The following is a 72089-nucleotide window of genomic DNA, read 5'->3' on the forward strand; positions in this document are numbered from 1 at the left end:
GAGTCCATATGTCATGGGATAATAAATGACAAGTTTGGTTACGCGTCCAAGTTATTACCTAACGCCTAAAACTGAGTTCAATTGATGGAAAATAAAGTTTAGGGGTACACTTAGTGATAATGACAACAATTAGGGGTACAATGTATGTTTTAAAAAGTGTAGGGGGTATAATGTAGAAAGTCGAAAAATGGAGGGGTACCATGTAGAATATCCCTAATAATTAATAACTAGTATAGATCCCGCGCAATGCATGCGCGGTATAAATAGAGTTTTTATTTTCAGGGGTATTATTTATACATTTAAAATATATAGGTACCTTATTAATTAATACTTTTTTTTCACTCCATTGTAGTTTGATATGAAACAGAAAAAATTGCAATGGAAAACTAATCAAAAAAAATTGTAAAGTTATGAAATGTGTATTTTTATGAAAATATTTTTATTTTACCATAAAACTAAGAATCATTTTATAAATTTTCTCCAACTATTTTAATGATTTTTTTCCTCACGAAACTAATAGTAAGAATGTGTCAAATTCTCTAAAGTTATAATTATTGCATTAACGAAAATTACCAAATTATATTTTATTTTATTGAACAAAATTATAATTTCGAATTTAAGCAAAAGAATATAGTTAATTATAAGATTATATTTTAATTAAAAGATAATAGTTTAATGAAAGAAAGTTTTACTTGTTTCCTTAGTTAGATAAATGCATTTTGGAGAGAAAACTAAGAGAATTTTTATTCTCTTAGTAGTAGGGAGATGGAAGAATTTTAAGGAGGTTGAAGAAGGTTAAGGTTTCAACAAGAGAGAAAATAGAGAGAATTAGGTTGATGTTTTTTAGTGAAGGATAGACAAATGGAAAGTTTGGTATAAAAAGTACTGTAATGAGTAAAAATCGTATTGCGAAAATAAATTCCGTTATTTCTTAAGGTTAGTCGTAAATTTTAGGGCCCGAGAAACCCATTTAGGCCCAAAAGCTTGAATTAGCCCATAAGAGCCGGGCTTGGTCTTGCTAAATAAACCCACACATTTATCCCGACATGGTCCGACCAACACAAATGGCAGTTTTTGTTAGAAAGGCCCGGCCCAGCATCACCTCGAGTTGAAGTAGAACCCTAGTTAATAGTTACTCTATAAACTTGCAATAATCCTCGAACCATTTCTGATTATTTCACCCAAAATCTCATAAGCTTTCTTCCATGGCAGTTGGCTCAAATGGTAAGTCTCATTCATTTATACGCAATTTTTCAACAATTCTATTTTAATAAATGTTGCATTTTTAATACAATTTACAATTTGTTCCACAGATGGGTTCCACGAGCTTGAGCTCAATCAAGTTGTTCCTCAACATTCAATGGACTTTGATGCATGGACTGCACTCATCTCAACTGTTGAATCAATCTACAATGTATGCTTTTTCTAATTTTATTTATTATTTCTCAACCAATTTATTTTACTGTCTTTTGATTCAACTTGATTTAATTTGAATTCAGTGTAGTTTAGGATAATTTGTGGGTAGTGCTATAATGCTCTATGCTGTTTTCGTTTTCTTAATCAACTATTCAATTTGGGGTTGTAAAAGAAACTAATTTTTGTGCAAAGGAATATACGTAGGAGCTGATTTTTGGAGTTGATATTGAACATTATGCATTGGGGTATCCACAATGGTAGGAGCTCCTAGTTAGTTCCTAACATCAATTTTATGATCAATTTTCTTAAAAATTGTACACTCATTTTGGTGACTGTTGTGGTGTGGATGAGAGTATGTTCCCAAAAGGGAACATTTTGTATAAAAAAACTTAAAACAGTTGTGAGCAACAATTATGACTTGGATAAAATTTTGACTATATTACAAATTAGATCACTAAAGTCGGAGAAAATGCATACTTTAAATCACCAATGTGTGAAATTTGTGAAACTTAAGGGCTTCCGAATGAAATTTTTTTCTTTGATAAAACTCATTTGTCATTTTGTTATTTGAGTTTGGGGTCATTGGATCGATGTGTTTTAATGAAAGAACAATAAGTCTAAAACTATAGTCAATAACATGTCTTTATTTGTTTTGGTAGAACAACAACTTTGATATAACACCATACCTTTCTGATGGCTCTTTCTTAGGCAAGGTGGATAGTGGGGGGTTGTATGTAGTTATACCTTGTGAACATAGATGCTGTAATGATGTATCAAAATTTTGTCAGCTTCTCCATAATGAATAAAAAGTACACAGGGAAAGCACGTGGTTAGGGTTACTAAGAAGCTACTTAAAAATTGACAATGATTGATTGAATGTATGCAAGAGGGTAGATTGGTTGTTAGTATAACTCGGTACTATGTAGTGTGTAATGTGGTGACTGTTTCAAGCGTTGTGTGACACTGTTTATTTTGGTGGGTTGATGAATTTATATTCATACTGCAGGATGATGTAGATAAAATCAGTCTGGCATATGACACTTTCTTGTCAGAGTTCCCCCTCTGCTACGGGTACTGGAAAAAATATGCTGAGCATCATGCACGCTTATGCAGTGTGGAAAATGTTGTTCAAGTTTTTGAAAGAGCTGTTGAATCAGTTCCATACTCGGTTGGTTTATGGGTTGATTATTGTTGCTTCAGCATATCATCTTTTGCAGATCCATCTGATGTTTGCAGGTAAAAATAATTTTGAAGCTTCAAGCATAAAACATTGTACACTTGACCTCCCTTATCTCGCACAAACATGGGAGTCATGTAAGTCATTGGGGGTAATGCTATTCTGTTTGAAAATATAGTTATTGATTATCTTAAATGTCCTTCCTACTAGTACATTAGGGAGAGATGTAATGCCCTACACATCCATGTATTCATGTAAAAGCCTTTTTTACTCTTAACTAGTTTGGATGCCCGTGCGTTGCAACGAGTTAATTAACTTATTAACAAAAAAATGGTTATAAGGTATTAATATTTACATCTTATGTCTCGAAAATCAAATAAAAATATCTTATTTAAGAGACGCAGAAGATGTTGGGTTAATACCTAAGTTTCAAGGATGCCTCATATTTATAATCATAAGACCACCAGTCCACCACATCTTATGTTAATCTTTCGATGTGGGACAATTCTATTATTTTTATATAATCCTACATTATTTTTCGATGTGAGACATATAACATACTAAGAAGTACAAAATTTTATATATGTACAAATTATATGAAATCTATACGCTAATGATAACATTTTTACCACGAATCAAATTATGTAATTTTCATAATTTTCTTAACGATATTTTTTTGCCAAATGAAATGTCAAAATTTTTATATAAAAAATTAGAAACATCACTTGAATATAATATAGGAAATAAATATTATAATAATTAAAAGATTCTCCACTTTATTTTTTTACATCAAAAAATATTATTTATGATACTTTCCTAAATTAATTTTTAAGATAACCCCACCTTATGACAATTTTCTGATGTGGGACAATTCAACTATTTATAATTTTATATGTAGTATATTTACCACACCTACATTATTTTTCAATGTGGGACAAATAACACACGAAAAAGTACACCATCTTTTTTGCACCCATTTCGATATCCAACCCGATTTAATAATGAGAAAATATTATACTATCTATTTATATTCGTACGCTTTTTTCCATTTTTGTCATAATTAAAATATGTACAAATGATATGATTTAAATTACATTGTTTTTACTAACACGACTTTTAAGATGTAATTGAGGGAGCAATAAAATGTATAAACAAATGCAAAATATTTTCTTTTGCTGGTGCGATTTTGATTAATGGTTAAAAATATAATGTGTTTTAGTTACTGAAATGTAACTAGTTTTGTGACCCGTGAAATTCACGTGATCTTTTGTTTTTTACTATGATATTTTTAGTGAATCAAATCATAACATTCTACAATATGATTTCATGTTTTAAGACTTCTATAAAATCAAGACAAATTAGTTTTTTTGTACAATGGTTTTATGTAAAATCAGAAACTAAAGTGTTATATAGTAAATACTTTTATCAAAACCATGTCATTATTTGACGTTCTTTTATGAGGGTTTTAAATGGTAAGTGGTGTTACTCAAATCCTTTTACGTGCTTTGTGATATGTCAAATATGCGCAAATGGAAGCTGATTAAAATCAATTAATAATACAGGTATTTGCATAATCGAAAACTGAAGTAACTCAATGGAAGCTGATTAAAATCAATTAATAATACAGGTATTCGCATAATCACATTACATGAAACCATAATATTATCAAACAAAGATCGCCAAACATGCAACACCCTCACTAATTAGATATTAAAATTTTATCAACAGATCCGAAATTAATATAAAACACACAATTAGAATTGTTGTGACAAAAACTAACATTTCACAGCACCCATAATATTGTAGCTAGTACTATAATAAATTGCGGAACTAAGAATTTGAAAGGAGCAACTCGTAATAATTGGATCATTAAGTCCCTATACTTCATCCATTAAACAATATTAAGCAAAAATGTGCTTTGACATTTCTCCAAATTTTCCACCTTGGGAATTCAACCGTATACTTCAAAATAGATAAACTAAGCATTCCACTCAATCATGTTTTCTATCAAAAGCCATTTTGAATAGGCATGTGTCTCATGTGTATAATTAAAGAAAATGAAAATTAAATTTAAGGTGTACAAAAGAATAATGTAGATGTAAATAAAATTTTTAGATTTCTCTCATCTTTATAGTTATTAATAATTAATAATTAATTCACCTCACTAATTTAACATCTAACTCCTTTCTTAAATGATAATTTTTGGGCTTTTTCACTCCATTATTTATGCTATCTATTATCCATGTCAATAAGATTGAGATCCTCGCAAATTCAATTTCATTCTATGAGTGTTATTTTTCTAAGGAAAAATGATGATTAAAAAACAACACATATCAAAATAAAGCATACATTTGAAAGTTTTTGAAATACTAATTTTTTTTATGAACCTAAAAACAATTAGTCATTTACATTCATGTTGTCAATCTTATAGTTAGTTTATAATATAGTATTAAGTCGAATGAGTAGAGTATTTGTTTAAGTAATTCTAATATTTCTCTTCTTAGTCTTCTTTCTTCAATAAACCATCCCTACATAAAAAAAAATCACTTAGTCATTAGTTTTTGTTATTAATTTAAGTTTCTCTTAAATAATGGAAGAAAGATGACATTGAGTCTAAAGATGTAAGTATATTTACCTTTGAATAGCACAACACCACAAATCTCAATATCCCTAAATAAGAAATAAACAACAAATATGCGAGGTTAAATATGTGATGTACTTCATAACCAATGGAAAATAAAATAAATAAATGAATTCTTAATTTAAAACCTTAATACATTTACCTTGATGCTGATACAATGATAAAAAAAAGTTAGTGACATATACAATTCTTTTCGCGATAGCGGTACAAAAATATTTACTTAAATGTTGTCTCACAAATGTTTTCCGTCAAAAACTTATAGTCAATCTTGTAGTTAGTTTATAATATAGTATTGAGTGGAATGAAGGGAGTAGTTGTTTAAGCAATTCTAATATTTTCTTTCTCCATATAGTATTTTTTCTCCAATGAACCATCTATATATAGGGAAAAAAAAGGACAAAATCCATCGAGTAATTAATAAGAAATAAAATGGTGAAATTTGATTTACGTGATATTAATCTTATCGTTATTAATTTAAATTTTTATTTAAATAATAATAGAAAAAGGCATTGAGCCATAAATATGTAAGTATATTTATTTACCTTCGAATAGCACAATACCACAAATCTTGATAGTTCCTACATAAGAAAGTTTTAAAAAGTGATGAGCAACCAATTGAACTTAAAAACAAATAAATGAATTATTATTTTAAAACCTTAATACATTTACCAAACCTTAATACATTTACCTACCACAAATCTTGATAGTTCCTACATAAGAAAGTTTTAAAACGTGATGAACATTTCATAACCAATGGAACTTAAAAATAAATTATTAATTTAAAACCTTAATACATTTACCTTACCTTAATACACTTACCTTGATGTTGATATACTGATAAGATTTAAAAAAGACTATTTACATATACAACCACGATTTTATTGGCGATGAGGGCAAAAAAATATCGGCGTGAAATTTGGCTCACAAATGTTGTCTTACATCGAACATTTATATCCAATTGAGGATGCATGTTATGACTTTTGGGTGTCTTTTTATTATTATCATCAAATTTAATATATATAATAATTATGTAGTAAGGTTTTAGGACTTTTGAGCATTCTTTTTCATTATTAGCAAATTTAATATAAACATAAATATGGAGTAAGGAGAAATGAAATGTTAAAGGTTTGCTTTAATTTTTATTTTATTTTTTATTTTTTTGTTGACAAAAGCCACCTTGTTTAATGTTAAATATGTTATTATTTACTCTTAATATCAACAAAATATTTATTTTTTTAATAAACGGAGTAAATTAGAATTATGTGATATTTATTTGTTGCTTAAAATATTCTAACAATAAACGTCGAAATTTAAAATTTAATATGAATTTTGATTTTAATTGTTGTTTAATTTATCTACAAGCTTAAAAGTCCAAAGTATAATATTTGTAATGCTATTTGCATTTAATATTTCTTTCTTTTTTTCTTTTTTACTTTTAAAATTAGAAATAATGATGTAAACTTTGGTGTAAATTTTAATTATAAATTATGAAATTTTGATGTAAATTTGAAAGGGCTATATAAATTTTGGAAAAAAAAATATATTTAAATTAATGTCATATAATAATAAGTTGATGATTTATACCACATTAACTCGCCATGTCATATTAAAATTTGACATGTCATGTGTAGTAAGTGACGTGGCTTTTTGGTAGTGTAAGGTGGCATTTATGACGTGACATTTTAAGTTTCCCTTTTAATAGTATTATATAGATGAGGTATAATAATTACCTATATTTGAAAGTTAAAAAGATTTAATTCTACTATTAATCAAAGTAAAAAAGCTCATTATTGATTTGTTTGTGGATTCAAGATCTTTTTATGCAACACTTGATTGTATTATAATTCATAAATTTTCTATTTTAGTGCAGAGATTATCATTATATATGACACATTAATAAGCAATTTATGTATATTTAGGACCCATTTTATTTTTTAATTATGATTTTTTCTTAAATAAAGTTATTATGCTATCGATTGTCTTAAAATAAACATTATAATATCACTAATATAGTAATATATAATCGCTTTTATAAATATCTACGTGATTAATATTTGTATGGTATTGTTGTAACTAAGGTTTGCCATTAATACAAACTCTTATAAGAACTCTCTAATGCTATATTCTAATCTGATCCTTTTCGCACCTAATTCGACATCTAATGCTATATTCTAATGCTAGCATTTATTTATCACGAATCTAATTATATAATTTTTTTTAAAAAAATTATGTTACTTTTTTACTAAATGAGATGTATAAATTTTTATATAAAAATTATAAACATCACTTGGACATAATATAAAAAATATATACATCATACCATGGAGATAATGAGATAAACTCTTAAGAGCTTTCCAAGACAATGCCTAAGAGACTCGGAAGGTTTTGGGTTGGTATTTAGGTGCTAAGGATGTCTCTTATTTATAATCATATGATCACTCACCGTATGCTAAACTTTCGATGTGGGACAATTATATTATTTATACGTAATATATTCACCACACCAACATATTTTTCAATATGGGACAAATAACATACTTAGAAATACACCATCTTTTTCGCACATAATTCGACATCTAACCCGGGTTAATAATAATGAGCAAATAATATACTCCCTCGATTCAAGACCAAATACAACATTTCTTTTTTTACACTATTCAAGAACGAATAGAATCTTTACGATTCCCTGCAATATGTAAGACAAAATATGGTCATGTGGAATCTTATTTGGTTCACTTATAAAGTACAATGAGAATATCAAATTTTTAAATTTTTTATAATGTAAACTTAAAGATATTTACGTTGTAATTTGTGTCTTGGCCAGTGTGTAAATTGTTGTATTTCGTCTTGAATAGAGGGAGTACTATTTATTAATATTCGTACATTTGCTTTTATTTTTTTATCATAATTAAAAATATATGCAAATAATATGATACTATATTCTAATGCTAGCATTTCTTTTACCAAAAATCTATTATAATATAATTTTTATAATTTTTTTTATAATACCTTTTTGGGAAATGAGATGTATAAGTTTTTATATAAAGATTATAAACATCACTTGAATATAATACATAATATAGAAAATATATATATCATACTGTGAATAATGATATAAACTCTTAAGAGCTCTCCAAAACAATGCTTAAGAGACTCAAAAGGTTTTTGGTTAGTATATAGGTTCCAATGATGACTCATATTTATAATCATAGGATCGCCCACCTTGTGTTAATCTTTCGATGTGGGACAATTCTACACAATTTTACATATTAAGAAGTACACCATCTTTAATATGTGCAAATAATATGAAATTTATACTCTAATGATAGCATTTTTTACCACAAAACTAATTATATTATTTTCATAATTTTTTTAACGATATTTACGTTGTACTTGTGTCTTGGCCAGTGTGTAAATTGTTGTATTTCGTCTTGAATAGAGGGAGTACTATTTATTAATATTCGTACGTTTGCTTTTATTTTTTTTTATCATAATTAAAAATATATGCAAATAATATGATACTATATTCTAATGCTAGCATTTCTTTTACCAAAAATCTATTATAATATAATTTTTATAATTTTTTTTATAATACCTTTTTGGGAAATGAGATGTATAAGTTTTTATATAAAGATTATAAACATCACTTGAATATAATACATAATATAGAAAATATATATATCATACTGTGAATATAATGATATAAACTCTTAAGAGCTCTCCAAAACAATGCTTAAGAGACTCAAAAGGTTTTTGGTTAGTATATAGGTTCCAATGATGACCCCTATTTATAATCATAGGATCACCCACCTTGTGTTAATCTTTCGATGTGGGACAATTCTACACAATTTTACATATTAAGAAGTACACCATCTTTAATATGTGCAAATAGTATGAAATTTATACTCTAATGATAGCATTTTTTACCACAAAACTAATTATATTATTTTCATAATTTTTTTAACGATATTTTTTTGCCAAATGAAATGTAAAAGTTTGATATAAAAATTGGAAATATCACTTGAATATAATTTAGGAAATATACATATTATAATAATTAAAAGATTCTCCACTTTATTTTTTACATAAAAAATTATACTTTCCTAAATTGATTTTTGATGATGTGGACGCTCTCAGATCGCTCGAAAAAACTCTCTTTTATATAGATATATAGATTTGTGTATAAAAATGTTGATTCTTATGTTAAAAATGTCTTTTCTTCCGGACATGATTTTTTGTACATTTGTCTGTTTTAAGTTTGCTTTCTCAGTTTTCGTGCTCTTGAAAATTTTAATTTTTTTGGATGATTTATAAAATGCTTCAAATGATGATATATAGTCCAAGTTCCTTTGCATAAGTTTTGGTGGACAAGTCCTCTTGAGCTGAAACTGAAGTGTCTATACTCTATACTCTATAATTCACTACTTCTGATACTTGTTCATCCAATTGGTGATTCTCATTATTAGAGATATATTAGGAGTATATTAATAGAGATATGATTATGAAAATATAATATCAGAGAATATTATGAGTATCATAATATCTTGGGAATATTTTGGAATATTACAAAGCCTTTGTACTACATATATATGGTGACATGTTTCATAATAAATCAGGTCACTTACATGGTATCAGCCTAAAAATCGATCATCTCAATAACCCTTCCGCCTTCTACAATCCCATGTTTAAACCACCGGGCGGAGCCATCTCCGGCGGTATACACAGTTTTCACGTAAACCTTCTTTCATAATATTAGGAGTTTTATGTCATGTTATATAGTGTGAAATCATGAATAAAGCAGAAGCCCTCACCTTCCCGATTTCTTCCTCCATCCCTTACCCTTAAGGGGGTGTTTGGTTCACGCGTGGGTATGGGTTTGAATCGGGAATCATATCCGGGTGGTATCGGGTTAGAACTTAATACCTCATATCTTGTGTTTGGTTCAATTTTGGGGGGTATAGGGTTAGAAATCAATCAAAGCTAAAAAATCTTCAAAATACAATATTTTTAATAATAATTTTTATACTATTAAATCATGTAGATAAAATTTAATCAAATAAATATATGAAAATTTTTTTTTACAATTGTTTTTATCACTTTTTAATATTTCTAATTTGATACCATGGGTATCAATCTCATACCCACCCCCCCATCATGGGTATGAGAAACCCATACCTCATGGGTTTGAGGTATGGGTATGAAACCTTCATTTCCGTCAAACAAACACATGGTATGAGTTTGGTTCAAACCCTACCTCATACCTATATTGGGTGAACCAAACACCCCCTAAATCCTTCACCCACCAAAACCCAGCCCGCCACCCCACGCCACCCACGACCCTCTGACCAGCCGCCTATAACAACCCGACCTGCCACTCGTAACACAACCTTAATAAGATGAGATGTGTACCTTTGGGCCTATTATTTGTCCTAACTTAAGCCCAAAAGCACAAGGCCTTGTTACTAAGTGGTGGGTGGAAGCCCTTATAAACATATCATAAGCCTCTCAATTTTCCGATGTGGGACAACTATCTCACAATCTCTTGGGGTGTTACAAACTCCCCCACTTAAATAACACAATGTCCTCGTTGTGCCCGGAGGCTGACCGCAGCCAAGCCCAGAATCCTCCCCCGCTAGGTGGGTGACCCAAGTACTCCTGACTATAGGCTCACCACACGGTCGTAGGGTTGCTCTGATACCATTTATAACAACCCGGCCCGCGACGTCGTAACACAACCTCAATAAGATGAGATTTGTATCTTTGGGCCTATTATTTGTCCTCACTTAAGCCCAAAAGTACAAGGCCTTGTTACTAAGGGGTGGGTGGAAGCCCTTATAAACATATCATAAGCCTCTCAATTTCCCGATGTGAGACAACTATCTCACAATCTCTTGGGGTGTTACACCGCCTGACCTCCGGTCCACTAGCCTTCCGCCCTCCGGTCCACTAGCCTTCTGCCCCCTGGCCAACCAGCTCAAATCTCGACTTACATCACCCTCACTACACGAGTCGACCGCCACCAATATCTAGACCCTCCTAATATATCTCTAATATGTCATCGTATTTATAGTACAATGCTTAGTTTGAGAAGGCGCAAGGCGCACTGAGGCGATGGGGTCCCAAGGGGCTAAGGCGCGAGGTGCACTGATTTTTCAAAAGAACATCCATATTTTACAATCAAATTTTGTGCAAGAATAGTCCCTTTTTTGTTTTAAAGAGGGCTAACGTGTTTTTAAAAGTGAAAATTAAGGACAAGGGGGAGAAAAGAAGGGTAGAATAAAAGAATTTTGAAAAAAAATATGGAATTGCACACTAATGCACCTCGTGTGCGCCTCACTAGTTGCCCCTTGTGCGCCTTGGGTGTGCCTTTTGCACTCCATGCGCCTCAGAGTGTCTGATCTGGTTGGCCTGTCTGATCTGGTTGGCCCTCACTGCGCCTACTCAGGCGCGCTTTTTTAAACTAAGGTACAATGACTGATAATTCCAGACTATTGCTGAGATATTATGATACTCATAATCTCTGTTACTGACACTCGTGTAGAAGTATCCGACAGGGGTGCGTGTCCAAGTGTCGGACTCGGCTATTTTTTTTTGAAAAATATGCATATTTTGGTCTAAAATGAGGTGTCCAAGGGTTATACCCATGTCCGAGTGTTGAGTGTCGGACACGGATACGCGAGGAAATTAGAAGAGTCGGAGTAACATAGCTCATAATATTCTCTAATACTATATTTTCTTAATCATATCTCTAATAATATAATAGGGTTTTTCTAAAATGTGCCTAATAAGCACATGTTAAGATGCTAATAAAGGAAAGATTTACATCAATATATCATGAGAAATTGAAATCCGAACTCATTATTACCATACTTAACATGTGCCTATTGGACACATTTTAGAAAAACCCATCCCTTTTGATCTCAGAGATGCTGAAATAGTCAACCATTAATCTTACCAATATATCAACTTCTCGTGAAATTCGTGCTTTATCCAAAGGAACAAAATCCTAGGGTGCTAGGTCAATCAACTCCTGTTTGGTGCTAGGTATACCTTTAGATGGTTTTTCGTGATGTTCTATATATGAAGTAAGGATGATTAAAGGAATGTATAATGGCTTAACAATATGCAATTTCGGAAGATTGGAAGTTGCTATAGAATTTTGTTTTTCTAGCTGTTATGGTTTGTGGGGCTAGAACAGAATTCTCGAACTTATTTTTTGGAGTTTATCATTCGGTTGATTTCTCTTGGGGCCGAGTTATTTATCTTGTTTACATTTAGGCGTAGGCACTGTGCTTTTGTTAATGCCTCAATCACCCTTCTTCAAATAAATTAGGATAACTTGTAACTTTAGTTAGAATTCCTTGTCCCCTGAACGTATTTTGGAGTTCATCATTCGGTTGATTACATCTAAGGCCGAGTTATTAATCTTGTTTGCGTTTAGGCTTAGGCAATGTGTGCTTTTGTTAATACCTCCAATTACCCTTCTTTAGAGGAATTGGGATAACATGTTATTTTATCTTGTTTGCATTTAGGCTTAGGCAGTGTGTGCTTTTGTTAATACTGCCAATTATCCTTCTTTAAAGGAATTGGGATAACCTGTAATTTTAGTTAGGGTTCCTAGTTTCCTGAAGCTTTTTTTAATTCTTTCATAACTATTATTTTTCTATCAAAAAAGGAAAACAATATGTAAGGCACATCTTGCCGATAATGGAAACTATAAAGTGGATGAACTGTTAACTTGGAGGCATTCCTTCTGCACTTTTTCCCTTCATCTCACTAATATATTCCAATTCTATATCCTGAACTCGTGTAGTTGTGCCTGTCAAACACGTGTAGCCCTGTAATTATAACGAGGCTGCATCATGTATGCGGTGTTATGTGTCAATGTGTGTGATTCCAAATAGGCTTTGTTGCCGAAATTGCGTTTTGCCCACTGTTCAGGAATCTGACTTCTTAATATAAGAAGTGAATATCACATTAGTTGAGTTCCATTGTCATTGTAAGTCAAAAGGTTTCAATTCATTTTATTGTGACAACCTTATATCTTATGTCGAGTATGACATATATATGTTTGTAATGATTATACAATATTGCATTATCAAACTAAATCATTTTGGGATTAAGGCTCTGATGTTGTTGTTTGCATTATCAAATTAAATTTTAATGTTGGAACATAAATTTTCTTACTAATGTTTAATGTTGTTAAATTGTCTTCAACTCTTAAACTATATATTTTAACTTTATCATAAGGTATCGACAAATTAGGCCTTGCCTAATACTACATTAACAATACAAGGATGAATTAGGTCTTCAACTCGTCGTAACATTTATCAACAGCATCCGAAAGACCATTTTTACTGTTAGAGAATTGGGGTTAGGATGGAGGTATGAGGATGATTTTCCTCGGAGATCTATTCTCGACTCAGCTTATGAGTCAAACATATTAAACAAACACCACATAACACAACAAACTGCTACAGAACCTCAATTGCCCTCAATTCCTGTGTTACTCCGACTCTCCGACACGACACGGTGTCGTGTCTGACACGTGTCGGAGTGTCGGACACGGCTGTTTTGGGTGAATTTTCCTATTTTGTGGTCTAAATTGAAGTGTCGAAGTGTTGTGTCATGTCGGACACCGACACGTGTCTGACACGCGACACGGTAGTTAAGTGAAGTGTCGGAGTAACATAGCTCAATTCTACATTAATCAACTCAACAACATCAAAATCAAAATATATCATTATTTAAAGCATTTCATAATTTCACATCACCAGAAATGTGTGCATGGTTTATACCTGAAAATGCAATCATTGATGTGAGAAAAAAAATTAAATTAGTCCAACCTATTATTTGAAGTTGGACTTATTTAATTTGACTCACAGTTCAAGCTTGCATTTCAAGTATACATTTTACTCATTTTCAGGTGGAATTCGAGAGAAGATATGAGATGCTTTGATGTTGTTTATATTAATTTTTGTTGAACTTGTGGTTTTAATCGAGGTTTCATTGCGGTTGTATTCATTCGTGGTGTTTGTTGGATTGTGTTGTAGTCGTAATGTCGAGTAGAGGATTGAGATGGGAGTCTTGTTATCCCCTGAACTCAATGTTGATTCTCAGAAGTGAGAAGATGGTCCCTAGGTGTTGGTGATCTAGAGAATAGAAGTGTTGAGGTGGGAAGTTATGAAGATATTGCTCAGTTTTGTATTATTGGTGTCGTATTGCACAAGGCTTTGTTTGCTACACCTAATAAATTGGTAAGAGTTTAAGACTATCCTAGAGCTAAGACAAGCTTAAAAGAATACTCTTAACGTGCTAAAAATAAGTAAAGCAATATCTAAATTTCAGTTTATTTTGACAAACTATGAATAAGGACACATATTTAAGTGAAACGTTACATAACTTAATATGTCTATTGTCATAATAAGATATGAGGTTTTTACGTGGTATAAAATTTTGGTTGACAAAATGAAGTGAGGGAGCCACTTTCACATTGATGAGTCTTTGCCTCTGGTTTTGTCACCTCTCTTCACTAGTAGTCATTGGCTCTTCCAATTTTGTGCTGATAAGACACAAGTTACACTACCAGATCTGGAGTAATGTAATATGTTGATTGTTGAAGGTCCTATTTTGCTATATGCATGTATTTTTGATCTCATGACAGCTAACTGACTACACAAGTACACAACTAGGGCTGTATCATGGTTACCTTTTAAACAGGGTAAAATTAGGTAGTAAGTGATGGCTTGCCTAAGGTTGTACTAAAGGCATTGTAAAATCACTGAATATGAGGCGTTCTGATGTTACTTATATGACTGTAATTTGTTGAATTTGCTATGACTGCATTCTATTCTAGCCTGCAGCTGTTTGTACAGAATAAATATGAGTACTCCCTCTGAATCTTGTTGACAATCTTGTTCTGCGTTTTTGTTTATTCCCTTTTTAGGTGAAATTCTTTTGAACTTTGATTGCTTCACAGATTGTTTGAAAGAGGGCTGTCATTTGTGGGGAAAGATTATCTATGCCATCTATTATGGGATAGATATATTGAGTTTGAGTATTCTCAACAGCATTGGGACTCTTTGGCCAACATTTATATACAGACTCTGAAGTTTCCAACGAAGAAGTTACAACGGTACTATGAAAGGTGAGTCATCATTTCCATCAAACTTTTTATCAGAAAAATAAGGACTTGGGTGGTTAGGCTGTATTTTAGTCTAATTGTGTTCCTGCTTAAGGATTAAAATGCAAAAGCTTTGGGTTCCTTTGAAATTGATGCATTACTGCATCTCTAGGTGATCAACCTGTTTTAGTCGGTAATCTTGCATGTATGCTCAATTGCTCATAGCCTTTACCCTTTTATAGACTGAAGTGACCGATGATCATATTCTCATATTATTTACCCTTCATTTACTGATGATCATTGAGAATTTGGTTCATTTACTTCATTATATTCAAGAATTTTGCTGTGACCTTGACACTTTACTATATTATTGGCTACATGTTCCAATCCTTGTACGACTAGTGATTTGACGAATCATCAGGACAATACCATTTCTGTGCTTGTCCTCTGTGTCAATATGAGTGTCTTCCTCTTGGTATGTGTTCCGAATATATGTTTTCTCTTACCCTATCAAATGAAAAAGGGGAAAAGATACAATGAATCATCAAGGTCTAATACGTAAAATTAAGACACAAAACATGTCATTTGTTCCAACAGAGAGTATAAATTGTTTTCCGCTCAAATTTTTTAGCAGGGGCAAAAAAACGGGGTCTTGAGAATAACTTTACCACACTACCCTTAACATTTAACTATCCCTTACCCATCCACCTCCTCCACATCCATGTCTGTAGCACCACCCACCGCACCCCTGCCACTCTAACACCTCAGGCCACCACCGTTGCAACTTCCACCACCGCATTTACTACCATCCCGTCCCCACCACTCTCACCCCGAAACAACCGATGTCGCAATCTCCACCATCAGACCTACCATCACTCTCACACCCTAGACCTCGCACCCCATCACCGCCCCCCCCCCCCCCCCTCCAAATCCCTTGCGTCTCTAACCCAAACCTGCCCCAAAAGACAGCCTCTTCCTCCCCCTAATACTCACTTGCCCTATAGATGTCGTATTCAGGGGGCGTTTGGTTAGAGAAAGGGAAAGGAAATCAGAAAGGGTAAGAGGGGGAAAGGTAAAGGATTACCTAAAATTTAACTAGTTGTTTGGTTACGTCAAGAAAGGGAAATAATGGTCCACTCACTCTCATTCCTACCAATAACACACACCACCACAAACAACCATTTATCTACTCAAAAATGGCTGCAGCCACCGTCTCCCGCCCCACTACGTCGCCCCACGTGACACTGTCGCCCACTTATCGTCGTCGCCCCACCCTACCCCAACACCATAACCATCACTCTTCACCCTAAAAGAACCCTCCCCTACCCTCGAAATCCCCTTCCCCACCCCCAAAAACACTAGGATCTTGTGGTGTTCCGGCGGTATGGGGTAGTGGGGTGGACAGTAGGCTGCCGGCGGTCTGGGGGTACTTGGGGAGAAGATTGGTGGGTTGTGATTTGTTTTGGTGTGGTGGTGGTGGTGGTGGCGTCGTCGTGGTGGTGGTGGTGATGGCGGCCCGGTGGTGCTTTGGTGTTGGCTGGTGTGGTGGTAGTCGCAAGTGTGGTGGTAGGTGAATAAGGTGGTTGAAGGGTAACAAAGGTAATCAAATCTCATACCTTGGGGGGATGGGGGGTAAGGAATTAGATGGATTGAGGGGAAAGGAAGGGAATTTCATTCCCTTTGTTTGTGTCAAACAAACACCAACAAAGGAAATCAATATGTTTGTTTCCCTTTCCCTTTCTTATAGACCCCAACCAAACGCCCCCTCAATCTTGGCAAGTTGAAGAGGGCGGTTATGAATTATCGCGCCTTCTCCGATGATTGACCGGTGGTCACTAATCCCAAATCTTTCGATTTTGTTGACCGACTAGGGTGGTGGTGACTGAAGATGAAGATGGAGGCGGGCTTGGGTAGTGTTAATGTTGGCGGCTAGGGTTATAACCAGGCTGTGGCTGGTGTGGTAGAACTGGTGGTTGGGGAGGGGAAAGGATGAGAATGATTTGGTAGGGAGGAGGGATGCTAAGGGTAGTTTTGAATTTTCATAGCTACAAACTTGTCCCAAAATCGAAATGTATATAGGGGAAGTAATAATTTCAAAGAGGAAGGTGGAACTGTGGAAGTAACTTGTCCTTCACTAGCAGACTACCTTTAGCCTTGCTTCTACTATTTTGAGGTAATTTAAGTGCCATTTTACCAAGCTATAAGCCATTCAAAGCCTTTTGAAGTGGCAGTGGCCATACTTCATTGACTTGCAGTGTAAAGCTATACCTTCATCCATTGTTGACGTTATAACTTTATATCCGTTATTTCAAGTATAATGACCTCGGTGGGGTCATGGCTGTAACATTTTTTTAAAAAAAATCTGGTCTTTGGCTCAGACTGAATTTGTCCAAGAGAGCTGGAGTTGATCCAATATTAAATTAAACTACTACTCGTAGTTTGGTGTTTTAGACATTAAGACTTGATATTGTTAATGATTGACCACTATAATTCTGTTGTAAATGACATGGCTTCTATGTCTTAGTGTTCTTGATAATCTGAACCCTATATTCAATTTTGTAGGAGAGCCTTGCACCTATTTGAAGCTTAGTCGGCTCATGCATACATTATTTATTTTGCGATTTTTCATGTCAGTCAGTTTCAAGAAGTTGGTGTCCATATGGGAAGAGGAGACAGGACTTCAGGAAGGTTCTCATACAGGGTTGCAGTCACAATGTGAATCAGATGATGAAACTATGATGTCGGGAAATGCTGAAATCTCCCATGTTACAAGTAATTTGCTTGATCCATCCACTAGAATTGAAGCACTGCAGAAATATAAGTTAATAGGAGAACGTTATTATCGAAAAGCGTGTGACTTGGATGCAAAATTACGAAAGTTTGAACAAAACATACACAGGCCTTATTTTCATGTGAAGCCACTTGATGATAGTCAACTAGAGAATTGGCATCAGTATTTGGATCTTGTTGAAATGGAAGGTGATTTTGACTGGGTATATGACTATGTTCCCAAAATGCTTGAGGTGTTTAAGCCTTCCGTTTTCTTTTGAGTACTGAACTAATCTCTCTGCTTTTTTTTTTCCGTAGGCTGTGAAACTGTATGAAAGATGTTTAGTTTCTTGTGCCCATTATCCTGAGTTTTGGATGCGCTATGTCTACTTTGTGGAGGCCAACGGAGGGAAGGAGATAGCAAGTGATGCTATGGACCGAGCAACCAATATCTTTCTGAAGGTGTTATATTAACTTTGAATATGATATCTCATACTTCCAATATAAGAACGATTTTGGAAGGAAAATGACATTGTTCTATTCGAGACCCCCCAACTAGCCCTTAAATCACTAAATAATAAAGGTTAAAAGGGCAAAGTGCAAAGATGATTAATATGAGCAGTTGCTATTTTTTTTTACTGATAAGTAAATCAATATATGCTATTCACCGGAGCCTTGGATGTAAAATTGTTGACTTCTGTATTAGCATTCAATAGTATTGGATCCACTTGCTCTACTGGGCCGCGGAGTAGGCTATGATTTCAGTATAAATTCGCGAGCATGTAGTTTGCTAAGGGCCTAAGATGTCTGACTATACAATGTCTTCGAAGCTGCTCCCTTGTAAGTGAGTGATAGATGAACCAACTCAACCAAAACCTTAAGGTGATGGTTGAGGCCCAACTATTATAAATATTCCTATTACGCTCCCTCACTCAAATGCCCGTTGGGCTTGAAGAGTGGTTAGTTGTGTACCGGCTCCCCCGTACCATGTGCTGGGTTTCCACTTCGAGTTTTTGAGGAGTTTTGAGGTTGCCAGGATTTGAACCCGTGACCTTCGGTCACACTGGCTCTGATACCAAGATAGATGAACCATCTCAACCAAAACCTTAAGGTGATGGTTGAGGCCCAACTATTATAAATATTCCTATTAGTGAGTTTACTTTTAGGCGAAACTTAACGCCTTAAACGTTCTCTTATGTTGCCAGATCTTTGAGATAAGGTCGTTTTTTTCTGTGTGCCAGTTTTCAGTAACATTCTTCGACTGAAGTGCTTTATAGATGATTGGAGGTTTCATGGATCTACTTTCCATTTCCAATAGAGCCAATGACTTGCTATTCTTTGGTTTTGGAATATGATGGAATAGAGCAGATTGACTGACTATACTGGCTAAGCTTCGTTTTAGTATGAAGTAGCAGTCCATTGATGCGAATCGTCGTAATATTCATTATGGGTCATCCAGAACACAAACCCCTTGTGTTTATAACAGAGGGGATAAGTTGCATACATCTGACCTCCCTTGCCTCGGTGTGGACGGGAGCCTTTGAGGCATGGGAAAATGTTGTTGCTAGAGGTTTCATGTATCTTTTCAATGTGGCTGATGTGGCTGATGCAGAATTCCCCTGGGATTCATCTTTTCAATGCTTGGTTTAAAGAGAACAATGGTGATATTGAAGGTGCACATGAAGCCGTTCTTCAGTGTGACCAAGAAATTGGATCTCATTTCGTTGACATGGTTAGGAGGAAGGCTAATCTGGAAAAACGCATGGTAAAAGATGCTATTTTTTCATTTTTTCATATTGATTGATTCTGCAGGTGTAAATTAAAGGTATATTTGTTTCCAAAAAAATTGTCAGGGGAATTATGCCAAAGCATCTGATATATACAAGGCATCACTTGATTTGGCTGCGGTGAAGAGTCCTGGCACACTACCGATGTTGTATCTGCATTATGCACGTTTCCAATGCATGGTACGCCGTTATTCCTAGTACCATCTTGGCCTTGATTTGTGTCTTTAAAAATAATATAATTTATTTAGGATAGGAATTTTTTAAAGATCCTCTAACCTGGTTGAATGCAATTGGCCATTAAGTTGTGCGGTTTACTGAAAACGTGCTAGTATGCCACCATCTTGTAGGAGGCCATGGAGGTGAATAGCATACATAAGATGTAACTTTTGAATAACTGCATTAATGTAGTTGATGATTACATACCTGCATCAAGTAACAAGAAGGTGTTCTTAAAAACAGTCCACCAGAATGTATTATAAGTGATATTCTCCATCGTTATTGAGAAGTGAGAAATAAAATTAAATAAAAAGATCATATGAGATTATTGGAGTGCGTTGGAAATTTTGTGTCTGTAGATTCTTGAAGTGACAGTTGTGGCTGTTGATGTAAGAGTTTTACTAGAGACGTAGTGTGATGGTCTGCACACCTCGATCCTTCGATCCTGTAGATTTTTATATTTTCCGTACTTTATTTTGTAAAGAGTTTGTAAAGGTCACACTCGAAGGTCTCTCCTATATGTTTGCTCTTATGATTATTAGTTTAACTTAGTTTTATAGTTCCGGAAGTAACATATTCGCTATTTTGCACATTCAATGTTTTCTCCTACTAGAATTTTGCTATCAAATAAGCCTCTCTAGGGAGTGCTAGTCAATGAAAACCACCTCCTACCTTTAAGCCTCTTAATGCTTGTTGCTCGCTTTCAATAATCCTATTGTTTACTTTTATTGCTTTTGTGTGTCGGCCGTCGACAATCGTGACTAGGATTTCCAACTCACCATCCCGTGTCCCGAGAAGCGTGCTAGTTGGCGATCCCTCACTAGCATCTCTTTGTTGCCTTCATTCTTGCCTTGGTGTGGGCAAGGGTACACACCACGATCCGGACCCTACCCTACCCTACCCTGACACGTAACATGTAGATAATATATTACAAAAGAAAATTCTCACTTTGGCGCCTTGATGCAAGTGTTGGACACGACACGATGTCGACACAGTTATTTTTCGCAAATTTTCTATTTTTTGGTCTAAAATGAAGTGTCAAAGTGTCAGTCGTGTCCGAGACTTCAAGCTTTGGACGCGCGACTAAAGCTAAGTGTCCGAGTGGACCGAAAGTCACATGCTTATCAAATGTAAATTTATAATCACTCACTAACTAGACTACTAAGAATTAAGATAGCATTATCGTGAAAGCAAGGGTCGAACCCACAAGAAAGGTCTAAGTTAGAGTGCAAACTAAACTAACTAGTATTGGGGGAGAAGTTAATTAAGGTGTATAAGAGTGCTAACTAAACTAACTAGTTTTAGGGGAAGGGATTTTGATTGATTGAAGATTGAACTAATAATAAGATGAGTAAATTCAGATTTTTAAAGATCTTAGGTCAAGTACAAATCCACAACTTAATACTAATTGATCATTGAATTCCAGCTAAAGATTTAATCACAACAATAATGAATAATGAATAGAGAATTTGATAAGGGGTAAATAACACATACAATCAGTTATACTTGAGATACATGATAATTGCTCCTATATATCAATATTAACGAATCCCGCTTAATATTAATCCTTTAGTTGTTACTAATGTAAAGTTAATTAAAAAATCCTTTTCAATTAATCAAACTAACAATAGAACGATGAGATAGATAACTAGTTAGCACACCTAGCAATCATAGAATAACAATATAACATTCATAAGATTAAGAACATAGCAATTAAGAATAGTCAAGATAAAGATTAAAACTTTCCAATTCACAATCTCATATCAAGTGCTTCAAATGGCTAGAACCAAAAAGGAGGAATTAGTACCTCATGATAGATTTACAATATTAGGTTTTATGGAAGAATCCTAAAGCTAAAACTAAGCTTATATTTATAGTAAGTAAGAAAGGTGGGTCGGAATATGGAAACTCGACTTAAATAATAATGGGATAATTAGAATAAAAACCGACTTCATATTAATAAGTCACGAAAGTCTTGCTTTGTCGTGCATAACACATGCGAGTTGTATGTGTCATACACACCTCGCGTGTAGCTCGCGTAGGCAAAAGAGGATTTGAAGCTTTAGGACACGTGAGTCGCGTCTAGGTTGCGTTTCTGTGCGTACTCAACTTGCGATAGCCATATCTCAGTCGTTTCTTAGCGGAACTAAGCGTATGACCTACCGTTGCTAAGATGATAAGCTTTCACCTCCAATTGGCCTTGCATTGGTCGCAGCTTTGGAGCTCCATATATGCCCCTTTGAAGTTGACGCTTGTGCAAACGCAATACGGCTCACAAAACATCGCTTTTGGCACTTGAAACTTCACAAAGTCTACCCATATAGCACCTACGAATACCGTCTCATCAACTATGGGTGTCCCACTTTGGTGACTTGAGGTTGGTATTTTTTCACTTTGGTGACCTAAATACCTGATATATAGAACACTCAGCTTTACCTAAATCAATGACGTGGATCTTGAGGTTTGGACTATCTCCCACTTTGGTAACCCTGTGGCTGGTATTTTTTTTTTCCACTTTGGTGATTTAATAGAACAGTCAAGTTCACCTGAATTAATGACATTTTAATAACTTAGAAAACTGCGAAAATAAGCATTAAAGTATATATAAAGTCGCATTTTCACATAATTTTGCAAAAAAAATAAAAATAAACTACTTGATTATGGTTAAAATATATGTTATGTGATGAAATTTTAGAGATGTTACACCTTTACACCGCCAAAGTGAGAAATATTTCAAACCTCAATGTGGAATTCATAAAACCTTAGGACACCAAAGTGGAATTAGGATAAAATTTCAAGGAATTAAAGTGGAAGTATTCCTTTTTAAAATAATCTAGAACAAAGACTCGATGGCACTAGGTTACCCCTAACTAGACAGCTTAAACTGGCCTACGCCTAACAAGTTTTCCAATCACTCACTAACAGCTAGAAAAGTTTGCATCCCTTGGGGGCTGTGGTACATCTCTTCCTTCATGTCTTTCAGTATTTCATTGTAGTTTATGAATGATGTTTCTACTCCCTTTTCCCCATTCATTTGGCCACCGATTCCATTTAAAGTGTTTGAGTCATTTGTTTACCTTTCTATTTTGAGAATGTTTCTACTGAGTAAACTTATCATCCACTTGAATTTTGGTTCACATATTCAATATCGATAGCTACTGTTGGTCTCCTCCTCCTATGTCTTTGTTCAAAGAGCAAAGGTAAACATTACCGTGACTGAGGAACCATATCTTACCATGTCTTTCCATCATTGGGTGACTCATTATCTCGTCTTTTCGGTGACTGACATTTACAGCATTGTTTGATAGTCTTTTGTTCCCTTTTGATAGGTCAGAAATAGTGTGGAAGGTGCAAGAGAAGTTTTGTTGGACGGTATTCAACGCGTGCCTTGCTCAAAATTACTCCTCAAGGTATATCCCTCCTAAATGAGTCTTATTGGTTTATGGAAAACGGTTTGGGACATGAAAGCTACCGCTCTCTCAGGCCACAAGGCACACACCTTTGGTGGATTCTAAATACTGGAAACTAGTAACAAAAATGTTACCCTTCCTTACAGGAACTTCTGCATTTTTCATCGATGCATGACGGAGCAAAGCAGGTTAACCTTTTGGATTCACTTATTGCTCGGGCACTTACTTTTGGGCCAGACGCTTCAGGTGATCTTAGCATGAAAGATCGTGAGCAAATTTCAACATTATATTTGGAGGTAATTCTCTCTGCATGGTTGTGGATTCTGATGGAGTACAGCAAAATGGCTCATTAAACTGGTTGTACTTCTTTTTATTGTGAAGTAACAGCCATTCTATGCAGTTTTCGACGCTATTTTCATCTTAGGTCATTCGGAAACCACCTCCCCCCCCCCCCCGGCTCAGAAAATTTGCGAGAGCCATTTACGCTCTTACTCAATGGTAAACTAGAACATTATCTGTCGACTTCTTGCAATGGTTCATGAACTATGTAATTTACCCGTGGGGAAAGCAAATTGTTCTTCTGATATAGCTTAGTACACATTGGTCTATGTAAGTATAGAGAACAAAGCTGCTCTGAGGTTCCTTAGGTAGTAGAACTCAGGTGAGTTTTGTTTAGTTCATACTTATTATGTTGATTTTACATAACATAGCGATGCATGAAGATTATCTTGTGGTAGGTACTAGCTGCACATTCCTGTGGGAAAAAGGTTAAATACCAACTTTGCTGGTTGGCCCGTCCAGATCCAACAGGCTGTCCTGCCCCATTTACAATTCCAGTCTTTATGATTGATGCATTTCTTTGATCTAAGAAACAAAAACCATGATTTTGCGATCAACAGTTCCATCAGCTAAATCTTCTTAAACAAGAACCTTGTTATCCTTAAGCTATGCTTTCCTGATAAAATCTTTGATTTTTACCATGACAGTTCATCGACTCTTGTGGAAGCATCCATGATATACGGAAGGCATGGATTCGTCATCTGAAACTCTTTCCTCATTTAGTCAGAGAGCAGTCTTCCCTCAAGAATTCTGCTGATGCTGGTGCTGTACTAAAGATGGTTGCTGAAGGTAGACCCGATTTTTTTGACCTGGTCTTTCAAAAGTCTTCAGTGGAGAATGCTGATAAAAATGAACAGACTATGAATGACCAGGCACAGTTTGAACCGGGTGATGAAGGTCTAGATTGTTTGCAGGTAGAAGTAGAACTCTCACCCTCAAAGTCACACATAGAGGATCAAGCTATAGAACATGACAATGAAAAGCCTGCACAATCTGTTGACAATTGTGGCTCAAATGGCATTAAAAAACAGCAAGAGCTGATAGCTCAACACGAGAAGCCAATCTCAAAAGATGGTCGTTCATCAAATCCTCAGGATGATGAATCTCCTTTTGTTAACGAATGTAAAACTCTACCTGTTGAAGCTTCTCCAGAAGGGATCCCCATGCCAATTCCTGTAAAACCTTTGGATAATGATGCTGCTGAGACATGCAACGATTCTTCCTGTCCTACACGTAGACAACACAAGGATTTCTCGCCAGTATCATCCCCGACTCGTACTTTAGATAGAGAAGGTAGCCGCTTCCAGCTCAATTCATCTAATAGAGGTCGTTCAGAGTATGGTTCTCCAGAGAATTCTGGGGACCGACGGGATAGGTCTCTTTCTCCAAGAAGACGGAGTTCTCATGGGTATTCGGATAGCCAACACCATAGGCAACGGTCCCTTTCTCCACGAAGGCATAACTCTCGCTGGAATTCAGATGAACGTTGGCATCGAGACAGGCGTCAACCCAACCGTCGTTATCCCCGGTATCCAGATAATTCTCGAGGTCCTAGAGATGGCAGGACGCTAAATCAACATATAGGCGTCTTTGGCAACAAAGGACAGTCACATAATGTTCAAAATCAGGTTGTTGGGTCTGCTCCTCAAGACCTGCTTCCTCTTCAACCCAGTGTGTATACTCAAGCTCAGGTCAACCAATATCCATTGCCTAATAATAATGAGCAATATGGGGATGTGCAGAACACTCAATTGTACAATCAGATGTGGCAGTATTATTATCAGCAACAACAACTTCTCCTGCAACAGCAATCAGCATCGCAGCTGCCACAATCACAACAGATGGCACCCACTCAGCAGCTTCAGCAACAGGTACAAAACTCAGGACAGGAGCAACATGTGCCAACTCATCAACAGAGTCAGGTAGATCCTAATCAGATGTGGCAATATTATTATCAGCAGCAGCAGCAGCAACAACAACAACAACTAGTATCTCAGCTGCCACAACCACACCAGGTGCCACCTCATCAGCAAAATCCAGATCAGGAGCAACATATGCCAACTCATCAGCAAAATCCAGGTCAGGTAGTTCCTAGTCAGCAACAGCAGCAGCAATCATATCAATACCAGCAACTGCAGCAACAACAGTACTTACTCTATCTTCAGCAACTACAGCAATATCAGCAGTCACAACAGCACCCAGGATCAGTGCAAGATCAAACATTACCCCAGAAACAAGTCGAGTTGCCTGAGAACCAACATGATCAACAAATGTTGCCTGGGGATCATTATCAGAATGAGGATTTGTCTTCTCAGAAGGATGATGGTCCATCACATGTTGACTCAAAGGCAAACCATGAACAGGTGTTTCACTACTCCCAAGCTGTTTTGTATGATTCTCTTACTCAACAAGTTATGCGGAACTTCCTGATTGAGTATTATAGATTTATAAGTGGCCGTGAAAATTGAAATGCTTTTGACAGAACACATAAGACCTAAGGAACTTCTAGTCACCCGTTCATGTTAACAACAACAACAACAACAACAACAACAATATTAACCCAGTGCCTCAATGGCTCCCGCAAATTGCGGGGTAAGGGGGGGTCGGATGTACGCAGCCTTACCCTTGTGTTAGAAACACAAAGAGGCTGTTTCCGAATGACCCAAGATGAAAATTGCGTCGAGAACTGCATCGAAGGACTGCTACTTCACAAGAGAAAGAAACGCAGCCACTTTAGTAAGCCATTTTGCTTTACTCCATCATAATCCAGAACCAAAGAGTAATGAGTCTTTGGCTCCATTGGAAATATGGAAAAAAGTCGCCCATTCATGTTAGTGGTAAATAAATTATACCTACACTGAAAGATGATATTTCCATCCTTTTAGGTGATGTATTCAAAAATATTCCTTTCTTGCTGCTGTTATGGTTATAGTAAAAAAAAAATGCTGTCATAGAGGCTAACGCAGAGATTAGAAAGTAGAAACATCCTCTCCTGTAATGACTGATACTGATAACCATCGCTTTTAAACTGAAATCATGATGCTCTTCTATAGAGTTACCCTCACCTGAGTAATCTTATTGATAACTGATCATGCAGTTACCCAAAGAATCGTACTTTGTATCTGCTCTCGGGACAAAATACAACTTAGAAGTGATCTAGGTTTGGCACAAAAATTGAATTCTTCTCTTTTAGTGTTACTAACAAACACCGTCTTGTTAGCTTAGGATTTTTTTGTTCAACAAGTGAAATGTAGCTGTAGCATGTGAGGAGGCTCAATAGTTTTGTGTGGGAGCAATTTTCATAAATTGATTTTGTCGTAGGTCTGATGAGGAAGCAATTAGTCTGCTAGCTAGGGGTAAGGCTGTGAACAATCTTGATTTTCCCATACCACACTCACACAAGAGGTTTTATATTCTTGTGCCCCCCCTTCTCTTAGGGATAAATCAAATCGTGAGATCAATATCATAATTATACCACTAATACTAAACTTTATCTTAGGTATTAGACTTCAAATATATTCATAATTCATTTCACTCTTGTGATTCTCGTTCTACCCTGAATCTAAATATAACAAAATTAAAAGTCCAAGGATGACATATTTGGTTAGTATAGAATATAGAGGGACATCAATGGTTTTTCCTTTCTATTAGAATCGAAGTCCAATTCAAAGTGATCAATCTTCGTGGTATATTGGAAATATGTTGATAGAAACTTGACAATCTCTACTTTCAACAATCTCCGTTTGAAAGCAAAAAGGATTGACGGGCACTAGGAGAAAAGTTCACTTTTCCTCTAGGTTTCTGTACTTTGTGATTGTTTCATTGACACCCGCCTCAGGGTAACACTAGGTTGTGATAATTTTGTATTTTGTGATTCTCTAGACGACGCCATTTAGATCGTCACTTTTCTCAACATGGAGAATTGTCCTTGCTATCAATCTTGTCTTTTCTGGACTCCATAACATTCTTACGAGACATCATTACGCGTCATACCAGTTCCTTCGAGAATTCATGATTTTTTGGCCTTTAAGACAATTTTGATTCCCATGTTAAAAAGTCATATGTGAAGTAATTAGATTCCGAACTAGTAGGTCTCATGCTTAACTTTTGCTTATGAACATGATCCTGGTTTTTGCTCAATTGTAAAGGCCTTTATGTTGACTGAACCAAGTCCATCCTATTCAGCCTCCCAACATTTTTGTATGTGCATTTGTCCTTCATAGTTGTCTTAGTGCTTATGGTGTAAAGAAGATCTTGGCGATGATGGTAGAAGCTAAGTTGTTATTGGATGTTTGATTTGGGAAACTGAGCGAATTAGGATCCTGCTCAAATGGCGATACATTGGTAACACTCGTCACCACCACTTCCAACTTATACTCCTTCGACTACCCAAGCTGTTTTTGTCAACCACCACTTCTCAACATCAACTCCTCCGACCACCATCTACTCCTTCAACCACGTCAGTCATTTACATCGACTCCCATTTCCAACATCCAGCACTCAATCTCAGTGGCTCGCCTGTTGTGGTGGTGTTGAGGAGATGATGTAGTTGTGGAGGGTCTTGTCGATTTTGACGGGCCATCTAACCCATCGCCGGTGTCAATCACGGATATGCTCCTTTTCCGACCTCCTTGGGTTGGGGGGTTTCCAGAGGTCGAGCGAGGGTGGTTAGTCGAATTGCGGTGGTAGGTCTGGTCGGGGCTAGGGTCAAGTGGTGGTGGTAGGTTGGGTGGGGGTTGGGATCGGGGTCAAGCTGTGGTGTTGGGTTGAATGGAGATTGTGGGTTGTGTTGGGTGGTGGTAGAGGGCTAGAGCGGGATAAGAGATTAAAGTGGGAGATGCTGGTGTACAGAGGTCTGTTATGAGAGGATGAGGAGTAAGGTTAGGAGAAATTTTCACCCTTTTCTACTAAAGAATGAGAAACAATCAGATGAAATAAAAAGGAGTGATTAATTTTTACATTGTTATGGCCCTAGTGAATTGGGTATGGAACCGCTGGGGGATGCTTGGGTGCATTTTTTAGTCTGTCATATTTGTTTGGTTTAAGGTCGTGTCAGATAGGCGAACAAGCCTTTAAAGGTTATATGAAGCTTCATCAGCAAACACCCTTCGAGATTAAGGATCCCTCATGTATTCATTAGGAGTTTCTTCCATTGGCTCGTGCATTATAAAAGATACTGCACATCTATTATTTCGCTTACTAGTTGTATAGTACTCCCGATGACAGCATCAGATATGACTAGACGGTCTACATGACAATCATAATGAATTCCAAGACAACTCCAAAGTTGGAGACTTGGAGAATACAGTATTCTGGTGTCTTTTTATCTGTAGAATAAAAATTGTCACACTGCTTAGCTACCTGAGGCATCACTTCTGCCTATATTTTCATTGTAAGTTGCTTCTCAGTGAGTTTTCTCAGTGATGTTTCTGATGTCAGACCACTGGACATGGACCTGACTGTGTTTTGAACTCTTAAACGATAGGCTTTGCTCTATGGAACATGAGTTTCTATTTCCAGTGGAGCCAAAGGCTCAGTAGTCTTTGGTTTTGGATTATAATGGATAAGTGAAATGGCTAATTATTGGCGAGTTGGCGTGCTCCTTATTATGAGGTAGACCCATTTTTCATTATGGGTCATCGGCCTGTGGTATATCATTTAAAGGGAATGAGTACTTGCCCGAGAAATGAATAGTTGTCAGTCAGTACTAGAGTTGCGCCCTTCCATATTTTTCGTGCCCAAATCATATGCATGCTAGTTAATATATACTACTGTTTAGGAGAGGCTTTAGTGGTTGCTGGTTGGTGCTTTGAGCCTGATATGTCTGGGCCTTGTATTTTATATTTATAATTAGTTTTTTTTTTTTTTTAATTCGAAATGAAAATAATCGAACCTGGTTCATTAGTGTAGAGTATTGAACTGCTGTTTCAAAGTTTTTATTTTGCTTGCAGTACAAAGGAATAGATAATCAGGCCTCAGCATCTGGAACATCTGGAGCTACAGATCAGCTGCCTGAAATTGAATGAATGGAGGATATGTGAATATGAAGCTTGGGTAAAGAATTCAAGTTCTGTGTAGCGTGTACGGTGGTTACCTAAAGCTTGAGTGTTTTAGTTACTTCCAAGGATTTTTTTTGCTTTTCCTTCCTTGGCGAATTGATTGTAACCCAAACTATTTGGTTTGGGAAACAATATTTGGAGCTGAGCTTGTGTTGTGTTGTTTTATAGTGAAGATGTCTCATTACGTAAGGATCAATGTTTATTTTCATAGACCCTCAATTGAACGTTTTACCCATTTCACTCTGCCTGTTGCAATGAAAAGGCCGTTGAGCTACGACACAATATTAATTGCCAATTATATTACAATTTTCAGATTCGACACCCAGCAACATGTTACTTAAAACTTTGGAGAAAAATTTATCCTCATGATTCTATCTGGCTCAAAACAAAATGTTTACTCAGAAAAACAAAGGTAGTACAATTGTACGATAGTCAGTAGACCAATATTCAACGACTTTTTTCATAAATCAAGAGTCGAATAGCCATCAGAAACTGCAAACTATGAAAACAAAATAAATCCGACAAATTCAAAAGCAACCAATTACTGTTCAAAGTTCACCATTTCTGCAAATCACTCCCGTCTTTATATGCGAATATTATCCTATTCATTACTAATCTTCTCTTTTATTATACCTTCTTCAAACTTCTCACACAAATCAACAAACTATCATTAAAATTTCACTCACATAATTAATTACATAATACAAGTCTCCAGCCAAAATGTCCTTTACATCTGAGGTTAACACCAGGGTTATGCCAAAAATAAAACCTATTTGAACCTAAATGTTACCACGATAAAAACTCAACAGATAAACGCCCATTCGTTGCTTCCAGCTCTCCAAACTGCCGGTCACAATCCAAAGATAGCTTTGGCAAGTAATACAATGTTCCAAACAAAGATAAAACGCTCAAAAAGACAAAATTAGTTTGCAACATTTCCCTCAGAATGTGTGAAAATAATAAAATAAAAGCTGACAAGTTACTAAACAGAAAAGCCCAACTGAATATTCATCTTCATATTCAATTATTTGAAATCTCTGACAACCATCATCATTCAAGTTAGCAAAAATACCCACTTACATCGGTAATATTTCAATTCGAAAGATCGAAGATAAGTTGGCGGAAATCATAAATTTATTCCAACGTACCTATTTAATTTTCCAGAAGCATCAAATCCAATAAAGCCCTCACATAACCTGCAATAGGGTATGTAAGACAGTGTATTCTAATCTGTACACAAATGAATATTGCTGACCAGATGTTCCTGCCTTAAGAAGAGAACATCGCTTATTGGCAGCGCATATGTAAGGACCCAGACTGCCATGAAAGTTTGAAGATAAACCAACAAAAACCTTGGTTTTATGATGGTTTAGTAGCTTAGACAAACAAGGAAAGTCTGATTCAATGCACTTGCAATACATATTATCTCCCATACCCATTTCTCACACTTGACACTCGGACATGATACACCTTAACAGTTCATTTCCACCCCAAAAATTACGCTTTCGTTAAATAAAAGAGTCCAACCCATGTACATGCACCATGTTGGATAATTCTAGTCGTGTCTAACTAACATAGATCACGAGAACTAAATAATCATTTCATTCACAAAACCTAACATACTCATAAGCCTCCAATTCCTCCATACCACAGACAATAGCTCCATCGAGCACTCTCCACAATTTCAGAGAAGTTTTCCTCGCAATGGGCATGCGCACGCACCACAACCTTCAACCCTAATGTAATCAAGTAAAATAATCCATATCTCAAAGGAATATGAACCCATAAGGAATAAACCAACGGCCAAATGGTCGGGCATCAATAAGAGTCACTGGTGATAGACACCTGATTGATTACATTGACTAAGAGGCACACAAATGAGCATGACAGGGTAGAGTAAAGTAATGATCTCCAAGCGCAATGTCCTCCACCATGTCTATTCACCTAGGGTAATGAGTTACACAAAAATGTGTTTACTTTCAGACACATTCCGTGAGGGAAAAACCACTTTATCATTATTTGCTTTAAGGTTGTATTATCAGGATCGAGGTCGCCTTTGTGGTTGGATTCTGTTGGAATATGAGGCCTATAGATATATTAAGGGCAACCAAAATGGTAGAAATTCCTTCCCAATTCCTACCTTAGCAACTTTTTCCCAAACAACAATTAAGCCCCGGAGCTAAGTTCCCAAAGATGATACCTTTCTCACTTCTGGTTAATTATGACAATTCTCAACTAACAAACTTCAGAAATTAACATTATTTCAACAAATTTTGGCCTCCTTAGATTGTTGATCGTACCAAAATGAGCATATCATTGTCTATTCTTCAAGTCTTTTTTTCAATCATTTTCATTTGCATTAACTTAAAGTGCTCTTTTAGAATTGAGAAGACACTATTTATGCTGTCATTTCTACATAGCAAAACAATCTGGCAGGTTCATTTAGAAAAGGTAGTAGTAAAATCAAGCATTTAGGGTAGAGAACTACAATAGCTGATTTCTAAGGACATAAAAGAGCTAGCACAACCATGCAAAAGATATCAAATTTAAAAACTACACTGTACCAACTTAAATTTTAAGACAGCAGGTACTTGGCTTCTAATATCCATTCTACACAAATAGTATTATATTGGCTAAGCTTTCCACATGTACCATCCCATCATATGTATGGTATAGTTAGTGAAGACAACAACAAAGATTAATGAAGCATGCACACAGCATATCGCTTAAATAAACATCTACTATATCCAATGTACTGCAGTCAGAAATCAGAAATAGGAAAGTACCGAGTACTAGTTGCATTCTTTTACAGCACCAGAGTCCAGACCTACAGAGCAGACTTCTTGCATGATTGCATCCTAGAGACGTGACGTACTCATAATACTAAAAAAGATTTAATATAAACGGTCCAACTGTAAAATATATGCCTTTCTCTTACCTTACCAAGGAATAATAATACCTCATATTCGCCCTAACAAAGGCAGCTAACTTTACAAGTAAGACTTCAGAAATGAACAAAGTCCTTTTAATAGCCTCGGGAAGGATAAAAGCTATGAGTGCCTCCAATTAAACAATGCTTTCATGGTGTTAAAGCCACATAAAGCCATGAGCATTTATAGGCAAGCACATGAGAGTCAACATCTACTAGGTACACGGAGTGCCAAGTAAAATATCACTCAGGGTCAAAACGATCTGTGACAACGTAAATCTGACTTAAGGACGTACTTTCGTGGGGGCATTGCAATTTGAACATGGAAATCTGATCTCACTCATATTTACAATGCCAGACAAGCATTATTTGGGCCCTCACCCGAGTGTCATCTAACCCAATGCTCTAATCTATACATTACAAATATAGCACTATAATAAATAAGTCCACCTGCCTTTGTTAGCCACCAAATAATTAAGATAGATATTGATCCCATTGTACAGAGTATAAAGACAAAATCCTTCCAAAACATTGCCTGGGAGACGCATCTGAAAAATCTTTGAGCATATTAGATTAAAGAAAAAGACTTCTACAGTTTCACACATATGAAATATGTAGTACCAGATATCTTACCCTTTGAAAGAAGGGCTTAAGGGGCTCTCTCATAAATAGAATTCACCAGAGAAGCAAATCAGAGAAAATAAAATATAACAGAATACATAAGCCAGAAATTTACATGGGTGACATGGAAAGAACAAAAAATTATTCTTCAATGCATCTTGCCACATTGTTTCGGTGTTCTCTGAACTTCTTGTTTCCTCTTGGGGTAGGGGATGCTTTAGCATAGACAGACATATATCCCTCACTCTCACAGACCTCGCATTGATCCTCTCTAGTAGTCTGTTAACTTTTTCTTCAATTTTTGTTGTTTCTCCTTGTTAGTTCCTCTCAATTCACTCCAGTACCGTTTTTCTTTTTACATTCTCTTCCTCTTTTCTTTTTTTTTTTCTCTTTTTTGAAGGGCTGGGAGGTGGAGGGCTTCATTATTCCTCTTATATTCTCCAATATATTCCAATCTCTCTCTTTTTTTTTTTTTTTAACCTATTTGATTTCTCACTTAGTTTTTGGAGGAAAAGAGTTTGGACATTGGAGCGGAGTCTGGTGCATTGTTCACCAGAACCTATGCATAGCCAAAAAAAAAAACTACTCCATAAGACAAGAAATTTTTAAGTTTCTATCATCAAGACCCATTCTCATTGGATACTATATGTTAAGAAATTAATATGTGTAACACTATCATTTTAGATCAAAATAAAATCTCGTAAAATTTCAAAAGAAAGCTGATATATTATATGTAAGCATGTCTATCAGTCTATAACAAATATTTGTAGGATCACAGTCACTGACAACACTGAAGATTATATACAAATTCACGCAAAATAATAGCATCTTTAACTGTACAGGAGAATTAAAGGATGTTCCTGGAACTACCTTTGGCATATAGGATACCCATGAGATGTTAGCCAGGATAAGTAGATGAAGATGACAGACAGTAAATCTAGCTCAAGCAGAAAAGCTAATTATTCTATAAATTATATCAGGTAAGATAAATGAAGAATGGACCATCTCAGTAGTTGCTTGCTTTTTTGCAAAAATGGGTGATGAAAGAGTTAACCAGTGATGAACTCTAGATTAAAAGAGAGAACAAGGGACTTTATTCCTTGTTACCAAATCTCTTGGCAATGAGAGGACGCACATCATCAGCATCAACTAAAGTCTCCAAGAAAGGGATCAAAGAGATTAGTTCATTGTCTAAGGGGTCATCAAACCAGCTCTTTATTGGAATCCCATTATTGACTTGTAACCTGAAAACCTGGCAGAGCAACAAAATTAAAGTAAGAATAACTTGCACCATTCTTGAAAACTTTGGCGACAATATGTTTCCTGTCCTAGATCTGTTAGACTTCTCCTGCATAATTTGACTAAAACTATCTATTTTTACTTGTTAAAGTCCTATCTTTCAGATGACAGCGATAGCTGACACCTGAACTTGTGATAATATAACCCATTATCCGACACAAGTAACAATTAATGTGCATCAAACACAATAAGATACCCCTGCATATAAGACTAAACAAACCGCTTACCATATGAAAGTTTTAGTTTTCCACGGGAGGTTTAGAATAATGAAGAATAGGGAACAGCAGACTAATAAGTTCATGCAGAAAGAGGGCAGATAAGCAGGATTTAATCCAAGATGATTATATTCAAGGAGGGAAATGGGTGAATCTGTACCTGAGGGGAATTATCAATAATTAGAACCTTAGCAAGATCAAGACCTAACACAGTCAAGTCTTTTGTATAAGTGCCTTCAGAAAAAATGCATGACTCGCGATACGCTCTACCAGAAATAAGCTTCCCATCAGAATCCAGTATGTCCAATAGTTGTTCAGCATAGATGCTTTGACTGGCAGTAAAGACAACAACTTCAAACATTTCTGCAACTCGCTTCAAGAATGTCCGAAGGTGAGGCCTTTCTTTGACATATACAATATGCTCTTTCATGTTAAAGAATACAGTGAAGGTAAAATCCGAACTTTCACAGTGTTCCAGGGTACTGTGCACAAGTGTTTCTGCATTGTGGGAAAAAGAAGTTACATATAGGACTATCAGCTTAAGCTTAACCAATGTACGCTAAGGTAAGACATGCCAGCTTGCAATCCTCATTTACAACCCGACCAATGTTATAAGTCTTATAACATCCAGCACATGGTGTTCATCAAAGATAACCCCAATATGCTTCTCCTTTGACTTTGTTGCAGAGGATAAAAGCACCTATGACTAAGATGATTTGATGGCATTATTGATTAGTTTTCTTGACTTCCTCTACTCCATAGCATAAATAGAAAGTGGTTTTTTTTCGAACTTAAAATCATCAAATGGAAATATGATACACAGGGACCTCTATGAAAATGCCTATTACGATTACAAAATAACCATTAGAAATTGTACTTACCTATCTCGTGAAATATACTTGTAATTTTCTTGATTCATTAATATGCAACTTTTCCTACTTAGAAACAATAAAAATGTGGACAAATGCTGGTCAACAGCAATAATGATATTAGGTGCATGGTACATTTGTCCGACCCAAAAAAAAAAACATAAATAACATGAACAGCTATGAATTTGATTCAACATACCAGCAAAATCTTTTCGCTTTACTATTTTGTATTGAAAGTGAACATTTCCTTTAAATTTAAACATAATTCCTAATTTCAAAATTTAGGTTCTTTTACCAATCAAACTTACGGAAAGATGTGGTCAACAGGCATTAGCAACTCCACAATAACAGCTCATGCATGTCAGCCATTATACCCTCGGGCATTCAAATAGTAAGGAAAATAAAACCATGTAGGCATTGACACCAATATGTACCAGATAAATAAAACAAAAAATAAATAACTCACCATCTAAATCAAGTACTAAAGTAACAGGCTTCCTTTCCCGTGATTCCTTCGGTAAGATAGTTGGCCGTCCACTGGGCACAACTTCAGAAAGGTCAGGCAAATTTCTTATAAATGAATGCGGATCGAAATACTCTGCTTCATCCGAGTCCATAGAAGATCCCAGAAACATATCTTGATCACCGGGGCGAATCTGATGTATAGCTAACAAAAAACTTGAGTCATCACATTCCGCCCTTCCTTCGTCTGATGATTGTGAATCAAGCTTTTCACTCGTTTCCACAGAATCGTCAAGTGACGGTAGCATAAGGTGACGTTCAGAAACATCAAACAAGATGTTGGATTCTGTCGTACCATGTTCAGGAAGTAATAGGGTCTCAGCAATACCATCACACAGGAAACTCCCATCAAACGCTGAACCTTCAAAAATCATGTCTGAAACATAGAAATCTGATATGTTGCAGCTTTGATAGTCAGATGAGCTTCCACTATTACCATCACTCTCATCTGTTGAGCTCAAATGAAATGGATCTGAAGCAAAATCAACTCCTGTGCAAAAGAAGAATAGTTGACCACTTGATCAAATTGCACATTGAGCGTGTCGTAAGGAGTAGAAATGATAAAATAAGGAAGAGGGGGGAAGGAAGAATTGCAGGAGAGAAAATACAGATGCAGTTTACATGTAAGGAAGACGGAATCAACAAAATTCCATTCATGACAAGCATTGTATATAAGTAAATAAATAAATGCAAAAGAAAGCAGCGTGCAGTATGAGGTGGCCTTGTTAACCATATAATAGTCATGGAAGTGAAAGGAGACCAACTAGATTACGCTTTGTTAAATCTATGTTTGTAAGTGTCATAGGTCATATCAGCTAATTCTCCCCAGTCTCTCTTTGTTTTAAACATAGGGGTGAAGCTTTGTTCACCTTACCCCTTGCCTTGATATAGGCGGAACGGGGAGGGGGTGTTTATTGCAGCCTTTCGAGGCTCACTGAATAATTAATCAAGAAATATACCAAGGAAAACTCAAAAGCATCTGCAGGTATAAAATGAGGGCTAAAAGACTTGAGTACACAATCCTAAAATACTTTGTGAATATGCATGTTATATTAACCACAAAATAGAGCAACTAGCAACCGTATCTCATGGAACAGTTGACCGTATAAAGCAAGCTTTGACCTCAAAGACTGAAATTAGCACTAAAGCCCCAAAGAAGCACCCATATCTTTTCAAGCTCAAATTAATTCTCAATGATCATTCTCTTTGAGAAACAATATTGTTAGATAAGATTACTACATCCACTTACCATTCATTGATCATTGGACAAAAATCTCCCTCTTAATTAGGTCGAGAAAGCACAACCCATCTAGGGAATTCCTAAAGTAAGCACTAATAACAGAGGCAGGCAGGGGTTAGATTCATACCATTACAAGAATTTGGAAAATTATGACCATCCATCTGACTCAAAGTGGGTGAAAAAATTGTCTCCAGTTTAGTAGATGAGACTGGAGGTAATTCCTGCAAATGAATTATTTACTGTTAAAATAAGAAATATGAAGAGCAAGAAGAGGGTTGCATCGTTTCCATAAAGTCAGAGACTATTTTTTGCCTCTTGAACATGATAGAAAAAGTAAAATGATTCACTAAAGTGTCTTTGTTTCTTATATAGTAACATACTAAAAATGGTAGTCAACCACTGCAATTTCTTGACGAAATTTTCAAAAAGGGAGGCATCATAAATCATCTATGGAGTATATGTTTTCATGGTAAGGTTACGTACATTGAATAGACATGGCAAAAAGGTCATCAGTGTCAGGCCATTTCGGCACCTTTACATTAGATCATTACGGGGTGGGATAGGGTGGTCATGGTCGGGTCATTCAAATCATTTCGGGTCATATTTACGGATGCTTTTTTTTAAGTTGATCAAGTTTAGATTGCTTTGGATCATCTCGGATTTGGGCTACTTTGGTTATGGTTCAGGTGAGCTCTACTTGGCTTGGGCCATTCTGGTCGGACAAATTTACTAAATCAACATATGACCCATGCCCCCCTTAGTTTGACATAGATGGAAGGAAGCCTTTGACTCAATGGGGTAATATTGTTATTTTAGTTCGAAGAGCAAGAAGCAGTCAACTTTGCACATTTTCCCTGTTACGACTTCTTGCATTATTGAAGAAAAGATAACAGCCTAAACTGCCTAGACAAATATATCATGTCTCATAAAGAATGAGAAAAATGAAAAGTTAAATCGACAATATTACCATTCTTTCCACCAATGCAGAATCATCAAGCAGTCTTGGTGGCTGCTTAAATTGGATGTCTTCACCACTAAAAAATTCATCAGATTTAGTAACTCCCACAGCTACAGGGTCTTGGATATTTGATTCACTGCTCGAGGATTCTGCACCGTACAACAATTAAAGTCAGAAAACCCTTCCAAGTACGTGTAAAAGTAGTTTAAGAGAAATAAAAGAACTGTTAATCCATTTCCAGTATATTTTTAAAATGAAACTTCTCGATCATAGCCTCATAGTCAAGATTCATTCTCATGTTCACATTAATGTAATAGCTCCCAAAGAGGAAAACGTCTAGGTAAAGCAAATGAGACAGAAGATTATATAGAGCAATGATTCTGTCAGAAACACAGATGTCAATCTAAAAAGACAGAAAAATAAATAAATTTAACAGCATAAAATTCTAAGGCTACATTTTTTTTCCTTCTTTTTTTAGTATCCTTCAAATCTCAATTTCTTATTAGATGTATATAATCCTGGTTACATGGTAGTATGGAAATGGTTGTGAATACCCTTTTGAGGTTAATACCTTCCTGGCAGTTCTGACAATAAGAGCCATCTTCAGAAGCTAGCTGAGAAATCTTGACCTGAGACCTTTTTGATATAGTATTTGACTTGTGACAAACACGTAGACAACTTTTGTCTTTGATGCAACACATACTTGCCTTCTTCATTCTTACTGATGGCATTGCTTGTAATTTTCACCAAAATATATAGCCAGAAACATGAGCCAGGAATGGCAGCATATGCAGAGATATGATCAGCAGCAGCAGACTAAGGAAAAGACCATCAAAATTGTAAGTGATTGTAGACATTTGGTACACAAGTAAATCCAATTTGCTAGAAGATTTGAGGAACTTTTGAATAAATATTTGAAGGAAGTTAAAGGATATTGGAAGGGTTTTCTAAGATACATTCATCCAACTGAAATCATAAAACTAAATTCCTCTAAAGATTCATATCAATATCAATAATGAAAGTGATTTAAGAACTAAAGTATATTTGAAGTTAGAACACTTATCAATCACTTTACGGCCATACATGCAAAACATTGTAAACTTCCATGCATAAAATTGCGTATCTTAGCTACTAAGGTGTTAAGGAATTTGCTGCAACTACTATATTACTAAAGTAAATTGGAATTCCCGACGACCTTTCTAGGCTACAACTACTATATTACTAAAAATGTTGACTTGGTCAACAAGCTTGTAATAAAACACATGTGAAAAGACAGAATGAATCTGTATCTACAATTCTTCATAAACATGTAAGTATGTAACCTACATATGAAACCATTGGATAGGATCCCAAAGAACAGCCTTCCCTCTATCAGTACATGACTTTAAACTCCCTAGCATCATATCCTCATGTTCCACCATGGATTTTATGAAAAAGCCTTGCTCAAGTAAGCAACCTATCTAATAAGGTAGTAAGCAGACACAAAAACCAGAGTCTTGTTTGGCAATCGACAAAAGTAGATATAGACATATGAAGATACGAGCGAACACATGTGCAGATTTGTTAACAAGTTAGATCATTTTCAATAGCGAAACTACAAATGATAAATCAACAAGTATCTTGAGTCATATCCTCATGGATTAAGTAAGCAAGTTGTTGGGTCAATTTAGATTTGAACCTCAAAACTAGTTACTTGTACTCAATATGCTATTTATCAAACCCTCAAAGACGATACAATTCATCGACTTGGCTGTATGTTGAACTCCTATGATAAGCATTAAAGTCATAATCATAGAGACTTAAACACAAAACCGAATTCCGGTAAGCAATAAAGGGAACTAAATCCACTACATCAACTGGCGATTGATTGCAAACTCTCAACTACGAACCTTCAATACTAAAAAAAAAAAAAAAAAAAAAAAACAAGCGATACCGAGTCAAACCAACTAAAAAAAAAAAAAAGAATAGAAAAATCAAATCCAGTTTCTGATTTTATTTGCTGACTTAATCACATACATGAAGAGTTTGACTTAAAAATTAAACCTTTCACAGCCAAAAACTTATTTAACACGCGAAAAGTAAAAACCCCAACAAAAGAAAAACCCAATTTATGTGGGATTTATGCAAGCATAATAATAATAAGCAACAAAATTTAAGTTAGAGCAGAAAATGATTCAGAAGTAGAATTAAAGGTGATAATAATGAAAGAATTAAGCAAGTAAGTAATAATTACCTTGGGTTAGGGAAAAAGTGATTAGATATACTTACATTAATTATACTCGGTGATTAATTAAGAGAGAGAGAGAGAGAGAGAGAGAGAGAGAGAGAGAGAGAGAGGGGTTAATTTAAAGAAAATTGAAATTAATATTAAGGAGAATATAGTAGAAAAAGAGAGAAGACGAGAAGAAGAAAAAGAAGAAGAAGAAGAAGAAGAGGAGGAGGTTGGGGTTGGGTTTTGTAGTTTGTTGTGTAGAGTTGAGTAGTCTTGACTTTTTTTGGTAGAAAAGAAAGAGAAGTAGAGGAGAGAGATTATGGTCAACGGTTGGGATTTCATCTTCAATTTAACCATCTTAGTATATTCACGCGTGTTGTCTTTCTACTGGTTACTACCTTGGTTACATGTTCACACTTGACATCCGCTCTTTTTTGATGAATTCATGAATGAATGGAATGAGAGGAGGTCAGAAAAGAGAGTAATATATGAATAACTGTCTAATTTCTCTACTCTCAATCATAAACACAGTAGACTTGCCATTACCAAACCTCCATTTTATTTCATCTGCCTACTCATTAATCATTATCAATCATTTATCACATTTTTGTTATTATTGAATTGAATTAGATTAGAAATAATCACAACACCATCACCCACTTGTCAACGACACTACCCTCGTCCTCGCCGACGTCCAACGTGGCTGTCACGATCCTCCTCCATTCACCCATTTTTATCCATTCGAAACCACGACCCTAATCGCTAAAAACCCTCCCAACACCATCGGAATGATGGTTCCTTATCTGATGGATGGTTTTGGGCTGCGATGAAAAGAGGAAAGTCTCTGGGCGGCTACCTAGAGGTCCTCGTAGTGGTGGTGATGGTGGTCGTTGAATGGCAGATGGGCAATGATGTTGACTTGATGAGTGGCGGTGGTAGGTGTCGACCACGCCACCCGCGTGATTGCGACGACACATCTTCCCACGGAACTTCGCAAAGAAGTACGTCATAGGTTCGTAACCGATTTGAAAGGCTTAGAAATCGGTGAAAGGTTTGAACAAGTCTGCATCTGAGGAGTCACCACCAAATTATTGTGGAAATTTGGAAACCGTTCGAATACTTCATGTCATGTCAAGACATAAAGTGACATGAACACTAAAAAAATCGTTACCCTTAGCGTTCTATGTCTAGAATGACTCTCGTAATACCAATGAACACGGATGTTCACAAAGATTCCAAGTAAGGGGTGGGGGTACGTATTAGCAAGTTCTTTAATCGAACACCTAATCCCGCCCGTCTCGATAGCGACCTCTACTAATGATTGACATTGTCATTTACATCGATTTTATTGATTATATGCATGAATGCAACATCTATCAGGTTAAACCTAGCATGTGAACATTAACTAAGTCGGTGATTTAGACAAGCAATAAAGGGGTCAAAGTGAATTTAGGTAGATTATAAGTGGATTACATATACAAAACGAGATAAAAGCGTGAATTACAAGATACATGTCGAATGTACATCATATGAATGCCAAATACGGAATTAAAAAAAGAATAAAATAGAGAATAAAATATGTGACCAAAATGAGTGATATTACGATAATACGCCGGTAGTTGATTAATAGAGCCTAAGTACAGCTACACTAGAACAGGAACAAGATCAGAGGTAGAACCCAACCAAGAACAAGCGCAGTATGATCTGCGTCCTCTTAAAGAGGCGCAGCAGATCATGCGTCTGTTTCTAGATGGGTTCTGGCTGTGATTGATGTGTGCCTTTGGGATGCGTTTATTTACATATTTGGCACGCATTTCCTTGAGCTTATTTGATTATTTCACTTTATTTCCTCCCGTATTTGCTACTTTGGGTGTGTTCCATGTCTCTTGCAGGTTTGAGACTCATTTATGCATTTACAAGCCAAATCTGTTTGGTAATGGAATCAAAGGGAAACTTAGAGGAACTTAGACGAGCTTTAGGGAGCAAGAAATGAAGATTTTTTGCTCTCGGTCTATTCACAAGTACACTTTGTCTATTGATGCCCTACGCATTGTTTATTGACTCCCACCCAATGTCAATCGACTTCGGCAAGTTTCAACGACATAGTGACAATATTTTGGAGGATTTCAAGCTCTTGTCTATTGACCATGTAGGCTTGTCTATTGACACCCTATGTATGTCGATCGACTACCTACACAATGTCGATCGACCTAAGTGAGTTTGCACGACACAACAAATCAATTTGGAAGAAAAATGTGTTGTTGTCTATCGACCTTAAGGTGATATTGATAGATATTCTGTAATACCCGCTGTTTTAGGAGCTCGTTGACCAACCCTTTGACCTTGGAAGACCCTAGTGAGAGATGGGACAAGGGGGATACATATAGTCGAAGACCAGACCTGAAACTCGGCAAGTAGCGGTCACTCGGCCGAGTAAGGTTAACTCGACCGAATGCGGTTAATTCGGTGGAGTAGATGCTTACTCGAGCGAGTACGTGCTTCACAGCGTGATAGTTTATATTACGCGGAGGTTGTAACCTATAACATTTCATTCTATCATTCCGTCATTTCCTAACTAGTACTCTCTCTCTCTCTCTCTAACCTTTCATCTCTCACTACCCATCTATCGTCTTACCATGATCTAAACCCGGGAGGTAGACAGTCTACGCATGAGATCATCGAGTCGGGGTTGTCGCCGTCACCGACATCGGTTGTTCTTCAAGGTGAGTTTATGATTGATTATCTTTTCTGCAGTAGTCCTTGAATATCTTAGTGATAGGATACAATTGTTGTTGTAGGATACGATAAGGAGTCTGCGTGACGTGATAATGGATGCGTTCTATGGTCTTACAAAAAGGTAGGGTTTCCCTACTCAGTTGGCTTTATAATTAATTGATTGTTTATGGTTGATTGTTGGTATGTGTTCCTTATTGGTTGGAATTGTTGGAGATTGGTTGGTTGGTATTGTTGGTTAGATGATTGTTGTGGAACTATGTCGGAAGATGGTTCCATACCCATGTTCGCCCCCTGTGGCTCTCGTCACAAGGGGGATGATACCCGTCGCTGTGAGTACCAAAGATAAAATTTATAAACTCCTATTAAGACTAACCTAGGCTAGTGGTAACAGGGTCGATCCACAAGGAGGCAGTTGTAAATTCTAGTTGTTCTATGATCAGTCTAAGGTAACTATTATGGGGGTCGGTTGAATTGGTCTATAACTAATAACAATAAGAAGAAAATAAGCTAAAGATACGGATTAAACAGATAAAAGAAGGGTACTAGGATGTTCGGGTCATTACAGCTTCGGCGGCAGCAAACTAGGTCGGTCTGAATTAAACACAAGTAAGGCGGGAAATAAGAGGTCCTCTCGGTCCACTCCTAACAGATAGCATCTCTCGATCTCGCTATAGGTCCCTAATGTCACTAATACTGACTTTCGTCCTGAAAAGCGACTAATGGTCTAAACTATACCTATCTTTCGATCTTAGCACAGTTTAGTCGAATTAATTGACGGTCACATAACCTACCCTACCTTTCGGTCTAATGGGTCAGTCACAAAAGAGGTATCTAACTGGTCGCATGCATTCAACTCGTTAGATACAAGATTAAAAACAATTAAAACGAAGGTAACCTTACAAGGTCGATCGATCGACCAACTATGTCGATCGATCGATCGACACGCTGGTTCAGATCAAATGTCTAATCTAATGCCGCCTAGCCATAAATCGCCTACATCCTAGCACAAGCTATTTAGCTACTCATGGTGAATGTAAAAACAACAATAAGACTAATGACAATTATGGAATTCATGTTTGATGTAAATAACAATAATAATGAAGCGATAATTGGCTTTGGGGAACGCTAACTATCAATTCTATACTAATAAAAGCAATAAACGGAAATAGGGCAGAATGAATACCGAGAATTCAGAGGAAGATTAAGATTAAGAACTGAAAGATCCGATGCAAAAGTCGATATATCAAACCCTAATTGCGAAATAAGCTAAATTATTATGATGAGAAACTTAAAATAAAAACTTTTTGTAATCTCTGATCCCAGCTAGATATGTTTATGCTACGTTATATAGGAATAACAACGCAACAACTTATTCCAAAACCTAAAACTTCACGGGCTTTCTAAATCTCGTCTGGAGTCGAAGTCTGGTCGATCGACTACTCAGCCGGTCGATCGATCGCTCCTCGAAAGAATGAGCTTCGGGATCCGATAGGTGGTCGATCGACCAAAGATGCTAGTCGATCGACCGGATTAGCTGCTACTTGACTTCTTTAAACTCGTGGATTCGTCTTTCGGGCCTTGGTTTGCGCACCAAGCTTGTTCCTTAAGCGGTTCCTTTACGTCATTTGCAATGCAGCTTACTCGGGGACGGATTCGGCTTGATTTCCCGCTAAATTCTCCACATTTCTGCAATAAAGTACAAAAGCACGAAAGTAGAGGAAAATAGAGAAATATGGGCATAAATAGCACAATGAAGCTCAAAATGCGTGTAAAAAGAGATGTAAAACATCATATAAATGACACGCATCAAATCTCCCCAAACCAAACCTTGCTTGTCCCCAAGCAAGAACTAGACTCGATCTATTGACCTAATGGAACGAGTTCAAACTCAGAGCGAAATGCAAACTGTAAGGCCTAAACCAATTTAATGCACAACCAACAATCAACTAGTAATATGAATCATGCAAACGAATTATAAAGTCGTCAAAAACTGCTGAACCGTTGACTATAGAGACTTATCAAATTGGACTCTCACGGGTCGCTCAAATCTCTCATAAGAACAGGTGATATATTTGTAAGATAGAAAGAATTAATATTGTAATGACCCTCACCTAACTACGACCTATGAAAACATGCCAAAGAATAGATTATGAAGACGACCTCTACGACCGTACATATGCATTCCAACCAAACAGATGACCATTGACACATGCCGAGGTATAATTATGGAAATGTGAGGTATGGGTAAGAAGAGGCAAAACATATTATGGTAAAGTGGAGGTACAGGTGATCAAGCTAGTACCAAAACGGAACCAAAGGTCAACATCCAACTTCTTGCTCATAATCGAACGAAACGGTGCTATAGCAAGCACAAAACTCACAATCTCCAAACTAATAAATCAACAAACTCCCCATAGGATATAAATGAAACATGGGAGCAAAAATCGCCAAAAGATAAGGATAAAGTATGCGAATTGATTTTTTTTTCACGAATCTCGATCGATCGACCATATTTGGCGATCGATCGATCGCTTAAACAAGACTGAGACCTCTTTTTCCATTTCTTTTTCGAATCATTTTTTCATTTTTATTTTCTTTTTCTTTCTTTCCTTCTTTTCATTTCCCAACAACATCTCAATAGAGCATATACCACCAAAAATTGAGTAACAATCCCAAGGACACAAAGCTACTAGCTTGACAAAGGACAAAGCTAAATGTAGGATGTAGTAAGTAGGACAAAAAAAGATATTTTTGGCATAGTGAAGCTTATGGGTAAAATGAGAAAAGGAAACCTCTACCACATGTGTCAACTAACCACAAACCGAATGCATACAGGTATTAAGTAGATCAAATTCATAATTATGCAAATTAAGGAAACATGCCTCATAAGGAGTACTACTCACATTCCTAGATGAACTGGTTATGAATGTCACCAGTTTTAAGCTCTAAAAACTCAGAATATATGATGTAGCTTGCCAATTATAAAAGTCAAGTCTCAGGCTCAGCGAGTAAATTAACGAAAACTCGTAGATATGCACTTATGATTCTACTAATAACATGTAAGTCAAGCAAGGCTTAGGCAAAACAGGTGCAAATGCTAAATCATCATAGAAATACTACCGTTCCGACTCGACCTATATGCTAAAATAAACGTGCATTTTATGGAAATTTTTGAAATTATTCAATTTTTTTTTTTTTTTTTTGAATTTTCCTGTATATAGCGAATATTAAAAAAAACAATGCAAAACAAAATGTAAACGTGAATGCAAAACAATGATATGCGACGCAAAACCCTTCCCCAAACCAAATCACACAATGTCCCCATTGTGCAAAATCATGTAATGAAGAAAAATGGAAAACGGGAGTTTGCGAGAAAAAGGGAAATAAAAACATAATGACATAAAGTAAAGATTTGGGAACTCACAAGACTTTAAGCGCGAAAAAAGGAAACCTCCCAAACCGGCGTGAGCTAGGAGGTTTCAAGAGCAACATGCTACCAATAAGAGTGCCCGAAAGACAGAAAAACACCACGCATAAGACCAAGAAAAAACAATTTTGGGACGTAAAAATTGTGCATAAATGAGACAAAAGAAGAAATAGACAATTCGACGGAAAATAAAGTGGAGTAGAAAACTCCCTTAGATCCGCATATCGACCAAACGCAGCAGGGGAGAGGTCGTGAATGAACATAGCGCAGCGTGATGGTCGATCGACCACTTAACCCGATCGATCGACCAGGTGGGCGTGAACGAGCTCTCAGTAAACACTCGCAAGTCGGTCGATCGACCATGATGGCCAATCGATCGATCAATTCATCGTCTTTGCATACGTCTTATTTCTTCGTAATTGCTCAATGATTCGAGCTAATAAACTCTAAATACCTGCAAATACACAATAGTACGCGCCCAAAATTGCGCAAAACCCAGAACGAAGTCTAAAGTACTTAAAAATCCTAAGCAAACAAAATAAAAGCGAAGTTTTCGCGCACACAAAAGCAATAAAAATAGTTCGAAAGCAATAAAATGAAGTTTGTAACGAAATTTTGATCAACTAATAGTTGATCAAGAAGGACCAAGGGATGGCCCACTTCATCGGCTTCTGGCTACTAGAGGTAGCCTCAATGGTGCTCATCTCATCAGTTGCACCTTTCTCAGCTTCAACAGTCGGAGAGTTCAGCTGATCAGCTTCGTCGTCTCCCCAATTAAGGGCTCCCTCGGAATCGTCGGACTCCAAATCTGCCCATTTCACCTTGACGGGCTCATCTTCCACTTCCTCGTCAGTCCCATAACTTAGGCATCCAAGACCTCCTCTCGAAACGATAGGCTCTGTCGCAGCTGGAGCATCCAAATGCTCTTCCTTCCCAAACCAGCTCTGCATTATCTAAAACAACAAAGTCTTCCTCCTTTTTGCTCCCAATCTGGGGCGGAGGGGTTAATACAGCAGTAGTAATAGGGACGGTCGGTTCAGGAAGCACAAAGTACGATCTCTTTTCAGAGACCGTGTTACAGGTGACAGGCCACATGGCATCCTTCTTTTTAGCAGGTTGGGCAAAAACGATAGAATGTTTCCCAACCTTGAAGGTCAAGGTTCCTAAACCGACGTCAATAACTGCACCAGCAGTGTGCAGAAACGGCCTACCCAAAATGATGGGAATATGGTCATCCTCAGGCATGTCAATGACAACAAAGTCAACAGGGAAGAAAAACTTCCCTATCTGGACGGGTATGTCCTCTAGGACTCCTATAGGCTCGACCGCAGATCGGTCAGCCATCTGAACTGTCATTTATGTGATAGCAAACCGGGTCAACTTGAGTCTCCTAGCTAAACTCAAGGGCATGACACTTATACTGGCCCCTAAGTCACACAATGCCTTCTCAATTGAGAAGGTACCTACTTTGCAAGGGACAGAAAAGCTGCCCGGATCCTCTAGCTTAAGGGGCGCAGTGTGAGACAGATAAGAACAAGACTCCTTTGTGAGTGCAACAGTGTGCACTGTTTCAAGTAACCGCTTTTTTGACAACAATTGCTTCATAAATTTGGTGTAAGCGGGTACTTGGTTAACTAACTCGAGGAAGGGGACTTGCACATTAAGACTACGGATAACTTTCTCAAACTTATTGAAAGATACCTGTTCTTTGGTCGGCACGAGTCTCTCCGGATATGGGGCTGTAAGGAGCACCTTAGCCCTCTCTTCTAATTCGCGCGCGCCGGCGTCCTTGGACTTTGGCTGAAAGTCCGTCACCTTCTCTTTGTTGAAGCTAGATCCTTCCTCAGACCGTCTCAGATGAGACCCATTGACCGTCATTGGATCGAACTTGAGTCGGGATCGACCCATCAAGACTCGGTCTGCCCCTAAAATCTTCGGACTGTGGTACCCGAAACAAGTGGTCTCGTAAATTATTTGGCATTAAAGGACGAGACTCTTCAATATCAGCAGTGAAAGTGGTCGATCGACCACCTTCCTCAGTCGATCGACTGGAATGCACAGTTCCAGAAGCTCCTGTAACTCGTAACTCAGTCGATCGACTAGGGATATCAGTCGATCGACTGAGATTCCTGGCAGACGCCTTTTTCTTTGAATTGTTCGTTGAGGCTTTCTCTTTGCTTGTTTTTACGGCTTATCTTTCCCAACAAAGATCCTCAACCATAGCAGGACCGTCAAGGGTGGACCCGCTCCTCAATGTGATGGCATTTAGGGTCTCCTTTTGTTCGGGTTGAGTGGGTAAGTGCCCGGGAGCTCGAGTGTTATTCTTACTGGCCAATTGAGCAATTTGGCTCTCTAATAGCTTCATCCCGGCCTCTCTTGCTTGGGACTCCTTTAGCAACAGATTCTTAAGCTCTGCAAACTCAGAATTTTGAGATTGTTGTTGTTGCGGCACATAAGGAGGCTTCTGATACTGTTGTTGCTTTTGATGAGGAGGCACATATGGCTGCTGCTGTGGCGGAGGTTGAGTGGGGTTTTGGACATTCTGGCTCCTCCAACTCAGGTTCGGATGTGGTGGCTCGTAGTAGGTGTTTGTCTGCCTATAGTGTTGAAAGGCGGACATGATTCAAAAGGACTAGGCGTTTTTCGAGACATGGCCCTCAACTCCACACCTTTCACGAGACGAAGGGGCCGTCCCGCACAAAGATTGACTTGGTACATCCCACCTTTAGATGCTCCCCCTAGCTCATACTTGTCGAATCTCGCGGTAAGAGCCTCAAGTGCAAAGAACAGAGGAGGATTCAGCAGCTCTCCTCCGGTTCCCTCTCGAATTCCCATACTCGGCCTTGTGGGTAGCTAGATCGTCAATGATCTTCCACCCCTTGGTTGCTCCTAAATTTTCAACAAATCTCCCATTGGGCGCATCCAAAATGGCCCTCTGATCATCGTACAACCCATTGTAGAAATGATTGCACAAACTCCATTTAGCAAACCCATGGTGCGGTATGGTTCGCACCAACTTCTTGAATCGGACCCATGCCTCATGGAAATTTTCATCCGGCCCTTGTTTAAAGCCCGTGATCCGAGCTCTAATGGCGATCGTCCTTGAAGCGAGAAAAAGTACTTCTTGTAGAACGCCAATGCCAATGTATTCCAGTCAGTGATCTCCAAAGCAGCTCGGTCCAGATCTCTATACCATTCCCTTGCAGCATCGCGAAGGGAGAAGATAAACATAGTCTCCTTGATCTGGTCCTGGGTCACGCCAGCTGGTGGGGGAATGGAGCAGCAGTAGTCAATGAAGGTCTCCATATGTTTAGCTGCATCTTCATTTGCAGCTCCCCCGAACTGATTTCTCTCTACCATAGTGATGTAGGCGGGCTTTGGTTCGAACTTTCGGCCTCCCCCCGTAGTTCGAACCCTTTGTATAAGTTCGCGGCCGTCGGCTCGAAAAACTAGCTATACTCGCTTCCTCGGCCATGACCGAAAATTCTGAGAAGTAACTGTCTCAATCAAGATGTAGAAACGGGTGAAGAGGGTGGATTCTCCTCGAACAGCTCGTTCTCGTAAAAGCTAGAATGAGAACTGGGCTCTTCCAGCTGTTGTTCTTGAAATAACCTCCTCTTAACGTGCAAAGATCTCTCAATCTCTGGATCAAACGGCGAATGGACCACCCCGAGACTGCGCGCATAAGAGGAAACTACAACAAAATATAAGAATAGTTTAAGGAACGGATGTTCCTTAAACTAAGAAAGACTAAAAATAAAGACAACTAAAATTAGGACTATTGCCTCCCCAACGAATTCGCGCCAAAATTTGATACCCGTCGTTGTGAGTACCAAAGATAAAATTTATAAACTCCTATTAAGACTAACCTAGGCTAGTGGTAACAGGGTCGATCCACAAGGAGGCGATTGTAAATTCTAGTTGTTCTATGATCGATCTAAGGTAACTATTATGGGGGTCGGTTGAATTGGTCTATAACTAATAACAATAAGAAGAAAATAAGCTAAAGATACGGATTAAACAGATAAAAGAAGGGTACTAGGATGTTCGGGTCATTACAGCTTCGGCGGCAGCAAACTAGGTCGGTCTGAATTAAACACAAGTAAGGCGGGAAATAAGAGGTCCTCTCGGTCCACTCCTAACAGATAGCATCTCTCGATCTCGCTATAGGTCCCTAATGTCACTAATACTGACTTTCGTCCTGAAAAGCGACTAATGGTCTAAACTATACCTATCTTTCGATCTTAGCACAGTTTAGTCGAATTAATTGACGGTCACATAACCTACCCTACCTTTCGGTCTAATGGGTCAGTCACAAAAGAGGTATCTAACTGGTCGCATGCATTCAACTCGTTAGATACAAGATTAAAAACAATTAAAACGAAGGTAACCTTACAAGGTCAGTCGATCGACCAACTATGTCAGTCGATCGACTGACACGCGGGTTCAGTCCGTGTCTAATCTAATGCCGCCTAGCCATAAATCGCCTACATCCTAGCACAAGCTATTTAGCTACTCATGGTGAATGTAAAAACAACAATAAGACTAATGACAATTATGGAATTCATGTTTGATGTAAATAACAATAATAATGAAGCGATAATTGGCTTTGGGGAACGCTAACTATCAATTCTATACTAATAAAAGCAATAAACGGAAATAGGGCAGAATGAATACCGAGAATTCAGAGGAAGATTAAGATTAAGAACTGAAAGATCCGATGCAAAAGTCGATATATCAAACCCTAATTGCGAAATAAGCTAAATTATTATGATGAGAAACTTAAAATAAAAACTTTTTGTAATCTCTGATCCCAGCTAGATATGTTTATGCTACGTTATATAGGAATAACAACGCAACAACTTATTCCAAAACCTAAAACTTCACGGGCTTTCTAAATCTCGTCTGGAGTCGAAGTCTGGTCGATCGACTACTCAGGCTGGTCGATCGATCGCTGCTCCTCGAATAACAGTAGCTTCTGGGATCCGATAGGTGGTCGATCGACCAAAGATGCTAGTCGATCGACCGGATTAGCTGCTACTTGACTTCTTTAAACTCGTGGATTCGTCTTTCGGGCCTTGGTTTGCGCACCAAGCTTGTTCCTTAAGCGGTTCCTTTACGTCATTTGCAATGCAGCTTACTCGGGGACGGATTCGGCTTGATTTCCCGCTAAATTCTCCACATTTCTGCAATAAAGTACAAAAGCACGAAAGTAGAGGAAAATAGAGAAATATGGGCATAAATAGCACAATGAAGCTCTGAAATGCGTGTAAAAAGAGATGTAAAACATCATATAAATGACACGCATCAGGGGATGTGCACATTAAGGAGCTGGTATCGTTCGTTGCCATGAGCGGGGATTTGGTGGGCAAGGCTGCGGTCCCCCACTGGCGGTGTGGGTTACCTGTTGCAATGGGTAACCTGGCAGGGCTACACACTTTAATGTGTAGTTAGTGATCGATATTTGTTAGAGTTGGAGATCGTCTGATGGTATTGTCGTATTTTTTTCTGTTATGTACGTTGATTTGCTTCTGAGTCTTGGCCCAATGTGTCGCATGAATCAGTTCAATCGAAACTATTACAGAGCCTGCACAGATATGTACTAGAAATAGAATGTAACGAATCTGAACTCACTAATCACCTGTAAAGAAGTGAAGAACTCCACCAGCGTGATGTTTCTTAAGTTTACGGTACGGATATCGGCTTAAGGAATTAACAAGTTGCAGACTTATTCGAGAATAATTGTGGTACACCAAACTTCAGATGAAATGTTTTCTAGAGCAAAATGTCATGAGGCTTGAGAGCACATCGTCCTTTCACGCTTTTATGAGAGTGAGGCTTGAGAGCACTCCTTTCACGCTTTTATGAGAGAATGAAGTGAGTATTTTAATGGTAAAAGCGACATTCGTCATCAACCCCAAAACCACGATCGGTTTCCCCTGCCTCAAATTATGCGAAATCATCAAACGCGAGGAGTTCAGTTGTGGCCCTTTTCTTGCAGCTACTATGGTAAGAACACCATAACCATATGGTTTTATGGTGACAAAATTGGCTTACAAGATATAATTGGGAGATATAACTGACTACATTAACATATTTACATTGGCAAACCCATAGTTGGAACTAATTGGAAACTCCATAGGAAACATACGACAAACAAACCTTGGTAGGATCAACAACGTCAAGATAGAGAAGTTGTGCCACAATTATGTTAGCCATATCATAATCGACTGCTCCACCGCATCGAATTATTCTCTATATTTCATCAATAATATACGGCGACAATGGAAATCTCCCTGTCACCATAGGAGGCGGACCTCGCCCCTGCGCATAAGCAGGAAAATACGGCGACGACGGAACCGCCAAATCCTCTCTATATTGTTGAGTAACATCCAACACAAAGCTTAATGAGAAGTTGATGTGACCATAATTAGCGCACATTTAGTCCCCGAATTAGTCTTGTTCCCATGCTTTTTAGTGCATATTTGGGTCATTTATTGTCTTTAGTCCTTTGTTTTGCATATTCTTTGGGGTTTTGTGTCCTTGGTAGGAAAGGAGTGCAAATCTTGCATTTTCATGGCAAAATGAGACTAAATTGATTGAATTCAATGACCAAGCATCAAGGAGAGACAAGATTAGAAGGCCTTTGTACATATTATAGTAGTTGGGCAATGATGAGGAAAGATCCTTGCATCCCCAAGGAAATCCCCAAGGATTTTATGAAGAAAAGGGAAGAAAAGAAGAAGAAACACGGCCTGAGCGAAGAATCCGCCCGTCTTCCCTTGAAGACGCCCGTCCCCAGGACCACAATCCGTGCGTCTTCTACCAAAGACGCCCGGGCAAGAAGACCTAGAAGACGCCCGTCTTCTCTCAAAGACGCCCAGGCAGAGACTCCTGAATCCGGCCGTCCCGTGCCTAAGACGCACGGATTCCAAGACAGCGCAAATCCGTTTCTTCAAGCTTCAAGAAAGATGCCTTTCCTTCAGAAAATACCGGCGTTTCCCTAAGTAGGGACTTAATCGTCATTTAAGCCCTTAGTTAACCCTAATGCACCCACATAATTTTCACTATAAATACCCCATTAGTCTAATTAGAAGAGTATGTTCTTCTTATCAATTCTTAGAGTAGTTAATATCAATCAAATCTCTCTTTAGTTTTGTAATCAACAATTAATCAAGTTTTAATACAAGTTTTATTTCCTTAATCTCTCTTTTGTTCATCCTTTATTTTGGGTAATTGAAGATTATTTGGGTTATTATTGGGAGATTGACAACCTCTCAATCAAGCATCAAGTACTTCTATTATTCTTTGCTTTATTATTGGAATCATTAGTAGGTATAATTCTCTTAATCCCTTTTTAATTATTGCTAATTACTTTCATTTGTTCATCATGTTTCACTTTGTTGGTATGATTGACAACCTTGCTAGCATGTTCAACATGATAATGAGTGAGTAGTTCCATAGCTAGGGTTAATGGGTAATTAGGGAAACCAACATGGGGAATGATTCATGCTTAAATTAATATGCTTTCATGGTTTATTTGCTTGCTTGTTTTGATCTCAACTCATTGTGGACAGCGGGCCGCCCACGGGGGCGCTTGGTGAAGGGGCTCGAAAACAAGCGTTTGCATTTTGTATGGAGTCGCCACCAATTTTTATGGGAAATTGGAACCGTTCGAATACCTCGTGTCATGTCAAGACACAAAGTAGTGACATGAACACTAAGCAATCGTTACCCTTAGCATTCTATGTCTAGAATGACTCTCGTGGATGCCAATGAACACGGGTGCTCACGGAGATCTGGAGTAAGGGGTGAGGGTACGTATTAGGAAGCTCTTTTGATCGAACACCTAATCCCGCCCGCCTCGATAGCGGCCTCTACTAATGATTAGGGAAGTTTATTCGTACTTGATATACCGTCGGCTATATGCATGCAATGCAACATCCATAGATTAATCCTAACATGTGAGAATTAGACTAAGTCGGTTGACACGTAATTAGCATACAATTGATGTCGAAGTTGAGATTTAAGGTTCATTTACATGCGGAAACATACAAACAATGAAAGAAATACAATAATTATGAATTGCAATAATGAAAATTACATTAATTACAACGGAATAGGCGATTTACGTCGAAAATACCGCTAAAACGGATGATTTGATAAAAAAGAATAAAAAAGAATAAAACAAAGAAATACGAACAAGTCAGAAGGTGATAATACGATTATTAGTTGATTAATTAGATTGATTGAGTGTAGTGGTCAAATTGGTCGGTCATGCAACGGAGAGGCTAGTACCCGGAAAGATCCGAGCTTACGTGGTCGGAAGTCCAAGCACGTAGGCGCCAATTAGTAAGAACGAAGTCTAGAATGCAAAGGGAGAAGAGAAGGGCGGACACTCGCGTGAGAAATATGAGGAACGAAAGCTCCTATTTATACTAATCACGTGAAAGAATAGGGTTTCGGAGACTCTTTGGAAGTGAATCTCGGAAAGATATAAAAAAGATACGTAAATCATGCGAGAGAAGGGCCTGGGAAGAGGCGCAGCGACCATCGCGTCTCTTGGAAGAGGCGCAATGCCTGCTGCGTCTATTCCCAGGAGGTTTCCTCCTGCTTAAGAAAGATTTCCGCGTTTGAGTTATGGTAGGACGGAAATAATTCGATTATCTTTTGAATATTACGGGATATTATTTGCCAAAAGATAAAATTTGAGGAATATGGAATAGAAATATCCTAACATTCCGAACATTCGACTCGGGATTTAACATTATCGAAAAATGGAGACGGTTTTTGACCCGGACTCCGAATGTACTCTAATTACTGCCAAAACGACCGTATCGGCACGTAGATGACATTTAAGAGGTTGACATTTATATTTGAGCAATCACTTGACGATAATCTTACGAACTGTCACAAATCGTTCCGCGAATCAAACATGCGGCCCAATCATCACCGGGTGGTTTGCGAGAGGTGCAGAAACGAGGTGTCTACAGAGCCCCCACTTTGACTGAGGCTTGGACAAGGCGAAAGTCAAAGTATAGCCATTAGGTCAATCAAAGATTACAACCTGACGACTATGGCGACGCGAGGCGGCTCAAGGGGTCTGAGCCAAGGACCTGTCGTCGGGAACATTTTAGAGTCTGTCGACTATCGGGGAGGGTCGTTTAAAGTCCATTAGACTACGTAAGGAAGCTCGCCAGCCATAAGAAGAGAACATACCTGAGACTTTGATCGAACTTCGCGGGAAACAAGAGATATATTGAAAACAGCAGGACGTCGGTAGAAACTGCTGGGGATCCGCTTGCGTCGGTCTCAAGCGAACTCTGGCGAAATTTGGAGGGTTGAATCTGCTTGCGTTGGTCTCAAGCGAACTCTGGGTTGGAGAATATGTCGACGACTAGGAACATCTTGATCGTCGTAGGGAAACCTTGAGTAAGCAGTACTGCAAAATACTACTGCGCTGGGGACAGACGACCAGGAACATCTTGATCGTCGTAGAAAGAAAGTCTTGAATGAGCAGTACTGCAAAATACTACTGCGCTGGACATAAATGAATTTGGACGATACTGCAAAATACTGTCGCGCTGGATAAAACGCGGGCCGGAACGAAAGGAAATCGTCGAAACGGACCAAAATGATAAAATGTCATCGAGGAAGAGGCGCACCAAAGATGGGCCCACGAATAACGAACTCATAACGGATTTTTGAAAATCCATATGGAGGGAACAAAAGGAAGAGGCGCAGCAAGATCTGCGTCTCTTGGAAGAGGCGCAGCACCTGCTGCGTCTTTTCCCCAATTCAGCAATTCTGCGTAAAAACGCGAAATCAGAAGGTTTATGTTCATTTATTTCGAAACACAATTTTCGCAATTTCTCTCTCAAATCTTCACCATTTCCGCCAAGGTTGGATTCAAAAGCTTGCTTAAAATATGACTAATCGAGGTATGTGCTTTAATCTTGCATTAATCTTCCACATTTGTTGAATTTTGAGCCGCGAACATTAGGGTTTTCGACCCTTTTGATCGAAAATTTGGGGCTTTTCCCCCAAATGGATTTGTCTTGCCAAATTGATGCTAGGAATGGATAATAGGTAATGTTAGGAACATAACCATGTATTTACTTCGAATTTTCATCGAGTTTTGAGCCCTTGAGTGAATTTTGAGACGGTTTCACAGCTAGATCGTAAAGTGCTTCGAAAATGGCCTTAGGATTGCCCATTTGTGATGAAACTTGATATTTGGGACCCTTGGATAATGGGTAAACTTTCTACCATCTTGAAATTTTGGTTTGTGACAACTTTTTCAGGATACTTTTTAGGGCATAACCGCCATTATAGCGAAATGCTGCCGAATTTTCGACTCGAACCCGAGACTAGGCTTTGACTTTGTCTTGACTTGACTCAACTCATCACATGAGTGATTGAATTGGTGGGAATATGGCCAAGGATGGCCAGAAATGGGGAATTCCCGGGCCCTGAAGGCTCGAAATTTTCTTAACAAAGGCTTGTCGTCATGGGACGCGGCCTGAATTTGCTTTAATGTTTGCAGGTGACGCTGCTTCTACTTCTGGGAGAGATCCCATGGACATAGACGCCGCTGTTGTTGAGGAGGCGCTAGAGCAGGCTTTCACCGCTGCGGTGATGGCTGCTGCGGACGAGGTTCCCGAGGAGGAGGCTGCTGAGGAGGAGGAGATTCCGAGACGGGCCCACCTCGGACGAGGAGGTCGTCAGCTGAGAGGTGCTCCTGCGTGGGCCGAGACCTGGGAGAGTAGGCACCTTGTGTGGGCTGCCGAGGGTCACTTGTCCTACAGGACGGTGAAGAGCTTGGTAAATAGGAATTCCCTAACTCATTACCTATCCTTTTCTATTTTTGTTCAAATTTCTTTCAAATTTATTCAAAACTAAAGATAGCTTTATTTCGAATCATAATAGGAGGCCGGGAACATCCGGTCGTTCTCGGGGTACACGACGGCGATGGAGCATTACGAGCGGCTGTCGGAGGAGGAGAGAGCCATGATCGAGCGTGGAGCGTTCGGTCCCCTGGTTCAGGTCTGGAGGGATATCGTGAAGAGGAAGTTGCGGGCCAACCTTAGCCTGGTCCGCGCTTTCTTGGATCGATTTTGGGATACGACTTCCACGTTTCACCTGCCTTTTGGTGAGGTGGGAGTCACCTTGGAGGACTACGGCATGATTTCTGGTCTGCCGTGCGGGACTGAGGAGATGGTGTGGCCGGAGACTGGCATGAGGGCGGATTCGGCCGAGGCGAGGAGGTTGATCGGCTGGAACCTGTCGCCGAAGGCTGTTGCGGTGCCGGGTTTGGTACCCAGTACCTACGTTCGAGATTACTTTGCGGGGAAGACCCCGGCATCGGTGGTGATCGATGGGAGGGAGACGGCTCCTCCTCCTTGTACAGCTGAGCAGAGGGCTCGTCTGTGGCTTTGGTGGTTCTTGTCTTCGATTTACCTCGGAGACAAGGGTGAGAGGCTGTCGACGAAGCTTCTTCCCTTTCTTTCTGACCTGAGCTCCCTAGGGCGTTGGGACTGGGTCACTGCTGGTTTTGCGGTCCTCATCCGCTTTATGAGGGCCATGGTTCGTCTGGAGTTGATGGAGAAGGGGACTTCTCCTGGCGCTGTCGGACCTGGGCTACTGTTGGAGGTATGAACCTTCCTTTAGACCAAAGTAAATTCCTTTCTTTTATCAAAGATCGAAAGATCGTCATTGACTATTCTGTTTTGTAGGCGTGGGTGTATTCTTACTTTCCGGGCCTCGCGCCCAAGAGGACGGAGCCGTTGGAGAGGGCCTACCCCGTGGTGAGGGATTGGGTCATGTGCCGGACGAAGAGCAAGCGTTCTTCTCACAATGTCTACCGGCGGGATGTGAACGCTCTTCAGCTGAGCAGCGTGAGCATCCTATTTGTATTCATTCACACCTTCTTAAATTGTTTTAAATTGATCATAGGAATGACCTTTGCCTTTATATTGTCGTAGTGGGTGCCCAGACCTTGGGCGGAGTACGCTGGAGCGCCTCCTTTTGTCGCTGAGGTCCTTCGACCTAGGAGCTCGAGTCGGCTGCTGTTGTGGACGTCGATGGGTCCTGTGTGGTATCTGGGCGAGCGGTTAGCTCGTCAGTGCTTTCGGGGCGCGTTGACGGTTCCCGTCGATCCTCCTAGGACGATGTTTAGGGAGCCTTCTGAGGCTGAGAGGGAGGCGGACTTGGCTGGTGCTAGTGGCGACGACCTTCTTCTCCCTGACGAGGACTACTCGGCGTTCCTTTACGGGAGGTTGGCGTATTGGCCGGTAGTGGTGAGTATCTTTTGTTTCTTGTTGGATTTTGATTTTCGAGAATCGCGACGAAAGATCATCGATTAACTAGGGCCATTTGTCTTTGCAGGAGGTTGAGGCGGCGGGCATCGAGCCCCCAGAGTACCCCGAGACCCTCGAGTACACTGACGCTACTGGGAGGACGACGATCTCCGAGTTACGTGACTTTGACGTGGCTGTGACGGATGCTGGCCTAGATGACTGGCAGCATCTGATTCGGAGGGTGAGTTCCCCCTTTTGCATAGTTTTCGTGTAAGAACACATTTGATTGAATTTGTCCGGTTTACTGAGAATTCTTTTGAAATGCAGGTCGCGCCATCTCGGTTCGTGGCACTATGGAGGGTGGCCAACCGGCTGCGAGCTACCGCCATCGAGGCACTCATCGGTGGTCGGGGTCGTCAGGTATGAACCTCACTTGACTTTTTTTGATCTTTGGTTTTTCAGTTTTGTTTGAATTGATTGACATGAGTCAATTTATTGTTGTCCACAGGCCGATCGTGAGCTGGAGCGAGAGTTGACCCAGTCTCGGGAGGAGACGGCTCGTTTGTCGAGGGAGCTCGAGTTTCGGGACGCCGAGATTGCCGCTCTTACGGCTAGGGTTGCCGAGCTGGAGGGTGCCCAGTAGTAGCTTTTGTGTACATTTGGACATCCGTTTTTGAAACATTTTTGGACTTGTTTTGGGGCGCAAGCCCCCAGTTTACTTGGACTTTTGGAATTGTTTGGGGCGAAGCCCCCAGTTTACTTGCACATTTGGACCTGTTTTGGGCGAAGCCCCCAGTTTGCTTGTACATTTGCTTTTTTGTTGTATATACGACGGCCTGAGTGCCTTTTCTTCTTTGGGTTGTGTTGTTTGTACCGCAAGTTAGCTTTTGAACAGTTTGGTAGACAACGGTTTATGCCGTCATCTTGCTGAAAATTTACATAGAAAATCACGCGACACATACATTTTTATATACACATAGGGCCTTTAATTAGTGCAAAATGAGACTCAAAAGGACGTGAAAATGCAAAAATTTTGCCGGAAATGACCGGACGGTAGGGAGGGTTACCCCCGAAAAAAAAAGAAAAAGAGAAATCTATAAGTTAGAAAATGGAAAAATATTAAGAAAATGAAATGACTAAGTAAAATGTTGAAATAAAAAAGAATTAAAATGAAAACTAAATATAAAAGTGTGAGAAAAATGGCGGAAAATGTCGATGTCGCCTCGAAATGCGTGTCCGCGGATTAAGGAAACCTGAAGCATGGTAAATTTCTCGGGTTTACCAAAATAAAATCCCGTAGGAATAGGAAATTATTTGTTTATAGAATTAGGAAAGATCCAAGCGCGGAAATCACAGAAGTGAGGCTGGGGAAGAGGCGCAGCATGAGCTGCGTCCCTTTGAAGAGGCGCAAAGAGTGCCGCGCTGTTCCCAAGCGGTCGGTTCTCGACGGATTTTTGGAAACAGCAATTAGTATAAATAGGAGCGTCGACGAAGCTTTAAATCATATAATTCTTCCGTCTCTTCTTCGTCGATTCATACATAAAAACTCCCAATAAATTTTCAAGAGAAAATTATCATCATGAATACTTTGGAGATTCGCTTGAAGGAATGGACTAATGAGTTTTCGAACATTGAGAAACACGATATGGGTGCTTATAACCTTGGGTCTTTATTGAGTTTGAAACTCATTAAGGTTGTAAAACCGTTCTTGGATGCTTGCCTTGATTATTGGGACCCAAATTATCACGTTTTTGCGTTCCCAGGAGGTGATATTTGTCATTTTCCGGAGGAAATTGCTGCTATTGGCGGGTGGGACCCTGAACATCTACCTGCCATCCCTTCTACTGCTCAAGGGTATAAGAGTAAGTTTAGAGATTTGCTTGGACTTACTAGACTTGAGGTGGATCGCTTAGTTACCCCGAAAGGCGTGAGAATGTTGGATTTTATAGATCGATTCATCAACAGGGCCGACCCTACTGTTTCTTATGTTGCCAGGAGGAGGGCATTTGGCTTCTGTTTGCTGCATGTGTATGTCTTCCAGGGACATGTTGATGAAGATTTGAGAGGCGATCCTCGCCTTCTGGGCCTTATTGAGCAAATGGAGCTGCGCAGGAGCCCAGCTTGTCTATGCCTAGGGGAGATCATTTTGGGCTTGGACAATAGGAAATCCAACCGTGATCTTCCATTTTTGGGGAGTCCCGTTATCCTACAGGTAAAAGACACCCTTCTTTCTCTTTTTTTTTTTTTTTTTTTTTTTTTTTTTTTTTTTTTTTTTTTTTTTTTTTTTTTTTTTTTTTTTTTTTTTTTTTTTTTTTTTTTTTTTTGCGGGTGTCTAATACCTGTTTTTGGTAGGTTTGGCTTATGGAACGGCTCCGATTGCTCGAGCCCCCAGTTCATGCACTTTCCTATCATGCCCGTATGATTTCGATGAGGACACGGCTGTACATGGTGGACTTCACCCGAGTCTGCGATTATTGGAAGAACAAGTCAAGACCGATGATGGCCCGCCGATCGGGTGGGTCGTGCCGTGGTGGCACCTCAAGTCATTCTCGGAGTGTCTTCTTTAGATCCCACTAGGTCCGTGCGCATTCCTGGATTGGAGTTTATGATATGCATCTTCCCTGAGAGATTGATGAGGCAAGTCGGGTTGAAGCAGATGATCCCTAGGCTTGACACCGTTCCGCAGACTGCTATGGCGCTTACTACAGAGAGCCGAAGAGAGTGGGCTATGAAGTGGGCCCAAAGAAACATGTGGTTCTTGAGCTTCTCCGCCAATGCCTTGTGGGTGTCGGACTCTTATCTGAGGTGGAGGAAGGCTGCAACTTCGGAAGAGCGCGAAAGACTGAGGAAGCGTGAGCCCGTTGACTACAAGGTGCGCGAGGGAGAGAAAGAGAAGGAGAAGCATCTGACTGAAGGAGAAGAAGAAGCCGTGTTCCAAGTCATTCATCCTTCGAAGAAATCGAAGACTACTCCTGTCGCAGAGATGGTGGTTGGCAAGAATGGAAGAGTCAGGCCTCGAGAAAGACCGTTGGTGATTAGGTCTGAAGTGGTGCAAGAGCGCCCGGCTCGAGGTCGTGACAAGAAATATGACAAGAACGACAAGGGCAAGGGAAAGATGGAGGAATAGCCCAAGTCTTATTTATTATTTAATTATTATTTATTATTGTTGTAATAAGAAAGGAGGGATTTTTAGAATCCTAGCCTAATCTATTTTTATTATTTGTCGTATTATTATTATTAGAAATTGAATGAAATAAAAAGGTTAAATGGTTATGAAACCGTTGTGATTTTCTTTAATTATTCTTGTCGAATTTCATATGTAATGCAAATGTCCTTCTATTTACATTTTAAATATAATGGTGGGTTGAATCCCGTGAAGGATTGCCTACGTATTCACTTAGAGAAAGCAAAATCAAACCCTTGCGCGTAGTTCGAGTAAATGTAAAAGAATAATTGTTCGAAGCAAGAGCTTGTAATGAACATAGAAAATAAGCATGAGCTTTTGCTTACTCGGGAGGTGCGAATTTAGTTTGTTTGATGATATGAGGATGACAAGTTTGCCAAGATGCAAGAGCATAGTGACATTCAAATGGGCCAGGGGCCGTTTATTTAGTGCCACAAGAGCGACACTTAGGTTTACGCGAGGCGCGTTTTTGTTCCTATTCTAGGCATAGTATCGTTTCAGTTGGTCGAGATTTGTGGGGTTTGAAAACTCGTTCCCATCTAGGTCTGTGATTCTAACCGCGCCTCCTGGGAGTATGGATTTGACTAGATATGGTCCGGCCCAATTAGGTTTGAATTTTCCCCTCGGGTCGACAGGTAAAAGAGCTCTGACCGATTTGAGAACTAAATCTCCTTCTTTGATGTTTCTTGGCCTAACCCTTTTGTTGAAAGCTCGTTTGATACGTGCTTGATATGTTTGGACATTATGTAAGGCACGAAGCCTACGTTCATCCAGGAGGATGAGTTCTTCATATCTATCCCTTTTCCAATCGGCCTCCGGGATTTGACTTTCTAGCAGAATACGCAAGGATGGTATTTCTAGCTCGACTGGTTGTACGGCTTGTGGGTTAATATCCGTATACTACCCTTTAATTGTAGGACTATAACGCAAGTTTCATATGTAATTTATAGTCATAAAACAAAATAACAAGGAAACGATAAAGATTAGAAATCAACCTCGGGTCCTTATAGTGCGGCGTAAAGAACAGAAATCAAATGAGATTCCCTCCTAATTGTTGCACCCAAGACTTGTCCGAGATATGCCCTTGTGCTAGATGGTGTTCTCCGATTGCCTTGCAATATTGGGAGAACTGATGTGAGTTTTTCGAGATGAGAGATCTCGGTTTTTCAGAGGAGAATGCTCTTCAAAACCCTAGTTTTTCCAAATGAATTAGGTTTCAAAAGGAGAAGAAACCTCTCCTTTTGATGACCTCGGTCCGCGGGTCACTAGAGGGGGGAGTGGGCTTTCCACTTTCTCCTCATTTAACTCGTGATCCGACTGATCCGACTCGTCTCGCTAAATGTATATGACGCGGTTTCTTATTATAAATCGTCATCGGTTATCGGCTATTAAAACATCAACTAATAACACGGGTTAGTTGAAGTATTAATACATGTCCGACAAAAACGATATTGTATAATTAATATTCAATATACATTTAATTAAATATAAAACGCTTATATTTAATTTTACGAATTAACTGGTTAATTCGCCTTAGCCCATGATATTTAATCCGTATTAAATATAATATCTCAACATCACATTTTGACTAATTACTAGTCAAATAACTCGGACTAACTGGTTAGTCAAATTTGGCATCTACATGACTGTATTTTCATACTGTCACGTCTCTCAAACGTATCCTATAGGTGTGACTTTTAGGGACCAGTTGATCACCGCCATCTGTATGACAATAACGTCAAACTTATCTAGCAAGCCAACCGTTATTGATAAACGTGGATCAACTGATAATAATACCAAAGTATGCCCTTTGATCCTTTTAGAGGTTTGTAAGTCCTTGCACTAACTGTTAAGGACACCAACCCCAACAATCTCCCACTTGTCCGTACAAGTGCATGTGCAATGACGTTATCCGCACTAACTGGAGGACACAAGCTCCAACAAACTCCCACTTGTCCGTACAAGTGTATGTGCGATAACCGATCCTCATATTCATTTAAAATTTCTCCCACTCAATGTAAAACAATTTGCAGATCCGGATCCACAAAGGTCGTATTTTACAATCGATCTGTATCAAGAGTGGTTTCCCAGACTAGAGAGTAACTTAACCGATAAAACGAATCCGTATCCGAGCATGGCCATGCATTTCGATTCTGACTCCTCGAGTGGCCCCGAGAAATATCGAGTACATGATAAAGGCTGAATATTTCCTTCAACTCGACTCCTTCCGATCTAAGCAAGCATGAAATGACCCAGAAAAAAATCTACTTGGCCCCCTGTTACGGATGACCGTGAGAAAGAAACCAAAGTCACCCAAAATCTGCCTTAGTCTCAAGAGACAGTCGATAGTCAAAAGAATCGACTCTTAGGATCACCATGGAGGTCCTATCCACGACCGGGCACCGAATGTTATAAAACATTTAGGACTCCACGTCGATGTCACAATTGTGTCCTACGAAATATCCGTATAGATCGCCTCTGTGATTGGTCAGTCAACCAGTTGACTTATGGCTCGTTGAACCCACCATCAACCAAACGTCACAAAATAATTGCCAGAGTTATCAGCTCATGTGGGCAATTAAGGACTGAAAAATATAATGTTCGTTCAGTTCACTTTGTGGTGTTCAAAATTTGTCGTACAAATCCACATGAAAAACAAAATATATATATAAAATATCAAAACGATGATGTCGTACAGAGTACAAGAGAGGATGAATCTGATCCATAAAAGAGTACTACAACTTAGGAACACGTTTAATTCCCATGGAATTAACATGCCCTTCATGCTTATCTTTTCGTAATGCTTTAGTGAGAGGATCTGTTATGTTATCATCTGTAGCAATCTTTTCTATCACTACTGTCTTTTGCTCCACGTAATCCCGGATTAGATGAGCTTTCCGTTGTACATGTCTAGACTTGTTGCTAGACTTTGGCTCCTTAGCTTGGAAGATGGCACCACTATTGTCGCAATAGATGGTGATCGGGTCATTCGAACTAGGCACTACAGAGAGCCCATGTAAGAATTGACGCATCCATATCGCTTCCTTTGTAGCTTCGGACGCGGCATAGTACTCGGACTCGATCGTAGAATCTGCTTTAACAGTTTGTTTCGAACTCTTCCAGGTGATGCAGCGCCATTAAGAGTAAAAACGAATCCAGGATCGAGATTTCGAGTCATCTCGATCCGTTTGGAAGCTAGCATCTCAGAATCGTTGCACATGACTTTTGTTCGCCTCCATAAGTCAATGCCCAATCTTTAGTCCTCCGGAGGTACTTAAGAATGTTCTTGACACCAACCAATGTGGTTCACCTGGTTCTTTGTTGGAATCGACTTGTCATACTCAATGCATATGCCACGTCTGGACGTGTGCATATCATGGCATACATGATTGATCCTATAGCCGAAGCATAAGGAATCCGTGTCATGCGCTCTTTCTCTTCCGGTGTCTCTGGTGCCTGGGACTTGCTCAAATGCACCCCTGGAGCCATCGGAAGGAACCCCTTCTTGGAGTTAGTCATGCTGAATCTCTCTAGGACTTTGTCTATGTAAGACTCTGATCGAGAGATAACATCCGTCGTGATCTATCTCGATAGATACGGATGCCTAGAATTCTTTGTGCCTCCCCCAGATCTTTCATCTGGAAATGGTTTTTCAACCATACTTTCACCGAAGTTAAGAGAGGTATGTCATTCCCAATCAGGAGTATGTCGTCAACATACAATATTAGGAAGACAATCTTGCTCCCACTCGACTTGATATATAGACATGGTTCCTCGACAGATCGAGTAAATCCATTTTCTTTTATCACTTGGTCGAAGTGATGATTCCAACTCCGAGATGCTTGCTTAAGTCCATAAATGGAACGCTTAAGTTTGCATACTTTCTTAGGATGTACTGGATCGATGAAACCTTCGGGTTGTACCATGTACAACTCTTCCTCCAAAAAGCCGTTTAAGAAGGCGGTTTTCACGTCCATTTGCCAAATTTCATAGTCATGAAAAGCGGCGATCGCTAAGATAATCCGAATGGAACGCAGCATGACTACGGGTGCAAAATCTCATCGTAGTGCAAACCTGGCACTTGGGTGAAACCTTTAGCAACTAGTCGTGCTTTGTAGATATCTTGTTGACCTTCCACAGAATGCTTTATCTTGTAAAGCCATTTGCATTGAAGGGGACGAACCTTAGCAGGTAAGTCAACAAGATCCCACACGTTGTTCTCATACATGGAGTCCATCTCGGATTGCATGGCCTCAAGCCATAGCTTTGAGTCAGAACTAGTCATGGCACCTTTATAGGTTGCGGGTTCACTACTCGTTAAGAGCAGAACGTCATCTATGTCATGTTCCTCGACCATACCGATGTATCTGTCCGGAGGAATAGAGACTCTTCCCGACCTCCTAGGTTCCTCAGGAATATTCACCGCAGCCGGGATTGAAGGAACAGGTTCCTCCAATGGTTGCTCGGTGTTTGGTTCTGGAATCTCCGACAGGTCGAAGGTTCTATCACTCTTTGCATTCTCGAGAAATTCCTTCTCTAAGAATGTCGCACTAGCCGCAACAAAAACACGTTGTTCGGTTGGCGAATAAAAGTAATGACCAAGTGTTCCTTTAGGATAACCTATAAAGTATGTCTTGACCGATCGCGGGCCGAGCTTATCCTCGTGTCTCCACTTGACATAAGCCTCGCAGCCCCAAACCCGTATAAAGGACAAGTTAGGGACCGTTCCCTTCCATAGTTCATATGGAGTCTTGTCAACACTTTAGACGGACTTCGATTAAGTATTAGAGCGGCCGACAAAAAGAGCATAACCCCATAATGAATCGGGTAAAACCGTGTGACTCATCATGGATCGAACCATATCAAGTAGTGTTCGATTTCTCCGTTCGGACACACCATTCAATTGAGGTGTTCCGGTGGAGTTAATCGTAAGGCAATCCCACAGTCTTTGAGGTGTTGATCAAACTCGTGAGAAAGATACTCGCCACCACGATCCGAACGTAGTGTTTTAATCTTTCTACCTAATAGGTTCTGTACCCTATTTTGGTATTCCTTGAATTTCTCAAAGGATTCACTTTTGTGCTTCATTAAGTAGACATAGCCATATCTACTTAAGTCGTCCGTGAAAGTGATGAAATACCTATAGCCTTCTCGTGCGGTGATTGACATAGGGCCACATACATCCGTGTGTATGAGTCCTAATAGGTCGGCAGCCGCGCATTCCAACACCTTTGAAGGAAATACGAGTCATCTTACCGATGAGACATGATTCACACGTGCCAAATGATTGAAAATCAAAGGCCGAGATAGCTCCATGTTTGATGAGTGTTTTTTACGCGTTTCTCATTAATGTGTCCCATACGGCAATGCCATAGATACGTTTGATCTTTGTCACCAACCTTTAACTTTTTATTCATTACGTGTAATATTTCGGTGGTCCGATCTAAAACATAAATTCCGTTCATGGAGACTCGCCTTGTCAGAAATCATATCGTGTAATGAGAAAATGCAAGAATTATTTTCTATTACAAATGAAAAACCAAGTTTATCAAGTGCAGAAACTGAAATAATGTTTTTCGAAAGACTAGGAACATAATAACAGTCATATAATGACAACTCAAATCCGCTAGGAAGTTGGATCACATATGTCCCCTTGGAGATGGCGGCTACTCTTGCTCCATTCCCGACACGCAGTCCACCTCACCCTTTACGAGGGGTTCGATGTTTCGAGCCCCCGCACATGATTACACGGATGAGAACCACAACCAGTATCAAGTACCCAAGTTCCGTAACTTGCGTGGTTAATCTCAATCATATGAATAAAAGTGGAAGAAGAGGAAGACATACCAACAGGTTTAACACGACCCGCCTTTAAGTCCTCATGATAAACAGGACATGTGCGTCTCCAATGCCCAATCTTGTGGCAATGATGGCATTCCATGTTTTCATTCTTGCTCTTTGTCGCGCCCGATGAGGTGCTCGACTCACCAGGCCCACTCTTACCTGAACCCGACTTCTTGAACTTCGCCTTACCTCTCGCTAGGTTTGCACGAGCTTTGCCCTTACCCTTGCCCTTGTTTGACACAACGAGAACATCCTGTTTCATGCTCCCACCGAACTTCATGTCCTTCTCGGTGCGTACGAGGAGGGAGTGCAGTTCATGCGGAGTTTTCTTCAAATCATTCATATAGTAATTCGCTCTAAATTGCGAATAACCATCGTGGAGTGAGTGAAGAATGCGGTCGATAACAATGTTCTCGCTGATGTTACGATTAAAGGTCTCCGGTTTCTCGACATTCTCAATCATGCTTTGAGAATGTGTGGGCTAACCGGTTGGCCCTTACGAGTCTCGCATCAAAGAAGCGAGTGGTATGCTCATAGGTCACGATTCTCGGTGCTTTCGAGAATTCCTTAGTGAGCGTGGTGAAAATCTTGTTTGCACCATGGGCTATGAAGCGTTTCTGCAAATTGGGTTCCATTGCAAAATTGAGTACGTTTTTAATCGCACCCGCTTCCATACAGAAATCATTAAACTTGGTGATTTCAGAAGCTCTAGCCGTGGGACCTGGGTTTGCCGGGATGGGCTCTAATAGATATTTGAGCTTCCGTCGCCAGCAGCACATTCCGTAATGCCGCCTCCCGATCCGCGAAGTTGGATCCATCATTCTTCGATCGAGTAGACCGATTCATCCGATTCATGAAGATCCGAAGCCAGGACTCACGGTCCAATGTGGCACTTGGCATTGGGTTTTCGGTAGAACCACCATTAGTTGTTTAGCGATTTAAAATCGTGATCTACACCGAAAAAGAAAGAAAAACAAAACGAAATAAGCAACTCATCGAGGTGATTTAAGTCTATTTTAAAATTCATTTTAACATGTAGACTCTCGCACTTGCATAATTGATCTCCCTCAAGAATGATACAAGTGATCCCAAGACTCAATTTCCGTAAATTGATAAGCCAACTGTTTAGCTAATTCTTCCGTAAGAACTCTCGGTCGATAGATTTACGAAATCCTATCTATAGTCCACCATGATCACAGGATCGTACGAGTGACCATAGTGTTGAGATAAAATAGGTCAATCGGTTCCAACTTACCCGACGTAGAAGGGGTCATATTATGCCTACCGACGAAGAAGGGACTCATTGGAGTTTGACCTATAAAGACCGTTCTCAATTTTAGTTTATACGAGGAAGATCCCATCAACAAAATTATAATTCATTTTAAGTGAACGAATAACTAGCGTCTGTCGTGAATGAATTTATTTGGATGATGGCTTTAAAACGTGTGACATGAGAATGTCAATGAAAACTAACTCGTGACCTCTATATGTGTCAGTTTTCATGCAATAAATAGGTGGTTTGGTTTTTAGGCGGAATATGATGCATATTATCGTTACGAAAAATAAATAAATGAATGCAATACGTAAATAAAATTCCTAGTGTGGCCTATCCTAGTATAAGAACATAATACAACTTTGGAATCCACCGTTGGACCCGAAAAGCTTGTCTTGATGTTCCATCTTGATCCAAGTAGCGGGAGTGAGCATCTGGTCTCCATCTTTGGTCTTCTCAAAAAAAATTACAATTAAAATTACAAAATATAAACCTATTTACATTCTAATTAAAAACTGTAATTACAAGTGAAAAATCCCAAAACGGAGATACGAGATCTCAAAATACAACCAAGACCGTGTTCCATCATTACGGTAACACGTTCTACTAAGGCCACACTAAGTTACAACCGTTTGCAAATTAAAATAAATACGTAATAAAAGGGCATTCACGGCATTCAAGATAAACGATAAATAAAAATGCATCAACTAAAAAAAAATTCATTCGTGACATAATTCCGTAATTATGTTAAATTTATCCAAACCACCTTTTAATGATTAAAATTCATGTGATAAAACCGCTTCTATCATTTAATTTTAATCCATTACAATCCGTTACTTTAAATACGCTTTAAAATAACTTAATGGTACGTGTGTGAACCGTTTCACAATCATAGCGAGTGTACAATATCCGTATAAAGTACATATTAAGGCCAAAAGAAAATTTAAAGCAAAAAGAATAAATTTTCAAAGCTGTCGAAATAGAAATCCTTCGATCCAGGGACATAAGTGCTCGATCGAGGGACAAAAGGGCTCGATCGACTGAACTGCAAGTCGATCGAGAGGGTTGCCAAACAGAAAGTGCTCGATCGACTAAACTGGTGGTCGATCGAGTACCTTTATCAGCGAATCTACTCGATCGAGTACGAGGACAACTCGATCGAGCAGAGGGGTTTTGAAAGGGGTCGATCGAGTACAACAGGGACTCGATCGAACAAAAACAAGACAGAAAAGGCACTCGATCGAGTAGAAATACGCTCGATCGAATGCAAACATGGCTGAAACTTCAAAACCCTCGTGAAAACAGTTTGTCGAGACAAAATCAATTGCAATTTTGATCAAAACGCATCAAAACAAATTTAACAATTGACAAAAACTTGACATGTTGCTATAATCTCCGTATAAAATAACAACATGTAAAAACAATATGAAAATTGAAACAAAACAGCCGTGTAAAACATGAAACGGCACGGTTTTCAAGACAAAACAACAACAAGAGCAACCGTGTAAACAGGACACGGTTCCCAATGCAACCAAAAACGCAGCAACAACGAGAAAAAATTTACTGCCGTGTAAAAATTGGTCTGCGAGACAAAATTTTTAAACAAAAAATCATCGATTCATTTCGTTTAATGAAAATTACATAGAAAAAATTACGTGGCCTCGCTCTGATACCACTTGTGGGTTAATATCCGTATACTACCCTTTAATTGTAGGACTATAACGCAAGTTTCATATATAATTTATAGTCATAAAACAAAATAACAAGGAAACGATAAAGATTAGAAATCAACCTCGGGTCCTTATAGTGCGGCGTAAAGAACAGAAATCAAATGAGATTCCCTCCTAATTGTTGCACCCAAGACTTGTCCGAGATATGCCCTTGTGCTAGATGGTGTTCTCCGATTGCCTTGCAATATTGGGAGAACTGATGTGAGTTTTTCGAGATGAGAGATCTCGGTTTTTCAGAGGAGAATGCTCTTCAAAACCCTAGTTTTTCCAAATGAATTAGGTTTCAAAAGGAGAAGAAACCTCTCCTTTTGATGACCTCGGTCCGCGGGTCACTAGAGGGGGGAGTGGGCTTTCCACTTTCTCCTCATTTAACTCGTGATCCGACTGATCCGACTCGTCTCGCTAAATGTATATGACGCGGTTTCTTATTATAAATCGTCATCGGTTATCGGCTATTAAAACATCAACTAATAACACGGGTTAGTTGAAGTATTAATACATGTCCGACAAAAACGATATTGTATAATTAATATTCAATATACATTTAATTAAATATAAAACGCTTATATTTAATTTTACGAATTAACTGGTTAATTCGCCTTAGCCCATGATATTTAATCCGTATTAAATATAATATCTCAACATCACATTTTGACTAATTACTAGTCAAATAACTCGGACTAACTGGTTAGTCAAATTTGGCATCTACATGACTGTATTTTCATACTGTCACGTCTCTCAAACGTATCCTATAGGTGTGACTTTTAGGGACCAGTTGATCACCGCCATCTGTA

At 38.6% G+C, this 72089-nt stretch overlaps 2 protein-coding genes and 1 non-coding gene across 10 annotated transcripts; 2 read left to right on the top strand and 1 right to left on the bottom strand.

Moving 5' to 3' along the window:
• Positions 1 to 1053: 1053 nt before the first annotated feature.
• LOC141642899 (uncharacterized) lies at positions 1054 to 30177 on the top strand. Of its 7 annotated transcripts, none has more exons than XM_074451882.1 (12): positions 1054 to 1224; positions 1314 to 1414; positions 2423 to 2652; positions 15214 to 15381; positions 17996 to 18350; positions 18445 to 18588; positions 19739 to 19891; positions 19980 to 20093; positions 23459 to 23539; positions 23686 to 23835; positions 24526 to 26241; positions 29830 to 30177. In XM_074451882.1, the coding sequence occupies exons 1-12, from the start codon at positions 1206 to 1208 to the stop codon at positions 29902 to 29904; spliced, it is 3306 nt and encodes a 1101-aa protein (XP_074307983.1). In that variant the 5' UTR covers positions 1054 to 1205; the 3' UTR covers positions 29905 to 30177. The 7 variants fall into 7 exon arrangements, with proteins under 7 accessions (XP_074307983.1, XP_074307982.1, XP_074307986.1 ...); XM_074451881.1 differs by having other exon boundaries at positions 1114 to 1224; positions 29812 to 30177; XM_074451885.1 differs by having other exon boundaries at positions 1148 to 1224; positions 17992 to 18350; positions 29812 to 30177.
• Positions 30178 to 34193: 4016 nt separating this feature from the next.
• LOC141642900 (uncharacterized) lies at positions 34194 to 41077 on the bottom strand. 2 transcript variants are annotated; one of them, XM_074451889.1, is made up of 7 exons: positions 40859 to 41077; positions 39162 to 39406; positions 38600 to 38739; positions 37760 to 37853; positions 36337 to 36882; positions 35162 to 35499; positions 34194 to 34739 (listed from the first exon to the last, which is right to left on the bottom strand). In XM_074451889.1, exons 2-7 carry the CDS (start codon positions 39319 to 39321, stop codon positions 34581 to 34583), a joined length of 1437 nt encoding a protein of 478 aa, XP_074307990.1. In that variant the 5' UTR covers positions 39322 to 39406; positions 40859 to 41077; the 3' UTR covers positions 34194 to 34580. The 2 variants fall into 2 exon arrangements, with proteins under 2 accessions (XP_074307990.1, XP_074307989.1); XM_074451888.1 differs by having other exon boundaries at positions 40824 to 41077.
• An 8875-nt stretch (positions 41078 to 49952) lies between these two features.
• LOC141645209 (small nucleolar RNA R71) lies at positions 49953 to 50059 on the top strand. Its single transcript, XR_012544793.1, has one exon. It is a non-coding gene; the product is annotated as a small nucleolar RNA R71 (small nucleolar RNA).
• Positions 50060 to 72089: the final 22030 nt, after the last annotated feature.

Source organism: Silene latifolia, chromosome 2 (genome assembly GCF_048544455.1).
Source record: "Silene latifolia isolate original U9 population chromosome 2, ASM4854445v1, whole genome shotgun sequence".
NCBI lineage: Eukaryota > Viridiplantae > Streptophyta > Magnoliopsida > Caryophyllales > Caryophyllaceae > Silene > Silene latifolia.

Coding starts and splice junctions, on each gene's coding strand:
- LOC141642899 (XM_074451881.1), top strand. Junction 2,653..15,213: donor GATCCATCTGATGTTTGCAG/GTAAAAATAATT, acceptor ATTGCTTCACAG/ATTGTTTGAAAGAGGGCTGT. Junction 18,351..18,444: donor TGGAAGGTGATTTTGACTGG/GTATATGACTAT, acceptor TTTTTTCCGTAG/GCTGTGAAACTGTATGAAAG.
- LOC141642900 (XM_074451889.1), bottom strand. CDS start 39,321: ATGCCATCAGTAAGAATGAAGAAGGCAAGTATGTGTTGCATCAAAGAC. Junction 35,500..36,336: donor TTTAGTACTTGATTTAGATG/GTGAGTTATTTA, acceptor CCCACAATGCAG/AAACACTTGTGCACAGTACC. Junction 34,740..35,161: donor TTATTGATAATTCCCCTCAG/GTACAGATTCAC, acceptor TTGCTCTGCCAG/GTTTTCAGGTTACAAGTCAA.